General features: G+C 53.4%; 2 protein-coding genes and 1 long non-coding RNA gene across 10 annotated transcripts; 2 read left to right on the top strand and 1 right to left on the bottom strand.

The window, feature by feature from the left end:
* Positions 1-3,760: 3,760 nt before the first annotated feature.
* MFAP2 (microfibril associated protein 2) lies at positions 3,761-22,689 on the top strand. 5 transcript variants are annotated; one of them, XM_073570251.1, is made up of 9 exons: positions 3,761-3,917; positions 16,143-16,200; positions 16,307-16,357; positions 20,719-20,745; positions 20,916-21,062; positions 21,174-21,212; positions 21,494-21,581; positions 21,822-21,895; positions 22,121-22,689. In XM_073570251.1, the coding sequence occupies exons 1-9, from the start codon at positions 3,819-3,821 to the stop codon at positions 22,222-22,224; spliced, it is 687 nt and encodes a 228-aa protein (XP_073426352.1). In that variant the 5' UTR covers positions 3,761-3,818; the 3' UTR covers positions 22,225-22,689. The 5 variants fall into 5 exon arrangements, with proteins under 5 accessions (XP_073426352.1, XP_073426351.1, XP_073426350.1 ...); XM_073570250.1 differs by lacking the exon at positions 3,761-3,917 and adding an exon at positions 13,706-14,657 and having other exon boundaries at positions 20,919-21,062; XM_073570249.1 differs by lacking the exon at positions 3,761-3,917 and adding an exon at positions 13,731-14,657.
* Positions 22,690-23,165: 476 nt separating this feature from the next.
* CROCC (ciliary rootlet coiled-coil, rootletin) lies at positions 23,166-55,837 on the bottom strand. 4 transcript variants are annotated; one of them, XR_012231216.1, is made up of 39 exons: positions 55,692-55,837; positions 55,409-55,550; positions 54,561-54,709; positions 45,479-45,670; positions 45,321-45,404; positions 44,664-44,761; positions 44,302-44,467; positions 44,094-44,200; positions 43,802-44,023; positions 43,638-43,722; positions 43,176-43,280; positions 42,666-42,914; positions 42,225-42,424; positions 41,908-42,090; positions 41,611-41,755; positions 41,094-41,240; positions 40,575-40,805; positions 38,328-38,521; positions 36,980-37,107; positions 36,709-36,878; positions 36,431-36,610; positions 36,221-36,355; positions 33,152-33,295; positions 32,703-32,941; positions 32,169-32,328; positions 31,837-32,004; positions 31,380-31,764; positions 31,085-31,287; positions 30,698-30,818; positions 30,426-30,589; positions 30,050-30,265; positions 29,457-29,681; positions 29,230-29,379; positions 28,949-29,149; positions 28,312-28,443; positions 28,154-28,195; positions 24,175-24,354; positions 23,928-24,087; positions 23,166-23,890 (listed from the first exon to the last, which is right to left on the bottom strand). XR_012231216.1 is itself a non-coding variant. In XM_073570245.1 (38 exons), exons 1-38 carry the CDS (start codon positions 55,728-55,730, stop codon positions 24,004-24,006), a joined length of 6,165 nt encoding a protein of 2,054 aa, XP_073426346.1. In that variant the 5' UTR covers positions 55,731-55,837; the 3' UTR covers positions 23,166-24,003. The 4 variants fall into 4 exon arrangements, 3 of the variants coding, with proteins under 3 accessions (XP_073426346.1, XP_073426349.1, XP_073426348.1); XM_073570245.1 differs by having other exon boundaries at positions 23,166-24,087; XM_073570248.1 differs by having other exon boundaries at positions 23,166-24,087; positions 55,649-55,803.
* On the top strand, positions 23,753-24,736 carry LOC141085129 (uncharacterized). The gene is made up of 2 exons (XR_012231217.1): positions 23,753-23,890; positions 23,928-24,736. It is a non-coding gene; the product is annotated as an uncharacterized lncRNA (long non-coding RNA).
* Positions 55,838-60,948: the final 5,111 nt, after the last annotated feature.

Here is a 60,948-nt window from a genome sequence, read left to right as displayed (position 1 = left end):
GGTCAGTGGTGTAATAATCTGCAGGATATATCACTATGTATCTGTCAGGAGGAGGAGGAGCGATGCTCTGCAGAGAGGTCAGTGGTGTAATAATCTGCAGGATATATCACTGTATCTGTCAGGAGGTGGAGGAGCGATGCTCTGTAGAGAGGTCAGTGTTGTAATAATCTACAGGATATATCACTATGTATCTGTCAGGATGTGGAGGAGCGATGCTCTGCAGAGAGATCAGTGCTGTAATAATCTGCAGGATATATCACTATGTACCTGTCAGGAGATGGATGAGCGATGCTCTGCAGAGAGGTCAGTGGTGTAATAATCTGCAGGATATATCACTGTATCTGTCAGGAGGTGGAGGAGCGATGCTCTACAGAGAGGACAGTGGTGTAATAATCTGCAGGATATATCACTATGTATCTGTCAGGAGGTGGAGGCGCTATGCTCTGCAGAGAGGTCAGTGGTGTAATAATCTGCAGGATATATCACTGTATCTGTCAGGAGGTGGAGGAGTGATGCTCTGTAGAGAGGGCAGTGGTGTAATAATTTGCATAATATATCACTGTATCTGTCAGGAGTTGGAGGAGCGATGCTCTGCAGAGAGATCAGTGCTGTAATAATCTGCAGGATATAACACTTTGTATCTGTCAGGAGGTGGAGGAGCGATGCTCTGCAGAGAGGTCAGTGGTGTAATAATCTGCAGGATATATCACTGTGTATCTGTCAGGAGAAGGAGGAGTGATGTTCTGCAGAGAGGTCAGTGGTGTAATAATCTGCAGGATAAATCACTATTTATCTGTCAGGAGGTGAAGGAGCGATGCTCTGCAGAGAGGTCAGTGGTGTAATAATCTGCAGGATATATCACTATATCTGTCAAGAGGTGGAGGAGTGATGCTCTGCAGAGAGGTCAGTGGTGTAATAATCTGCAGGATATAACACTGTGTATCTGTCAGGAGGTGGAGGAGCGATGCTCTGCAGAGAGGTCAGTGGTGTAATACTCTGCAGGATATATCACTGTGTATGTCAGGAGGTGGAGGGGCGATGCTCTGCAGGGGTCAGTGGTGTAATAATCTGCAGGATATATCACTGTGTATCTGTCAGGAGGTGGAGGAGCGATGCTCTGCAGAGAGGTCAGAGGTGTAATAATCTGCAGGATATATCACTGTGTATCTGTCAGGAGGTGGAGGAGCGATGCTCTGCATAGAGGTCAGTGGTGTAATAATCTGCAGGATATAACACTGTGTATCTGTCAGGAGGTGGAGGAGCGATGCTCTGCAGAGAGGTCAGTGGTGTAATACTCTGCAGGATATATCACTGTGTATGTCAGGAGGTGGAGGGGCGATGCTCTGCAGAGAGGTCAGTGGTGTAATAATCTGCAGGATATATCACTGTGTATCTGTCAGGAGGTAGAGGAGCGATGCTCTGCAGAGAGGTCAGTGGTGTAATAATCTGCAGGATATATCACTATGTATCTGTCAGGAGGTGGAGGAGCGATGCTCTGCAGAGAGGTCAGTGGTGTAAAAATCTGCAGGATATATCATTATGTATCTGTCAGGAGGTGGAGGAGCGATGCTCTGCAGAGAGGTCAGTGGTGTAATAATCTGCAGGATATATCACTGTGTATGTCAGGAGGTGGAGGGGCGATGCTCTGCAGGGGTCAGTGGTGTAATAATCTGCAGGATATATCACTGTGTATCTGTCAGGAGGTGGAGGAGCGATGCTCTGCAGAGAGGTCAGAGGTGTAATAATCTGCAGGATATATCACTGTGTATCTGTCAGGAGGTGGAGGAGCGATGCTCTGCATAGAGGTCAGTGGTGTAATAATCTGCAGGATATAACACTGTGTATCTGTCAGGAGGTGGAGGAGCGATGCTCTGCAGAGAGGTCAGTGGTGTAATACTCTGCAGGATATATCACTGTGTATGTCAGGAGGTGGAGGGGCGATGCTCTGCAGAGAGGTCAGTGGTGTAATAATCTGCAGGATATATCACTGTGTATCTGTCAGGAGGTAGAGGAGCGATGCTCTGCAGAGAGGTCAGTGGTGTAATAATCTGCAGGATATATCACTATGTATCTGTCAGGAGGTGGAGGAGCGATGCTCTGCAGAGAGGTCAGTGGTGTAAAAATCTGCAGGATATATCATTATGTATCTGTCAGGAGGTGGAGGAGCGATGCTCTGCAGAGAGGTCAGTGGTGTAATAATCTGCAGGATATATCACTGTGTATTTGTCAGGAGGTGGAGGAGCGATGCTCTGCAGAGAGGTCAGTGGTGTAATAATCTGCAGGATATATCACTGTGTATCTGTCAGGAGGTAGAGGAGCGATGCTCTGCAGAGAGGTCAGTGGTGTAATAATCTGGATATATCACTGTGTCTGTCAGGAGGTGGAGGAGCGATGCTCTGCAGAGAGGTCAGTGGTGTAATAATCTGCAGGATATATCACTATCTGTCAGGAGGTGGAGGAGCGATGCTCTGCAGAGAGGTCAGTGGTGTAATAATCTGCAGGATATATCACGGTATCTGTCAGGAGGTAGAGGAGCGATGCTCTGCAGAGAGGTCAGTGGTGTAATAAGCTGCAGGATATATCACTATGTATCTGTCAGGAGGAGGTGGAGCGATGCTCTGCAGAGAGGTCAGTGGTGTAATAATCTGCAGGATATATCGCTGTGTATATGTCAGGAGGTGGAGGAGCGATGCTCTGCAGAGAGGTCAGTGGTGTAATAATCTGCAGGATATATCACAGTATCTGTCAGGAGGAGGTGGAGCGATGCTCTGCAGAGAGGTCAGTGGTGTAATAATCTGCAGGATATATCACTATGTATCTGTCAGGAGGAGGTGGAGCGATGCTCTGCAGAGAGGTCAGTGGTGTAATAATCTGCAGGATATATCGCTGTGTATCTGTCAGGGTGTGGAGGAGCGATGCTCTGCAGAGAGGTCAGCGGTGCAATAATCTACAGGATATATCGCTGTGTATCTGTCAGGAGATGGAGGAGCGATGCTCTGCAGAGAGGTCAGTGGTGTAATAATCTGCAGGATATATCGCTGTGTATCTGTCAGGAGGAGGTGGAGCGATGCTCTGCATATAGGTCAGTGGTGTAATAATCTGCAGGATATATCACTGTGTATCTGTCAGGAGGTGGAGGAGCGATGCTCTGCAGAGAGGTCAGTGGTGTAATAATCTGCAGGATATATCACGGTATCTGTCAGGAGGTGGAGGAGCGATGCTCTGCAGAGAGGTCAGTGGTGTAATAAGCTGCAAGATATATCACTATGTATCTGTCAGGAGGAGGTGGAGCGATGCTCTGCAGAGAGGTCAGTGGTGTAATAATCTGCAGGATATATCACTATGTATCTGTCAGGAGGTGGAGGAGCGATGCTCTGCAGAGAGGTCAGTGGTGTAATAATCTGCAGGATATATCGCTGTGTATCTGTCAGGAGATGGAGGAGCGATTCTCTGCAGAGAGGTCAGTGGTGTAATAATCTGCAGTATATATATCGCTGTGTATCTGTCAGGAGGTGGAGGAGCGATGCTCTGCAGAGAGGTCAGTGGTGTAATAATCTGCAGGATATATCACTATGTATCTGTCAGGAGGTGGAGGAGCGATGCTCTGCAGAGAGGTCAGTGGTGTAATAATCTGCAGGATATATCACTATGTATCTGTCAGGAGGTAGAGGAGTGATGCTCTGCAGAGAGGGCAGAACAAAATTTGATTGGACAGTTGAGGGATTGACACTGTATCTGCAGCACACAGGGGGTCAGGAGTTGATGCTTTCCTTGTAGTTATCCTGTTTCTCTAGGACCCAGCGGAGCTGCTCAGTTGGATGAAGGATTTGTCCCCTTGTGAGAGCCTCAGAAAGAGAGTAGACAGCGAGACACTGCGAGACCGAAAAGACAGCTGGAGCCTACAGCACTACCCTCTGGTAAGACCGACAGGACCCCCAGACTATTATGCCCCCAAGACAGACCCTAAGAATCTGCTGCCCAAAGGACAAGGCCCCCATAATCTCCTGTCCCAAGCACAGGACCCCCAGACTTTGCTTTCCCCCAGGCTAGGACCCACAAACTCTGCTGCCCCCAGCACAGGACCCCCAGTCTCTGCTACTCCTAGGAGAGGACCACCCAGACTCTGCTGCTCCTATACATTGCTGCCCCCCAGAATAGGACCCCCAGACTCTGCTGCCCCCAGAATAGGACCCCCAGACTCTGCTGCCCCCAGAATAGGACCCACAAACTCTGCTGCCCCCAGAATAGGACCCCCAGACTCTGCTGCCCCCAGAATAGGACCCCCAGACTCTGCTGCCCCCAGAATAGGACCCCCAGACTGCTGCCCCAGGACAGGATCCCCAGACTCGATTGCCCACTAGGACAGGACTCTGGACGTTGCTGCCCCCCGCACTGTTGCAGTTGGGGGGTCTCTGTGCCTGGGGCTCATTCATTTTTATTGTGTGATTTCATTGAATGTGTCAGATTTGTGCTACATTGTAACGATCACTGTTGGCCGCGCCCCCTCATCTACATAATCATTATTATTCACAGACAGGACATTGATGTCTCCATATAAGGGACGTCCGCCGTCATTAACCCCTTAGTGTCACTCCCTGGTGCATTGTAGGTCGTGCGGAATTAGCAGTTTTGGGGGGCAATGGTTCCCTCATAAATTCTGCTTTATTCTGATGGCAGACCCATTGATAAAGGGTTAATGGCACTTTCTGAAGTCGGTGGGTTCAGTTTATGGGATATATAGTGGGGTCTATAGAGTTCGGAGTTTTCTGGGGTCTCTGCTCTGGTGCCCCCTCCCCGCCGCCTCCTGTAATTAGAGTTTGTCTTCCTGGGCGGCTGCCAAATCCTGAATTTTGTCTGTTTTTTGCCTTTTATCCCCCTTGTTCACAGCTGGAAATGTATAAAAGGGAATTAGGGAGGTGGGGGCTGGGAGTGGCCCCTGGGGGCTGGTGGGGTGGGCTGTCCTGGGTTTTGGATGGGGGGTTAGAGGGGGTTTTGCTGATGAATCCCAGATGTTTCCATCTTGTGTGAACCGCAAAACGAAGGGAACAAAGGCTTCCTCTACTTCTGAGGGGCGGGGGTGCGAACGTAGTGGGGGGCAAGGTCTGAGGGTGTGAGAGTAGTGGGGGTGCGACAGTTGTGGGGGTGTAAGGTCTGGGGGTGCGAAAATAGTGGGGGTGCAACAGTTGTGGGGGTGCAAGGTCTGGGGGTGCGAGAGTTGAGGAGGTGCAGGGTCTTGAGCCACATAGAAATGGCGGAAGGACTGCAAGTGGTGAGGGGCATGGGGGGGCAGGATACCAGGGCTGAGAATACAGAGGGCTGATGGTGTGGGGGGAACAAGGGTTGTAGCTATGGGGGTCTTGGCAGCAGGGGATGTGGACCTTGAAGAAGCAGTGGTTGTGTGGTGGGGGGCAGGGGTTGAAGGGTGCTGGGGGGGTACAGAGCTGGAGGTGATCACTTTCCCAGCAGCACGCCAGCTTGCACCAGGCAGTCACCAAGTCTCATCACATGGAGCCTCCTCAGCAGCTGACAGGACACCATATGTCCACCTCTGACACCTCTGTCCATGGGGTGTGATCTCCGCCTGCCGACACCTGTGCCATGCTCGGGGTCCATGTTTAGGTTCCATCCCATTGTCCAGTGACAGGAGGAGTTATATTTTGTGGCGCTGCCAGATCTCCATGGATCTATTGCGACTCACCATTAAGACACCTAATGTGTGGGGTCCCTAATGTGTGGGGTCTTAGGGGCCACAATAGGAAGCCGATCATTAGAGACAAGAAGTCACATGGCGCTTCTTACTGACGCCTGACAGATGGCTGATGGGATGAATCTGTGTGGCACCAGAGCAGGGGGCTTTCTTCTCGGGTCCTGGTCGGCTCTTGGATGCTGGCATCTTTTTCTCCATTATGGTGATGTAATCCAGCACCGGCGTCGTCTCTTGTTTGTAGGGTCTACATGATGAGCACTGCCAGCAGGCAGCAAAATAAACCTGAGACCCCCAAGTCTGGCAGCAAAAAGTGGAAAATATGACCTACCTGTGAGCGACATCGTGCCAGAGTGACTCCTGGGAGGCCATGTAAACTTTCATAACAAGAGTGGAGAAATCGAGGCCCAAAATATAATCCAATATATGACCGTGACCTTCAGATCTGACCTGATTGTGGTGATTAATAAGGTCGCTAGTTGCTCAGTACATGAAGCCCTAAATGATTAATTGCCCCCCATGCCTCAGCTGTGGGGGGTCTGGGTGCCTCGACTGAGGCCCTGTGGTGGGTCTATGGCTCTGGGTGCCTCGGCTGAGACCCTGTGGTGGGTCTGTGGCCCTGGGTGCCTCAGCTGAGACCCTGTGGTGGGTCTGTGGCCCTGGGTGCCTCGTCTGAGACCCTGTGGTGAGTCTGTGGCTCTGGGTGCCTCGGCTGAGACCCTGTGGTGAGTCTGTGGCCCTTGGTGCCTCGGCTGAGACCCTGTGGTGAGTCTGTGGCCCTGGGTGCCTCGGCTGAGACCCTGTGGTGAGTCTGTGGCCCTGGGTGCATCAGCTGAGACCCTGTGGTGGGTCTGTGGCTCTGGGTGCCTCGGCTGAGACCCTGTGGTGAGTCTGTGGCCCTGGGTGCCTCGGCTGAGACCCTGTGGTGGGTCTGTGGCCCTGGGTGCCTCGGCTGAGACCCTGTGGTGGGTCTGTGGCTCTGGGTGCCTCGGCTGAGACCCTGTGGTGGGTCTGTGGCCCTGGGTGCCTCGACTGAGACCCTGTGGTGAGTCTGTGGCCCAGGGTGCCTCGGCTGAGACCCTGTGGTGGGTCTGTGGCCCTGGGTGCCTCGGCTGAGACCCTGTGGTGGGTCTGTGGCCCTGGGTGCCTCGTCTGAGACCCTGTGGTGAGTCTGTGGCCCTGGGTGCCTCGGCTGAGACCCTGTGGTGGGTCTGTGGCCCTGGGTGCCTCGGCTGAGACCCTGTGGTGGGTCTGTGGCCCTGGGTGCCTCGGCTGAGACCCTGTGGTGGGTCTGTGGCGGGTCTGTGGCCCTGGGTGCCTCGTCTGAGACCCTGTGGTGGGTCTGTGGCCCTGGGTGCCTCGGCTGAGACCCTGTGGTGGGTCTGTGGCTCTGGGTGCCTCGTCTGAGACCCTGTGGTGAGTCTGTGGCCCTGGGTGCCTCGACTGAGACCCTGTGGTGAGTCTGTGGCCCTGGGTGCCTCGGCTGAGACCCTGTGGTGGGTCTGTGGCTCTGGGTGCCTCGTCTGAGACCCTGTGGTGGGTCTGTGGCCCTGGGTGCCTCGTCTGAGACCCTGTGGTGAGTCTGTGGCCCTGGGTGCCTCGGCTGAGACCCTGTGGTGGGTCTGTGGCTCTGGGTGCCTCGGCTGAGACCCTGTGGTGGGTCTGTGGCCCTGGGTGCCTCGGCTGAGACCCTGTGGTGAGTCTGTGGCCCTGGGTGCCTCGGCTGAGACCCTGTGGTGGGTCTGTGGCCCTGGGTGCCTCGGCTGAGACCCTGTGGTGAGTCTGTGGCCCTGGGTGCCTCGGCTGAGACCCTGTGGTGAGTCTGTGGCCCTGGGTGCCTCGGCTGAGACCCTGTGGTGGGTCTGTGGCTCTGGGTGCCTCGGCTGAGACCCTGTGGTGGGTCTGTGGCTCTGGGTGCCTCGGCTGAGACCCTGTGGTGGGTCTGTGGCCCTGGGTGCCTCGGCTGAGACCCTGTGGTGGGTCTGTGGCTCTGGGTGCCTCGGCTGAGACCCTGTCGTTGGTCTGTGGCCCTGGGTGCCTCGGCTGAGACCCTGTGGTGGGTATGTGGCTCTGGGTGCCTCGGCTGAGACCCTGTGGTGGGTCTGTGGCTCTGGGTGCCTCGGCTGAGACCCTGTCGTTGGTCTGTGGCTCTGGGTGTCTCGGCTGAGGCTCTTTGATGGGTCTGCGGCCTTGGGTGCCTCGGCTGAGGCTCTATGGTGGGTCCGTGGCTCTTTGGTGGGTGTGCAGCTCTGAGAGGTTCGTCTGTGGCTCTCGGTGCCTCGTCTGTAGGTCTGGATGTCACTAGCTCGGGGTCTTGTCTGGGCTCGCTGTACTGTGGGGGCCGCAGGATTTGGCTTTCCTCCAGCCTCCTCTGAACTTCCTGGATAACAACATAAACTGCTCACATTCCCATCAGGATCGTGCTATGTCTGTGCCGGCCAGAGGCAGAACGTTAGCGCTGCGGGCGTAAGGTATCTCCCTCTATTGTTGCAGGTGGAGTATAACCCCCAGCATGCAGGTGATCTCTACTGAGCTGTGAGATGTACATGGGTTTACAGCCCAGACACTGGATGTACAGCACTGTGTAAAAGTCTTAGGCAGGTGTGGGAAAAAATGCTGCAGAGTAAGAAACCATCTACAATACACCACGTTCCAAATTATTCTGCAGATTTTATGTTGGTGCCATAAAGATGTCATTTTTTTTTGTTTCGCCAATAAACTCATGGACGGTTTGTGTCTTGGTGTCTTTGAAACACTGACATCAATCTCAGACCCTTGTGATAATTAGTTGCCAGACGACCAATGAAAGGAAAAATTCTTAAGACGGATGTTCCATATTATTAAGCAACCACAGGTTTAAAGCAATATGTGAAAGAAAAAGGATCTCTGCTGCTAAAAAACATCATATAGGGCAATGCCTCAGACAAGGTGAGAAAACATTAGATAATTCACAGAAACCTAATCATGATCATCGTACTGTGAAGAGATCTGTGGCTTATACAGAGGACAGACAGGCTCATGCAGATAAAGGCCTAATGAGGAAGGTTTCTGCCAGAAAAATGAATTGAATTAAGAGAACAGCTGCTAAATTCCCATTTTCAAGCAGCAGACAGGTATGTGAAGTTGTTTGAAGTCCATGAACCTCAAGGTTTACGATCCTCCAGAGGCTGCAGTTGTGCATAAACTTACTATTCGGCCACCTCTAAACAACATGCATGAATACTCAACCAGCTATGTTTACTGATGAGACCGTGCAACCCTGAATGGAGGGTCCAGATGGGTGGAGTAGTGGACGGTTGGTGGATGGCCACTGTGTCTCAACAAGGCAGTGATGTCAGCAAGGAGGTGGCGGAGTTATGTTTGGGCCATAATATTGGGGGGAGCTGGGAACCCCTTTAGGGTGTTAAAATGACCTCAGCAAAGTTTCTGCATAGAATTTCTGACTGATCACTTTCTCCCTTGGTACAAAAAGAACCGCGTCGTCCACAGCAAAATCATCTGCTGAAAACGTCCCATCTCATGTGGCAGAGAAACCTCTGAGTGATTGGCTGCTATGGGCATAAAGGAGAGAACTCATGGTGGACTCGGCCTGAGGAGGTTTCTGATGGAGAAAATGTTTGGACTCTTGTTCTGCAGAAGAGTCTGGAAGAGTGAAAAATCCTGATCTGATTGGCAGATTTGTCTCATAAAAGTGATTTATCTGATGCGCGACGATTGGGCTTTATATGACTCATCTGCATCCAGGAAAATCAGAAGAAATAACAGCATTCGTGGAATAGTATGGAAGTGAATGAATAAAAGAGAAATGTAAATCATCAGTATCTGGTGACTGCCCATCGCCTCCGTCATCAGTGTCTGGTGATCCCACTGTGGCCCCCATGATCAGTATCTGGTGATCCCCCTGTGGCCCCCATCATCAGTATCTGGTGATTCCCCTGTGGCCCCCATCATCAGAATCTGGTGATCCCCCTGTGGCCCCCATCATCAGAATCTGGTGATCCCCCTGTGGCCTCCATCATCAGTATCTGGTGATCCCCCTGTGGCCTCCATCATCAGTATCTGGTGATCCCTCGTGGCCTCCATGATCAGTGTCTGGTGACTGCCAGTTGCCTCTGTCATCAGTATCTAGTGTCCGCCCGTCACCTCTATAAGTATCTGGTAACCACCCTTCGCCTCCATCATTAATATCTGATGACCTCCTTGTGGCCTTCATCATCAGTAACTGGTGATGCCCCCCCCGTGGCCTCCATCATCAGTATCTGGTGACCGCCCGTCGCCTCCGTCATTGGTATCTGGTGACCGCCCGTCGCCTCCGTCATCAGCATCTGGTGACCCCCCTGTGGCCTCCTTCATCAGTATCTAATGAGCGCAATCAACTCCTTGATCAGTATCTGGTGACCACCCATCGCCTCCGTCATCAGTATCTGGTGACCCCCATGTGGCCTCCATCATCAGTATCTTGTGACCGCCAGTCGCCTCCATCATCAGTATCTGTGACCCCCTGTGGCCTCCTCCATCAGTATCTGTTGACCCCCCCCCCCTGTGGCCTCCTCCATCAGTATCTGGTGACCCCCTGTGGCCTCCATCATCAGTATCTTGTGACCGCCAGTCGCCTCCATCATCAGTATCTGTGACCCCCTGTGGCCTCCATCAGGTTCTGGTGACCCCCCCTGTGGCCTCCTCCATCAGTATCTGGTGACCCCCTGTGGCCTCCATCATCAGTATCTAATGACCGCCAGTCACCTCGTTGATCAGTATCTGGTGACCACCCATCGCCTTCGTCATCAGTATCTAGTGACCACCCGTTGCCTCCATCACTTCTTCTCACTTGTACACTGGCTGTACCAAACATCTTGTAGACGTGCCCCAGATCTTCTGTGTATGAGGCTTGTGCGGATCCTTCCGTCTCTTTATTTGATCCCCGACAGATGTGATGATGTGAGATTAAGGCTCCGGGGCCGGATCATCACCCCCAGGACGCCTCGCTCTCACTGACATCATTGGCTGGATGTTGGGGGTCATTGGCTGCAAGATAAATTTGGGGACGATCAGACGCCTCCTGATGGTGTTACGTGATGGATCAGTATCTGTCGGGATTTCTCAGCATTTAGGACACTATTAATCCTGACCAAATTGCCCTCTCAATTTAATGAATTACCCCCAGACTTGTCGGACCCCCATCCTGCGTCACTGCTTTGCAGACCCTCATTGTGTCGCTCTCCGACCATCGGGGAACAATCCGCTTGTGTTACCGTCTGTCCAGAGACTGCTGACATTATCTGCCCCCACCCTCATGTGGACGGTCGGGGGCTTCTGACCAGATGGCTCCATACAGTGGTTAGCCCCTCAGTCACTGCTGGACATCTGCTGACTGCTCAGGGAAGTAACATGATGTCTGGTCTGCTGCACAAAGTCTCCCGTCCTCAGTGCTGCACATCTCTGACTAATCCTGGCAGATCCTGAGCCATCATGTCATCCCATCAGCAAGCGTCTGATCAGCTCCATGATCGTTAGTGATTGCAGTGATCAGGTCACGCCGTGTCTCCTCGCTCACACTAAATCCTGATGGTGATTAGTTTGTGCCCATCCAGTCTGTCACATTGAGGGGCTGCTAGATGCAGATGTGTATAATGATCAACCCCCTCTGCCCTTGGGCCCGATGCCCAGGATCTCGCTGGTAATGATTTCCTGAAACTTTGATTAGACAGCAAGAAAGAATCTGAGGGAGAATGCAAAGTAATGAGCGGCGGAGGGGGTCACACATGGGGAGAGGGGAGACATGAGGTAATGAGTGGCAGAGGGGCGGACGGGGTCACACATGGAGAGAGGGGAGACATGGGGTAATGAGGGGCGGAGGACGGGGTCACACATGGGGAGAGAAGAGACATGATGTAATGAGCGGTAGAGGGGCAGACGGGGTCACACATGGGGAGAGGGGAGACATAGGGTAATGAGGGGCGGACGGGGCCACACATGGGGAGAGGGGAGACATGGGGTAATGAGGGGCGGACGGGGTCACACATGGGGAGAGGGGAGACATGGGGTAATGAGGGGCGGACGGGGTCACACATGGAGAGAGGGGAGACATGGGGTAATGAGGGGCGGACGGGGTCACACATGGGGAGAGAAGAGATGATGTAATGAGCGGTAGAGGGGCGGACGGGGCCACACATGGGGAGAGGGGAGGCATGGGGTAATGTGGGGTGGATCGGGTCATACATGGGGAGAGGGGAGACATGGGATAATGAGGGGCAGACGGGGTCACATGGGGAGAGGGGAGACATTGGGTAATGTGGAGTGGATGGGGTCACACATGGGAGAGGGGAGACATGGGGTAATGAGCGGCGTAGTGGGGGACGGGGTCACTTGTGGGGGTACAGGAAACATGAGGTAATGAGCAGGGTAGGGGCAGATGGGGTCTCACGTGGGGGTTGGGAAAACATGGGGTAATAAGCAGGGTAGGGGCGGACAGGGTCACGTGGGGTAGGGGAAACATGGAATAATGAGGGGTGTATGAGGTCACATGGGGAGGAGAAACATGGAGTAATGAGCAGATTAGGAGTGGATGGGCTCACATGTGGGGGGAGGGGTGACATGGGGTAATTAGTGGGGTAGAGGTGGTGTTAGGAATCTGTGTCCTGCCATACCTATGCAGAGATCCAGATCCTCACATTTGTCTCCAGAGGCTAAGTCCTTTCAGCCAGCTTCTGAGCATGCTCCTGGAAGGAGCTCCCATTGGAGTTCAGGAGTCAGGTGCTCAGGTCCTGCTCCTGATTCCATTGGCTTAGCTCAGGGCTCTGGAGATTTCCGGCAGGTCCAGTACGCTATAAAAAGTGCGCATGGCCACTATGCCATGCGCTAGTATTTTCTGATACTTGCTGCTGTATGTTTGTTGATGGATGCTTGGTCTGGTGGATGACTTATTATGAAACCCCTTCCCTCGGTTATTACGAGTGTGTGAGTGATTGGGTCAGCCAGTAGCAGCGCTAGCGCCAGCGCGCTCAAGCTTCAGCCATCTCAGCAGCAAAGCGTCCTGCATTGCGCTTGTGTTATTGCGGTTGCAGACTTCTGTGGCGCTCGCAGTTGTGACGCTGTGCACACGCTCATTCACGGTAAGTCCGTTTGGTTGTAGTGCCACTCTAACTACTCCTGTGCTCGGCTACCGTACGTGTGCCTCTGTGTTCCTGTGCGTTTAACAGGCTCAGCGTTACCTTTTCTTTATTATTTTTCTGTGCAGCTCTGTGTCCCATAACAGAGACTGCCTCTATTGCACTTGGGTGATTTAGAACCCTGTGCACACTACCGCTGTAGTGCACTGCCTCTCTAGCAGCGGTTATATCACCTGCCGCACGGTGGGCCCCGGGCGGCGAACACGTTTATTTATATTTTTTTAAGCGTGTTCCGCCGCCGTAACATAATACTAGCGCCAGGGTCTGGCAAGAGATGGCAGATCAGCAGCAGCTGTTACAGCTTGTGCGTCAGCTCGAAGCGCGTCTTGCTACCCTTGAGAGGTCTCTCGCAGCTGCGCAGGCTACAGATGCTGCCGTCCAGGCACTTACGGACGCGGTAGGGCGTATGTCCGCCCTTGCGCCGACAGTTACCCGCCTCCCGTTGCCCGATAAATATGCTGGGGATGGCGCCTCCTGTAGGGGTTTTATCAGCCAGTGCTCGATACACCTAGAGCTGCTGGCTGTGCAATTCCCTACGGAGCGGGCTAAGGTGGCTTTTGTTATCTCCCTACTGTCGGGCAAGGCGCTGGAATGGGCTACGCTTCTGTGGGAGCGTGGTGACCCCAAGATTCGGTCCGCGGCTAACTTGCTGACTGCCATCAGGCAAGTTTTTCTCGGTCCTCGGGTCGCATGATACGTCCCTGCAGCTACTCGCCCTTACTCAGGGGTCACTCTCGGTTAGCCAGTATGCCGTCCGTTTTCGGACACTGGCGTCCGAGTTGGAATGGTCCGATAAGTCCCTAATCCCCGTTTTTTGGCGAGGTCTAGCGGAGCATGTGAAGGATGCTCTCTCTACTAGAGAGATTCCCACTAGCTTGGAAGAGCTAATCTCAGTCTCCTCACGTATCGATCTCCGTTTTTCGGAGCACGGTATGGAGCGAGCTCACTCCAAGCGCAAATCTGCTCCCAAATTTTTTGTACCTCTTGAGCTAGACGAGCCGGAGGTTCTACCTCCTGAGCCCATGGAGGTGTCTCGCACTAACTTTAATACAGACTCTGACCAGGAATCCTTCTGCGCTTGTCACCATGTCTGTGCGGTTTCTCCGGAAGCCAGCTCCCCGCAAAGGTCGGAGTCTGAACCGGCTATCGAGACCTTTGTCCCTCCTCATCTCAGGGCTCAGGTGCTTGCCTGGGCACATGCGCCTAACACGCACCACCATCGGGGCTATATGCAGGTCTCAAAACTGTTGGCTGATGCGTATTGGTGGCCCCATAGAGCTCGGGACATAAAAAAATGTATTCAGGCTTGCACCCTTTGTGCTCAGCCTAACCGTCCCAGGCAGACTGTGGCGACATCTGCCGACACGCGGCGGCGTGCCTCGGTCATTCCCGCTCCTTCCATCTCCCAGGTGTCCCTCTTGAAACCCGGTGACCTCGATTCCACTGATGCCTTCCAGGTGTCGCGGGTTACTGTAACACCTACCTGGACACCTAGCTCGCCCTCGGACGAGTTTCAGCCCTGTGCCACCGTAGGGCACGGGTCAGTTGCCCGGAAGGCTCAGGGAGGAGGGGGCCTTAGGAGGGGGGGTAATGTTAGGAATCTGTGTCCTGCCATACCTATGCAGAGATCCAGATCCTCACATTTGTCTCCAGAGGCTAAGTCCTTTCAGCCAGCTTCTGAGCATGCTCCTGGAAGGAGCTCCCATTGGAGTTCAGGAGTCAGGTGCTCAGGTCCTGCTCCTGATTCCATTGGCTTAGCTCAGGGCTCTGGAGATTTCCGGCAGGTCCCGTACGCTATAAAAAGTGCGCATGGCCGCTATGCCATGCGCTAGTATTTTCTGATACTTGCTGCTGTATGTTTGTTGATGGATGCTTGGTCTGGTGGATGACATTATGAAACCCCTTCCCTCGGTTATTACGAGTGTGTGAGTGATTGGGTCAGCCAGTAGCAGCGCTAGCGCCAGCGCGCTCAAGCTTCAGCCATCTCAGCAGCAAAGCGTCCTGCATCGCGCTTGTGTTATTGCGGTTGCAGACTTCTGTGGCGCTCGCAGTTGCGACGCCGTGCACACGCTCATTCACGGTAAGTCCGTTTGGTTGTAGTGCCACTCTAACTACTCCTGTGCTCGGCTACCGTACGTGTGCCGCTGTGTTCCTGTGCGTTTAACAGGCTCAGCGTTACCTTTTCTTTATTATTTTTCTGTGCAGCTCTGTGTCCCATAACAGAGACTGCCTCTATTGCACTTGGGTGATTTAGAACCCTGTGCACACTACCGCTGTAGTGCACTGCCTCTCTAGCAGCGGTTATATCACCTGCCGCACGGTGGACCCCGGGTGGCGAACACGTTTATTTATATTTTTTTTAAGCGTGTTCCGCCGCCGTAACAGGTGGATGGGGTCACAAGGGGGAGGGGAGACATGGAGGAATGAGCAGAGTAGGGTCACGTGTGGTAAGTGGGGGGGATATGGAGGAGGGGTACATAGGGTCATGTGGGGGGAGGGGAAACATGGGGTAACGAGCGGGGTATGTATGGACGGGGTCACATGGGGGGAGGGGAAACATGGAGTAATTAGTGGGGGAGGGGTGGATGGGGTCACGTGGGGGAGGGGAGACGTGGAGGAATGAGCAGAGTAGGGTCATGTGTGGTAAGTGGGGGGATATAGAGGAGGGGTACACACGGTCATGTATGAATGGGCGGGAAGAAACACAGATTAATGAGTGGAGGAGGGGCACAGGGGGTCATTTACGGGGAGGGGTGCACGGGTTTATCTCCCCGCTGGTGGGTCTACACATGGGCATAGATCACTTGTACATTTACCCTGCGGTTCCTATAGCTCTTCCTAGGTGAATGTGATGGATTCGGGGGGCGATGGTTGGGACTTCAACCATCAGAATGTGAATGGTTGCTGGTGATACAATGTAACAAGTGTCTCCTAGCAACCAGTCTATCTCCTCCATTCTGTGTTGCAGGACCCAAGTCTCGATCGTGTGATCACGTTAGAGTCCTGGCCGCCATGTCTTGGTCTCACAGGTTCCATCTTGGTGTACAAGACCCCTGGACCGTCCTTAGTACCCTCTCATGTCTGTCAGCGCACCCCCCAAGATCATCCCATCTGCTGGAAGTTGTAGTTGTATGATGTAATGGGGGATCCCAGCGTGGCTGTTAGTGAGGTCGGGGCACACTTTGTTGCTCGGGTGCTCACATTGTGCTGCGCTGCTGTGTGAGTGCTGCTCTGAGGGCGTCATTAATTCTGACTGTTTTATGTTCCAGATCAGACTGGTTCCTGCCGCCATGCGCATTGCTTGTCTCCTCATCCTGTGCATTCAGGGTAAGAGACGACCGTTGCCGATCACATCCAATATGGCTGCCCCACAGTCCGCTCGTGTACAGGGCGTACGCTCTATAATCATCCCATGTTCATTGTGTTTTTTCAGGAATTTGGGCTCAACAATTTGAAGCAAATGGCCAATACGACGGCCCCACAGGTAAGGAGGAGACGCCGGCACCCTGTGTACAATGCGCCCTCCCCGTAGGACACCCCTAAATAACTCCAGAGACCCCCATTTATATATATGTGTGTGTGTATATATATATATATATATATATATATATATATATATATATATATATATATATATAGACCATGTTACGTTTAAAGGGCTGGCGCAGTCCCGTGTCAGTAATTCTGGTTTGTTCTGCCACCTTCTAATAAACGTTTTCTCTTAATTTCTCATCATCGCTAAGATCTCTGCTTGTTGTCAGTAAATGAGAGGGATTTTTGTTTGCACATAGAGGCTGATAACATGTTACACCTGAGGGTTTGATACATTGTAACAAACCCTCAGCTGCAGGAGCATCAGTCTGCACCTAATACATTGTAACAAACCTGCAGCTTTGGCTGAGGTTGAATTTTAAGAAGCAGGTTCGAGCCTTTGACTGTCAGGAAGTAGAGAAATTGAGCAGAGGGATGAATTAAAAAAGAAAGTCTGTTGGAAAGTGACAGAACTTTATTACACAACTATCTGAAGAGCCCGGCGTTGCCTGGGCATAGTAACTATGGTTAGTTATAACAAATTATAATGATTATATCTACAGTGCTGTGCAAATTAATTGGGACAAAGCATTTTTTTCAAGTAAAATTGTAAGTTGGTTACCAGTCAGTGATCCATACCAGTTTAAACTGCTTTGAACAGGTGTGAGTGTACAACCTTGAGTAACAAAAGGTGATTGGACTGGTTTTAGTCAGAAAATGACAGCTAGTTGCCCCCTCAGCTTCAGTTGAGAGCTTGTTTCTGTGAGGAGTGGTTTAGTGTACTTTTTCTCTGTGTGGTTTGTGCCTGTAAAGATGGATGTTACTCCACGGAAGAGGTCTAGAATTATTACTCTTAATGGACATACAAGTCTGACTGTAAGAGAAATCGCTTCCACCGTTGGTATTGGAAAATCTACCGTTTCAAGAATAATTCACAGACACAATGAAACTGGATCGTTTTCTCCAAAACGAAAAGTGAAATGTGGAAGAAAAAGGAAAACGACACCAAGAACTGATAAAACACTTATCAGAAATAGTAAAATTAATGCAAGAAAAACAAGTAAAGACCTCCAAAGAGACTTGTTCGCTGCAGATATTGATATTAGCGATTCGACTGTACGGTGCAGGCGTCTGGAAGTTGGTTGGAGGGCAACAAAGCCAGTAAAGAAACAGCTTTTGACATCTCCAATGAAGGCAAAACGACTCGCATGGGCAAAAAAATATAAGTCTTGGACAACTAGCCAGTGGAAAAAGTTAATTTTCAGTGATGAAACCCATCTTTTTGTTCAAGGGTACAGAGCAAGTGTTGTTAGAAGCAAAAATGAACCATTGCGAGCTGATCACATTCAACAAACTGTAAAACACCCTCAAAAACATGTTTTGGGGCTTTTTTACAGCTGAAGGTACAGGGAGCTTATTTTCTGTTGATGGTATAATGAATTCATCCAAATACATAGTTGTTTTAAAACATTTTATTGTGCCATTCATGCGTAAATTTGAAGGGACATTCCAACAAGATTTGGCTCCATGCCACAATTCCAAGTGTGTGAAGAAATTCCTGGAAGAAAATAAAGTAAAAGTGCTGGCCTGGCATGGCAATTCACCAGACTTAAATCCTATAGAAAATTTGTGGAGCATTGTGATGAGACGTCTTGGCAAAATGGACTGTACAAACAAAGAACGCATGATAAACAGTGCCATACAAGTGTGGTTCCATGATGAAAAATTGAAGAATTTATGCAAACACTTGGTAGAATCAATGCCAAAACGCATTGAAAATCTCATATCTGCTAAAGGAGGACATATTTCTTACTAAAATTAGTATGTAACAGTGCATTATAACATTTTATTAAATATTCAAAAATGTGTTTTCTGCTTTATCCCAATTAATTTGCACAAAACTGTATATGTGTGTGTGTGTGTGTATGTGTGTGTGTGTGTGTGTGTATATATATATATATATATATATATATATATATATATAATCTGAGTGTAGCCACATTCACTATAATATCCCACATTATCCCGTCAGCCAGAGCTACCGGACTACTACCTCTAATATCCCACATCATCCCATCAGCCAGAGCCACCGGACTACTACCACTAATATTTCACATCATCCCGTCAGCCAGAGCCACCGGACTACTACCCCTGAGTGGAACGGTCCTAACTACCTTACCGGGGATCCCTTTAAGAGAGGCCTAGTGTCAGAACTAGAGCGCTGAGTGGATTTGCCCTGACTTCCATACCAATGATCCCTTTAATAGAAGCCTGGGGTGAGAATCAGAGCTCTGAGGGATTTACCCTAACTTCCATACCGGAGATCCCTTTAAGAGAGGCCTGGGGTCAGTACCAAAGCGCAGAGTGGATTTGTCCTCACTTCCATACCGGAGATCCCTTTAAGAGGGGTCTGGGGTCAGAGCGCTGAGTGCAACTGCCCTAACTTCCATACCAATGATCCCTTAAGAGAGACTGGGGTCAGAATCAGAGCGCTGAGTGCAACTGCCCTAACTTCCATACCAATGATCCCTTTAAGAGAGACTGGGGTCAGAACCAGAGCGCTGAGGGATTTGCCCTAATTTCCATACAGGAGATCCCTTTAAGAGAGCCTGGGGTCAGTACCAGAGCATTTGAAGGCAATTACCCTGACTTCCATACCGGGGATCCTGGGGTCAGAACCAGAGCACTTACTGGAATTGCCCTAAATTCCATACCAATGATCCCTTTAAGAGACCCTGGGGACAGAACCACAGCTCTGAGTGGAACGGTCATAACTTCCATACTGGGGATCCCTTTAAGAGAGGCCTGGGGTCAAAACCAAAGTGCTGAATGGATTTGCCCTGACTTCCATACCAATGATCCCTTTAATAGAAGCCTGGGGTCAGAATCAGAGCGCTGAGGGATTTGCCCTAACTTCCATACCGGAGATCCCATAAGAGGGAAGATGTACCTATGGGATGGAGGATGTGTGATGGGTATATGGGCAGGGAGGGGGGGATTCATTTCTGCCATGTACTCTTTGCTCCGTTCTGGGGGGCAGACAATGGCTGGGAGCTTATGTTCCCGGGGATGCTAGATTTCTCCCACAATGTCAGTGTCTGCTGAGGTGTTGTCGAGAGGGAAAACTGTTGCTCATAGCAACCAATCACAGCTCAGCTTCTTTTAAACAGCTCTGGTGAAATAAAAGATGCTTTGTGATTGGTTGGTGATACACATGTAGGTAGGGGTGCTGACTGGGGGGTGGTCCTTCTTCCGCCGCAAACAGACTTAAGACAGACACCAATGTGCGTTCAACAGGTCCTCTTTATTGGCCGTCCTCTCGACAACCCGCAGCACCACACAGCAGCTGCTCGACTCTGCACACAGGCCCGGGTACATTCACTTCCTTCCTTTTCCTAATTGACGTCCCTTGCGGCTTTTACTGTGGCTGCCCTAGGCCTACCACCACAGCGCTTCACCCGTCCGAGTCCGTCCGTCAGGTACCGCCGGGCCTCCTCTGTTCTGTGGCTTCTCCTGTCAGGGCGACCCCCCTGACAGTCTCTGTTATCAGTCCCTTCTGGAGCTTCTTCTCGGTCTCTCTCTCTCCATTCAGTCTTCTCCTCTCCTGAGCTCCTCTCCCTGGACTGACTGTTTCTGGAACTCTCTACCCCTTCTTATATTCCCTCTCTCTGGGAATTCCCCTCTAGAGCTCCTGTAACCCTGCCCCCCATGACTCTGTGGTTATGTAGCCTTAAGCTAATGTAAAGCCCTTTTCTCACTGCTCTCTGCTGCCATCTTGTGGCCAAACTACAGTATTACACCTCCTTCTGTTTCTGCTGTCTTTAGTCTCCCTCTAGTGGCCAAACCCAGTACTTCACCATCCTTCGCCTATTTCTAGCTGTCTCCCACCTTCATATCCAGCAGTCCACATCAAGCACACTGTACATTACCCTCCTGCCGCAGACAGGTCCATAGGTCAGTCCAGTTCCCCTACACTCATACATTCAATTTTATATATATATATATAGATGGACGGCTCAACCGTTAAAGGGGCGGTCTGAGATCGGGACGAGGTCTGCTTTACTTCCTCTGCTACCTACAAATCCTGTGAATTGGGCTGAGCTGTAGTACCAGCCATGGCCACGAGTGGTGCCTTCCTCCCATTTTTGATACCGAGAGGTGGCAGGACGAATCCTGTGACATCAGGAGCCAGCGACACCGGCAGTGTATAGCGAGTCCTCAGCACCCGCCTCTTATGTACTGCGGCCCGGTCCCGGATATTCGGCTCCTGGCCATTATTTTCCTGCTTCTCACGTCTTCTCTTTTCTTTTTCAGAGGTTCCTTATTACTACGACTATGACGGTAAGTGCCCAGGGTGGGCTCCAACATCACGGGGTCATGGGCCCCGAGGGTCCCCTAATTACCACCCCATCGGCAGCATTTGTATGATGTATAATGAGCGGGTATGAGATCCAGTGCCCTCCAGTCCGGTCATCAGATCTCCCTTACCCATATTATCCCTGATTTCGCAGTAGATCAGTCTGTGGCGCAGCAGCAGCCGAACCCGCACGTCCAGACTGGATTCCACATCCTGACCCAGCCCGATCTGCACCACTTTGAGTTTGTTCCTCAGCAACAGCAGCAAAACCAACAGGAGATCATCCCGGCACCAACGTTTGGTAAGAAGATGGAACCGTGGAACGAACATTACGTGTGACCCTGGAGGTCGGCGGAACGTTCCACGTGACCCTGGAGGTCTGCTTCACTCACTTGATTGTCTCTCATTTCAGATAGTTATCAGACTGAACCGACAGAACCCGGACCCCTGGGTAAGAGAGCTGTGGTTCAATCCGGCCATAGACTGTACATTAATAGGGTATATCTGGGGGTCTGGCTGGCCGTGTACCCCAGGTGTTGGGTGCCAGGGTATAAAAAAGGCAATAGACTGAGAGAAGGAGCGAGCCACAACCAACGGCCAGATCCCAACATCCTATGAGTTGTTGCATGCACAGCCCCTCCGCCATGTGCAGATCTGGAGGATGACGGATTCATGTATAATGACGATGGGTGAACGATGATGATGATGAATAACACTGGTGTACTCTCACAGATTGTCGTGAAGAGCAGTATCCCTGCACCCGCCTGTACTCTGTGCACAAACCCTGCAAGCAATGTCTAAACGGGATCTGCCTGTACAGGTGAGCGGCTGTGATCCGGGGGGGCGGGATATGGATAAGTACAACTGGTTGTGCTGGGGTCTGTATGTGGACGGTGGCTGAGCCCCTCGGGGGCGGATGTATGGCTAAGGTGGCTCAGCACCTTGGTGATGGGTGGGTGGATGAGGTGGCCGAGCTTCTCTACGGCCGGTGTGTAGACTGGCTTGTGGGTACGTTTTGGACGGTGGCTCCTCACCATTCACCTCTTTTTTTTCTTTCCAGCCTACGGCGCATGTATGTGATCAACAAAGAGATCTGCGTCCGTACGGTGTGCGCCCACGAGGAGCTCCTGAGAGGTGAGCGTGGCCCCGGGATGTCGCTGCCCCCTTATTCTTTATACACAATGTACCACCAGATACCCTCATATGAACAACAGTGACATGCGCCCCATTAAAGAGGGACTCCCAACAAGGATTTCGGGGGCCTACATCTGGGGTCTCTATTACAGTGTAACAGTATCTGATTCTGTTTTTTGTGCTGTCAACTATGTTGGAGACATCACCTCCCTCTTCTCCCCACAGCTGATCTGTGCCGGGACAAGTTCCCCCGCTGCGGGGTGGTGGCGTCCAGCGGGCTGTGTCACTCGGTGGGAGCTCAGTGCACCAAGAGCTGCGGAGGCTGTTAGAAGAGGATGTGCTCCCAAGAGGAGAAGCAGCCGCCGGCAGAGGCGCCCTGAGCCCTCAGTGTGATTACTGGAAAGGCGGCCAGCGCCATTATATCCCCCATATGTTACTGTATTGTACTGTAAGTGCCACGGTTGGGGGCGGTGGGCTCGCAGCCTTCTGCCCACCGGCCCTCGCCATATCATAGCCGCCCAGCACACTGCACTGCGCCCCCATACTCCTATGGACTCTGCTTGGGACTGGCTTCTCTGGCAGTGGGGGGTCCGGCCAGTCACTGGTGGTCACTATGTACTGTATGATCTCCCGCTGCTCAGTCCTCGTGGGCTCCACCTCGTCCGGTCGCTGTTCCCCACCCCCCGTCCTCCGTGTTGTAGCCTCCGAGTCGCGATCCGCTCCACATTATGGGCCGATCACTTTTTCTAATGTGTTTTGTATAAAAGAAAATAAAAGTGCAAATTTTTACCTGACGCTGCAGAGAACAAATCTGAATCTGGGGGGCGCATGGAAACACGGGGGAAGGCATAGTGGCGCATGGAAACACGGTGAGGGGGGGCACGGCAGCGCATGTTAATACGGGGGGGGTAGCACAGCACTATAGGGAAGGCATGATGGCACAGGGAAATACGGCAGTGCCCTTCAGCGCATAGAAAAGTGGGGGGGGGCAACAAGGAAACACAGGAGGGCCTGGCGGCATATGGAAATGTGGGGGGGCACAGGGAAACGCGGGAGAGTGGTGGCGCATGGAAACGTGGGGGGGGCACGGCAGCACAGGGAAACGCGGGGGCAGCGTGCAAGTAATGGAGGTCTCTGCTCATAACTGAAGACGTCAGTGATGTTATCACCAGGGGGCATGGCTGACAACCTCTCACACAGTACACAGGCTGGTTGTCAGTTACAGGACAGGGCTGACAACCTCTCACACTTCATACAGGAATCAGCAGAATTGAAGATTTTGTGACTCATTTTATTATTTTCCTATAATCACAGTAATACTCAGTGTAGATCCCCGCAGCATCTCGTCTCCTGATCACCAGCTCCTTGTGCCACAGTTCGCAGCAATCTGATTGGCTGCAGTCACTGACAACTTTGCATTTTTTTGAGGTTTGATTCCCTGAAGACAGAAAATGCTAAAGAACTGCACCTCGAAATCCTGTCCGGCACTGGCGGGGCGTCTCGTGGGATCAGTCTGATGTTTCCTCACTGGACGTCGTCACCCAATGACCAGTAACACCACGAGATCATCCAGAACCCACAGCTGGCGGGAGCCGTCAGCCTGCAGCGGGGGAGGCGCGTCTTGAGAATCGAGTTGTTTCTGCCTTATTTTGATTTTAATAAAATAGACATTTTTTCCTGCAGTAAAAAATTATAAAATCATAGAGAGCTGCTCCTCCACGTTGTGTCCGGAAACGGTCCGGATTCTTTGTCCTTCATGATTGGCTATAGATTTGCTGCCCCCCTCCAGTGTGATTCACAGTTTTGTGCCACCAACCCAAAAAATACATTCAGTGTGAGTGAGGACCCCACCGCGGTGACTGCAGATAAGGAGAACTCCCATCATCCGGGGCCTTGGCCTCAGTGCTGAGCGCAGAGTAAGAAGAGGAAATGTGAAGATGTTGTGGTCCTGAAAGGCGGCTCCGCGTCCCATCCCAGAGGGTGGTGGCGTGGGAGGCTCTGGGTACCGTCCCAGAGGGTGGTGGCGTGGGAGGCTCCGCGTCATGTCCAGGAGGGTGGTGGAGGGAGAGGTTTTGTGTCCCAACCCAGAGGGTGGCAGGGGCTCCGTGTCACTTCCCAGAGAGCAGCGGCGGCGCATAGTGAGACTGGCACCGGCGTAGTTCCTGCTGCAGCTGCTCCTTCAGGGTGGTGATCTGGTGATGACAGAGACAGCAGATGATACAGATGCAGGTCCTGATGGCACCTGCAGGGAGATGTAGGCCACCTAGTTGTGAGTCTACCTGTTCCTCCAGGCCACGGATCCGCTGGCGGTGTGCTCTCTCCCTGGCATCCAGCGTGCGCTCTGCCTGGGTCTGCGCGCTCCGCAGTCTCTCAATCTCCACCTGCAGCTCCTGCCGATGCCGCGCAGCCGCCTCCATCAGGCTCTGAGAATGCGTCTGCTCCATGTCTGCGATCTGCGCCTGTGTGAGAAGCGGGGGATGGGATCACACAATGCTCAGGTGCAGCTCACAGCAGGAGCCAAATCTATGGGCAGCAAGCAGCGGAACAGAGAGCTCTGAACTACAGGAAGCACGAGACTGAGATCGGCGAAAGGGATGCGGAGCTCCATGTAGCGCTGAGGAACCATCGCACTTCAGTCACCTCCAGAGCTGCACTCACTATTCTGCTCTTACATTGAGTCTCATCCTCTAGTCACTTCTCCTTTTCTCTTAGGTCTGACCTGTCTCGGCTGCTGTTCTCTTTGTCAGCTGGACTCAATGGAATAACTCCGCTTGCAATACCTTGTGAAATCTCCATGTTCACCTGGCAGTAGAAATGTCTTTTTTTTTTTTTTTTTAACCATGAACACTTTACAACAATTTAGCATTCAATCATTGTATGTTCTCCAAGAACTGATTTATCAGTTGGGGGTGGGTTGTGGTATTGCAGTGTTTTCCTGTAGGTTATAGAGGGAAGAGTAATAATTTGAGAAGGTATTGGCGATTTCCTTAATGTTATATATTATGTTTTTTAGTCGTCCTGTATGTGGGATAACCTTAGTTTGGTCATTTTGGCTTTGATTTTGATGGCTAGTATTTTGCCCGCTTTGCTTCCCTGCCAGTAATATTTGGCTTTACTGTTCCGTAGCTTGTGCTCATATTTGTGTTAGAGCAGTTGGTATAATTCATACCGTAGCTTCTGTAGTTTTTGGAGAATTAGGTTTGTGCACCTCTTCTAGTGCGGTTATGTTTTGGTTAATTTCCTCTAATTGGCGTAGTCTCGTTTTTTTTTTATTTTGGGACGCTATTTGGAGCAGTTTACCCCAGATGTCGCCTTGTGAGCGCACCATACTGTAGATACGGACACATCAGGTGTGTTATTAATTGTGAAATATATTGATAATGCTTCCTGTAATTAGGGCCTAATGTTATAGGATGTGATTAAATATTTACCCTCCATGATTTGGCAGGAGACGGGGCGTGCTCCGACCAGGTGATGTTCCCTATCATGGCCGTTTGGATACCCTGTAATAACCATTTATCTGTGACCATTAGATCAATCCTGGAGTAACCTCTATGTGAGTGCGAGTAGAAGGTGTAATCCTGCTCGGAGGCTGCAGGACCAGCCATCCTTAGTGACTACCGCTGACATCACTGAGGACATATATAAATCGAAATGATATGCAATGGCTTACTGTATAGTTAATTACACAGCAGTAGTTATACCAACGGACCCGATACAATTTTAATTGATACAGTGGTATATATCTGCTGGAAACGGTGAATGTCAATGATTTTACAGAAACCGACAAATGAAATATTATATATAAATGTTTTGAAGATTATTTTGTTTTAAAACGATGTGTACAGTTTTTTTTTTTACAATGCGATTTTAACTTGAGATTTAACATACAGCAGTTCTCTCTATGTAAAAGCTCATGTTAAAGTCGCATCGCATAGGGATTGCATACACACGTCATATGGATGTTCCGTGGAAAAATCGCATTACACTCGCATAGCACTCGTCCGTTTTTTCGGTCCGGAAATTGGACCTTTTTTTCCTCGCAAATGTGTATGTGCCCTTAGAAACAGAATCTGCTTGGAGTTTGGGGTGTAAATGGAGAAAATTGTGTAGGTTTTGTTATTTATGGTGCAGACTAGGATGACATACCTGCCCTCGTCATCCACTACGCTGGTGATTAGCTGGAAGTCGACTGTGTTCTTTATCGCAATTACTACTCCCCTCTTTTATGAATTGCATGGGAAGTTCCCATTCTGCAGTCTGGGGGTGTCCGTGCTATTTAGGTGGGTTTCCTGAACACATAGTACGTCGGCTTTTAGGGATTGCGCCTCTTTCCATAGAAGGGATCTTTTGAATGGACTATTCAGTCCTTTTACATTAGTGCTGGAAATGTGAAGAACCATATACAAATTACAGATAAAATCTGTCACTACTAGACAATTAAGGAAAAATGGATGAATAACAAAAACCACATTTGTAAAAAACTGTAAGAGTTTCAAAAATAGTTCGGTTCTAAGTGAACCTCCTGGATATGCTCCGCTCTCCAGTATATAGTGGGTGGTATTGAGGGAAACGAAAATTCTCCTCTCATGCCTCCGCAGACCATGGTGTAAAGAGTTTTTTTTCTTCTGCTTTCTTGCTCATATCCACTCTTTCCTCAATGTGGGCGGCGTCCTCTTCTATAATGGGGAGCTGGTATCCTCGTCCACATTTGCCAGAAACCACTTCTGTAGCAGAGTCATGGCGCCTCGGGGGGGAGGAGTCAGGACCTGTGTGGTTCCATTCTTGGTGATGATCAGCTTCACCGGGTAGCCCCACTTGTGCGCGATCCTGTTGTCCCGCAGGATCTTGGTAGCTGTGGAAAATTCCCACCTTCTGTTCAGGGTGATGGTGGAGAGGTCTGTGAACACCAGGATGCTTTTGAATCTCTCCGGGAGCTCCGGTCCACTTGCTGCTGCTATACTGATGGCTTCTTTCAAGTGGTAAAAGTGAAGTCGGGCAATTACATCCCTGGGCGTAGAGGCGGGGGCACTTCTGGGTTTGGGGATTCTGTGTGCAGTCTATTATGAGGTCTCGCTGTTCCGCCTCAGGGAATAGTGCGGTAAAAAAATCTGTTAGGAACTCCTTAAATACGTCTTCAGCAATGCTTTTAGGTATCCCCCTGAAGCGCAGATTGTTGCGCCTGGAGTGGTCCGCCAGCTTCAGTTTTAGGCAGGATTCACACTTGAGAGAAACTCGGACGAGTCTCACGTCTCAATACCCGGCACTGGCACCAGCACTCAGGACGAGAGTGTGCGGCTGTATGTATTTCTATGCAGCTGAGTGCCCTGGTCCAAGTGCCGGGTATTGAGACACGAGACTTGTGCGAGTTTCTTGTGTGACCCCGGCCTTAGAGCGGTGATTTCCTCATCTGCCTCATTGTGAGCATCCAGTAATTGGTTGTGGGCTGTGAACTCCTCCAGCTTCTCCTCAATAGGGGACAGAACAGCCCATATGTGCCAATGTCTTTCTGTAGTGCAGTGAAGGCTGAGGTGATGTCGCTATGTATAGCCCGCTTTCATCGATCTCCTAGCAGGGATTTCAGTGTGGCCTCTGTGATGGGAGTGGAGCTGTGCCTGTGTCAGGTGCCACCACTTGCAGTTTGGCGCCTGATTTTCCAGGCTCCTGGGTGAAGATCTGCACGATTCCCCCTATGCCTGCTCCATCACGCTGAGGCTCCTCTCCGGTGAGGTCTAACTCGGTGTCAGTTTAGACACTCCCAGAGCGCTTCACACCGCATGGCGAGTGCTGGGGCGACCTTGGATTTTCCCTGGCGCCAAAGACCGCGATCTTGCCCGGCGCTGCTCTCTTGATCCTAGTGATGCGCCCCATCACCGACTGGAGTGTGCCTGAGGCTACGGTAAGCGTTCTGAGAGGGTTTCCCTGCCGTCTTATGCTGCTGTGAGCCGCTGTTATTCCGTGGAAGCACGGAGATAGCGGTGCCTGCTACCACTCAGCTCCTCATCCGGACACCCCCCTCCCTTGGCAGTAGAAATGTCATTGCAGCTCTAGCTGTGACTGGAGTCTGATCTACAATGGAGGATTTACACTTTTTGGAGGCACCAGCAGGAGTGGATCCCAGACTCTGCAGATCTCTGTTCCCGGTGGAAGCTGCGCCCCACATTACATGGTGGGGGAGTTGGGGGAAGCGCAGAAAACATTCTGTGACAGTCGGGAAAGAAGAGGGTGAAGATGGCGGAGACGGCGGCGCTCACTCACCAGACTGATGGTGATCCTGCGTCTAACCCTGTGCAGCTGCGCCTTTGTGGTATAACGGGCGGGGGAGGGGAGAAAGAACGACATGAAGCAACCACTAGGAAGACGGAGCCCGTCCCGCGTCGCACTGCGGCCCGGCCACATGCACACACTGCGCCTACCTCCAGCGCCTGCACCTGGCTCTGCGCCTCCGCCAGCTCCTGCTCCACCGTAGTCAGTGACCGATCCAGGCGACCACGCTCAGCAGACAGGCGCAACGTGTCCTCCGCCGTCTTCAGCTTCTCTCGCTCTACCTGGAGGAAAAGACCACCGGCGGCATCACACTACAGCACATCCTCCGCGCAGAGCGGCTACTCCAGACCCCCGAACAGAAATCTACACAGGGGGCTACAACTGCAGATCAAGCTTCCATCGCAGAGAAGTCAGGGCATGCGCAAATGACGACACAGCGGATTCTGCCGAAGAAAGCGCCAAAAAGACTGAACACCCCCACCCCCCGAGGCCATAATGACAGGACCTCGCTCCGCACTAAGTCAGTGGAGGGGACGACAGGACCGTGCTCCGCGCTAAGTCAGCAAGGAGGGAGGGACGACAACGGAGATACGTCGCACTTTTGATAAATTATTCTTCGGCCCTGCAGTGCTGATGTCGGGGGTGCTGGGCGCCCTGAAGTGTTGATGTCTGGGGGAGGGGAGAGGGGTTCCGGCGACCCTGCAATGCTGGTGTCGGGGGGGGGGGGGGGGAGGGTGCCGAGGGCCCTACAGTGCTGATGCTGGTGGAGGGAATCACTCCTCTCACCTTGTCCAGAGTCTTCTTCAGGGCATTCTTGTCCTTCTCCAGCCGCAGAGATGAACGCTCCATCTCCCGCTTCTCACCCTCCAGCTGAGCCACCGCACGCTGCAGCCCGCACAGCTGCTCCTGCAGGACATTGCGCTCTTCCTGCAGCTTCTGGAGGTTACTCAGAGAGACACCATCACATTCCTGACGCTGCCGAAGAAGCTGTGAGAAATAGAAGAGGAAATGATGGGGGAACGCATAGGGAAGCAGGACCCCTGCAAGCAGCGTGAGCGGTGACCGACCTCCTGCAGGTGTCGCACTTGTCCTTCCAGCTCCTCACGGCGCAGTTCTCCATCGGCCATTTCGTCTTTTAGTTCCTGCATCTGCTCAATTAACCCTGCATTCTGCTTCTTCCCATCTGCCACGGCGAGCCGCGCTGCCTCCAGACGTTCCTGGGAAATCATTGGAGACCTCAGCACATTACTTCCATCACAGAAGCAATGCTCTGCAGCTGGCACACAGCACTAACCTGCAGGATGCGGCGCTGATGGTCGCTGGTGGTCACCATCTTCTGCAGATGCCCCATCTTCTCCTGAAAGGAGCTGCTGCTGGAGTTACTCTCCGACAGTGCGGCCGACAAACTCTGCACCTTCTCCTTCAATGAGTTCTCACTGTCCTGGACCCTCCCCAGTGTCGTGTTCAGGCGGTCCACACACATTTGCAGAGCGCCCACCTTCACCTCACTGTCTGACACCTGGAGAGAAAATAGGGTTGTCAGCAGTGAGCACGAAACCATCCATCCTGCGCAAGATTTACATGCTATACCTCAGAGCTGCACTCACTCTTCTGAGAGTGCAGTCACTGTATCATTTCCTTTACACTTCACAAATACTTGTTACTTCGCGTTTATGTCACAGAAATTCCCAGTAAATACACACAAGTCTATGGGTGTAATGTGATAAATGTGGAAAATACTTTTTCTAAGCACTGTATGTAGTCCAAGGAAATCCTCTTGGGGGGGTGTTCTGTGTTGCAGTTTCCCGTGTTACCTGCAGTCCTATGTAAATGTGGTGAACACACAGGATATGACAAGCTCGGCTCTTCTACATCTGCGTACATCACCTGTTTCTGCAGCCCTTCTATCCGCCGCTGCATTTCTTGCATCTCAGCCTCCCGATCGGCCAGGACCAGTCGGAACCTCTGCAGTTCTCCTTCCAGTCCTCTCCGAGACAGCTCCAGCTTTGTGTTGCGATTCTCCGCAGCGTCCAGCACTTCCTTCAAACGCCTTTTGTCGCCATCAATTTTTTCTTCGTTTGCTTTCATTTTATTTATTTTTTCCTGATGCAAAAATTAGAGGATGAACACACTGGAGAGTACAAGGACCCAGCGTCAGGCATGGTACGAGTATCCCAAAAGAATCGGTCCCCCACCACATGGGGCCAGCGCCCACAGTCGGTCCTCCAATACTGGGCACTATGTATATGTATTGTCCTGTTACCTGTGCCGCCCGCTGCTCGTTCTCAGCCGCCTGCAGGCTCCGTTCCAGGCTGGCCACTTTCTCCAGTGCCATCTTGCGCTCCCTTTCATAGCGTCGCAGCGATTCCTCCTGCAGGAGGAGGGTGGTCTGCACATTGCCGAGCTTCCCGTCTGTGGTGCGCTTCCCTAAAAGAATATTGAGAAATTTATCAGACAGGAGGTCACAGCGGAGCCTCTAATCATATCCCCCGCATGGCACCACCACCCCCAGCCCAGCGCCCCAAGGCTCCTCACCCTCCTCCACCTCTGACAGCACTTTCTGCAGCTGCTGCACCCGGGTGGTTGCTCCATCCTTCTCGGCCTCCATCTCCACCATCTGACGAGCTGTGGCACCTGCCTGAGTGCGCAGATCGTCCTGACAAAGAGACAAAGGATTGTACTATTTGCACAAAGTCCCGGGTGCGGGCAGCGCCAGTCCTGGGTGTGGGCTACAGGTGCCATCTGTAGCTCCTGGTGTGCTGCCAGTCACATGACCAGGGGCCCTCTGTACTGTCACTCAACGCAAGACCGGAGCTATAGATCCAGAGTGATCATACTTAACCCCTTCAGTACGGGTCAGCCGGGGACTGGTTCTCATAGAACATATAAAGAGTTAATACAAGCAGAGACGCCACGTCTTACCCGCTCTCGCTGAGTGTCCCGCAGTTCTTGCAGGAAGTCCCGCAGGGCGCCACGAATCACCTCCGAGTCAATGTCAGCCGTCAGTGGCTCTCCGCGTGTGGGAGATGTTGCCCTCTCGGGGGTCTTGCTGCGTTCCAGGCTTCCTGTGCGGGGGATGGGGCTGCCGCGTCCGTCAGTGGTGGTCGTGTAGGTGTTGTCATAACCTGGGTGAAGAGGAGACTGTGATGTGGGGGGGGGGGGGGGGGGGGGGGTGTCTTTCCAGGATGGATGCTCGGGGCCACCATTATAGATTTACCCTTCAGCGGTGAGAACGTCGTCTTGGGTGAGCCACTGCGGCCCTTCACGGCTGGGCTCGGCGTACGTCCGGCGCGGCCAATTCCCAGTGACCTCCGCAGCGTGGAGTGGATGCTGCCGAGCTTAAACTCCAGCTCCCTCTTCAGCCCCTCGAGCCGGGACAGTTCGGCCTCCAGCCCGTGCACGCGGCCCTCGCTGGCGCTAAGCCTCAGGCCCAGCTGGACGGCCTCCTCCTGAGACGCCAGCAGCTTGATCTCCAGGTTGCGGCTGTTGTCCAGCAGCTTCTTCTCGTTGCCCCGTGCTTCCTCCAGGTTGCCCTGAAGCTCCTTCTCCCGCAGGCTGAAGTCACCCTCCACGTCCAACAGCTTCCTTTGGAGGACGCTGAGCTGTGGGGCAAGGAGGGCACATTACTCATGGAGCAGGACTCCCAGAATCTCACATCATGGACACAGGCTCACCTCCTTCCTGACGGCTTCACGGCCGCTTTCAGTCTCCATGAGCTTCTGTTTCAGAGTGAAACCGTCTCTTCGCGCCTCTTCTTCGCGCTGTTCACACAGAGTGAGACGTGCCTGCACCTCGGCCAGATCCCGGGAACGCTGAGCACCCTCATCATCCAGGACCTTCAGCTGGAAGATAGGGGGTCACAGATGTGGGAGACGGCATGGGCCACAGAGGCAGGTAAACATTGCTGGAAGCTGTAGCTCCACACACTTTAGGGTGCTATGGACTAATGCATCTCTAAGATCACATCAGGACTTCTGGGGTTTCTGCTCCCAATCTTCTCTCTCACCTGTCTGCGCAGATCCTGCAGTTCCCTCCGCGTCTCCAGCCGAGAGCGCTCCACCTCTCGCAGGCTGCTGCGCAGATCCGCAGAGTCCTTCTCTGAAGCTGCGCGAGACTCTTCCAGCACCGAAAGTCTCTGCTCCTTCTCCTCATTAGAGCGCTTCAAGCTGCAGAAAGACCATACAGATGAGGACCCCTGAACCATAGCGCTGCCCCTTATCCTACTGCTCCAGCGCGGCTCCCCAGTGCCACGAGCTCTGAAATGGTGTGTGATGAGACGCGGGGCATGAGGGGAGTTGCGATGGCGCGAGGAGAGTCGTGACGGCGGGGGACGAGGCGAGGAAAGTCGCGATGGCAGGATCGAGTCACGACTGCAGACGCTGGGCACGATGAGAGTTCTGACGGTAGATGTGGGGCACGACACGAGTAATAACGGCAGAGTTACTTCAGTTTATTGCCTGCGTATAGCGCCCTCAGATGGGAGGACTTCCCCCTCGGTGATGTGACATGTCAGGATTCCCGCAGCCACAGCCCACTGTACCTGATGCGCTCACTCTCAGCCCGCCGCACCGCTCCCCGCAGCTCCTCGTTTGATCTCTGCACGGCTTCCTTCTCTTTGAACTCATCGCTGAGCGATCGGCGAAGCTCCAGGACTTCCTTCTTGTGGAGCTCAGCCGCTTCATGACTTTCCCGCACACGACGATGAGATTCGATCAGCTCCCGACGCACAGCGTCTCTGGCATCCTCGACCACACACAGCTGAGTCTTTAGCTCGTCTACCTGCGAATGACCAGAGGGGGGCGCCATGTACTCAGTACAACATGGAGTCTACTCCTTCATTATCACCTCGTCCTCCTCTGCTTACTGTCTGCTTACTGTCGGCTGAACACTTTCCAAGGGAGATTAGTGCTATTCATAGTTCAGGTTCATAGGATCGCCTGCACTGATACACTGTAACGACAGCCCAGCAGACAATTCGAGCTCGCTCACCTCCCGCAGCGCCGACTCTCGCTGTCTCCCCAGCTCACGGATTTGCTCATGGAGACCCTTCAGCTCTCGCTCATGAGACGTCAGAGTTTCTTCGTACTGCACCCGGAGAGTCTTCAGCTCAGAGTTCAGGGTGATGATGCCATTCTTTGGGGGCAGAGGACGGGCAATGAGACACAGGGTGGGCAGAGGACGGGCAATGAGACACGGGGGGGGGCAGAGGACGGGCAATGAGACACAGGGGGGGCAATGAGACACAGGGGGGGGCAGAGGACGGGCAATGAGACACAGGGGGGGGCAGAGGACGGGCAATGAGACACAGGGGGGGGCAGAGGACGGGCAATGAGACACAGGGGGGGGCAGAGGACGGGCAATGAGACACAGGGGGGGGCAGAGGACGGGCAATGAGACACAGGGGGGGGCAGAGGACGGGCAATGAGACACAGGGGGGGGCAGAGGACGGGCAATGAGACACAGGGGGGGGCAGAGGACGGGCAATGAGACACAGGGGGGGGCAGAGGACGGGCAATGAGACACAGGGGGGGGCAGAGGACGGGCAATGAGACACAGGGGGGGGCAGAGGACGGGCAATGAGACACAGGGGGGGCAGAGGACGGGCAATGAGACACAGGGGGGGGCAGAGGACGGGCAATGAGACACGGGGGGGGGCAGAGGACGGGCAATGAGACACGGGGGGGGCAGAGGACGGGCAATGAGACACGGGGGGGGGCAGAGGACGGGCAATGAGACACGGGGGGGGGCAGAGGACGGGCAATGAGACACGTGGGGGGCAGAGGACGGGCAATGAGACACGGGGAGGCAGAGGACGGGCAATGAGACACGGGGGGGCAGAGGACGGGCAATGAGACACGGGGGGGCAGAGGACGGGCAATGAGACACGGGGGGGCAGAGGACGGGCAATGAGACACAGGGGGCAGAGGACGGGCAATGAGACACGGGGGGGCAGAGGACGGGCAATGAGACACGGGGGGGCAGAGGACGGGCAATGAGACAAGGGGGGGCAGAGGACGGGCAATGAGACACGGGGGGGCAATGAGACACAGGGGGGGCAATGAGACACAGGGGGGGCAATGAGACACAGGGGGGGCAATGAGACACAGGGGGGGCAATGAGACACAGGGGGGGCAATGAGACACAGGGGGGGCAATGAGACACAGGGGGGGCAATGAGACACAGGGGGGGCAATGAGACACAGGGGGGGGCAGAGGACGGGCAATGAGACACAGGGGGGGCAATGAGACACGGGGGGGCAGAGGACGGGCAATGAGATACGGGGGGGCAGAGGACGGGCAATGAGACACGGGGGGGCAGAGGACGGGCAATGAGACACGGGGGGGCAGAGGACGGGCAATGAGACACGGGGGGGCAGAGGACGGGCAATGAGACACGGGGGGGCAGAGGACGGGCAATGAGACACAGGGGGGCAGAGGACGGGCAATGAGACACGGGGGGGCAGAGGACGGGCAATGAGACACGGGGGGGCAGAGGACGGGCAATGAGACAAGGGGGGGCAGAGGACGGGCAATGAGACACAGGGGGGGCAATGAGACACAGGGGGGGCAATGAGACACAGGGGGGGCAATGAGACACAGGGGGGGCAATGAGACACAGGGGGGGCAATGAGACACAGGGGGGGCAATGAGACACAGGGGGGGCAATGAGACACAGGGGGGGGCAGAGGACGGGCAATGAGACACAGGGGGGGCAATGAGACACGGGGGGGCAGAGGACGGGCAATGAGATACGGGGGGGCAGAGGACGGGCAATGAGACACGGGGGGGGCAGAGGACGGGCAATGAGACACGGGGGGGCAGAGGACGGGCAATGAGACACGGGGGGGCAGAGGACGGGCAATGAGACACAGGGGGGGGGCAATGAGACACAGGGGGGGGCAATGAGACACAGGGGGGGGGGCAATGAGACACAGGGGGGGGGCAATGAGACACAGGGGGGGGGCAATGAGACACAGGGGGGGGGCAATGAGACACAGGGGGGGCAATGAGACACAGGGGGGGGCAATGAGACACAGGGGGGGCAATGAGACACAGGGGGGGCAATGAGACACAGGGGGGCAGAGGGGGGGCAATGAGACACGAGGGGGGGCAATGAGACAGGGGGGGCAGAGGACGGGCAATGAGACACAGGGGGGGCAGAGGACGGGCAATGAGACACGAGGGGGGGCAATGAGACACAGGGGGGGCAGAGGACAGGCAATGAGACACGGGGGGGGCAGAGGACGGGCAATGAGACACGGGGGGGCAGAGGACGGGCAATGAGACACGGGGGGGGCAGAGGACGGGCAATGAGACACGGGGAGGCAGAGGACGGGCAATGAGACACGGGGGGGCAATGAGACACGGGGGGGCAGAGGACGGGCAATGAGACACGGGGGGGCAGAGGACGGGCAATGAGACACGGGGGGGGCAATGAGACACGGGGGGGGGCAATGAGACACGGGGGGGGGCAATGAGACACGGGGGGGGCAATGAGACACAGGGGGGGGCAATGAGACACAGGGGGGGGCAATGAGACACAGGGGGGGGCAATGAGACACAGGGGGGGGCAATGAGACACAGGGGGGGGCAATGAGACACAGGGGGGGGCAATGAGACACAGGGGGGGGCAATGAGACACAGGGGGGGGCAATGAGACACAGGGGGGGGCAATGAGACACAGGGGGGGGCAATGAGACACAGGGGGGGGCAATGAGACACAGGGGGGGGCAATGAGACACAGGGGGGCAGAGGACGGGCAATGAGACACGAGGGGGGGCAGAGGACGGGCAATGAGACACGGGGGGGGGGCAGAAGACGGGCAATGAGACACGGGGGGGCAGAAGACGGGCAATGAGACACGAGGAGGGGGGGGGCAATGAGACACGAGGAGGGGGGGGCAGAGGACGGGCAATGAGACACGAGGGGGGGGCAATGAGACACGAGGGGGGCAGAGGACGGGCAATGAGACACGGGAGCAACGCTGACCCCAATAGCTCATCAGATGCCTGGGAAGGGGGTGACAGAGGACGGGGCGATGATGTGTCGCCTCACTCACCCGCTCCTGCTCTTGCCTCGCCTGACTCTCCCGCTTGTGTCGCTCCATCTCCAGGGTCAGGGCGGCCATGGTGCTGTGAGCGCTGGCGAGTTTCTCACTTAGATTAACTTTTTCGGACTCCTTCAGTGATAAAGCCTGAGATGTAGGAGGAGATGATGAGGGGCTGTGATATCGGCCCAGTGCCATGCTGCCGGACGCCCTCATCCTCACCTGCTGCTTCTCGCTCTCCGCCTGTAACAAGCTATCGTCGCGCTCCTGCTGCAGCGTCGCAATCTCCTCACTCAGCTCCTCGCGCTCCATCTCGTACCGCGCCAGCAGCTCCTCGCGCTCCTGTGTCAGCCGGCGGAGTAACTCTTCCTTCTCGGACTGCAGCTCTAGACGGACGGCATCCTGCAACACACAGAACCGAGCGTTCATCACCTACAGAAGCCCCGAGCACTGCAGCCTGCTGGAACCTGTAGTTCCACAAGTCAGGGCTGGAGACCCACCTTCTCCTGCAGCAGCCGCTCCACGTCGTCTTCGTGCGCCTTCTCTTTGCTCTTCAGGGTGATCTTCGCTTCCTCCTCCATGCAGATCAGTTTCTGGCTCACGGCCTCCTTGTCCCGCTCCAGCTTAGCGATCTCGGCCTCCATCACCCTCTGAGCGGAGCTGGCCTCCACTACAGGAGCGGAAACAAGGCGATGAAGAGCATCCAGCAGAGGGGCCGGTCACTACAGCCCCTCAAGAAGCAGGGTGAACTGTATACACAGCCGCCCTCACCCTGTAATGCCTCCTTCGCCAGCCGCAGACCCTGCGTCTCTCCCTCCAGCTGCTCTCTGCGGTGGGTAATGTGAGCGAGATGCTGCTGGACGTCGTACAGGGCCGTCTCCAGCGCCTCCTTCTCAGACCTGTGGGGGCCGACAGCGATCGGAATCAGTCACCAGTCGGCCTCTCAAGCGCTCGCCCGTCAGTCAGTCCGTCCCGCGGGGGCTCCAGTGCTCGCCCGTCAGTCAGTCCGTCCCGCGGGGGGCTCCATTGCTCGCCCGTCAGTCAGTCCGTCCCGCGGGGGGCTCCAGTGCTCGCCCGTCAGTCAGTCCGTCCCGCGGGGGGCTCCGGTGCTCGCCCGTCAGTCAGTCCGTCCCGCGGGGGGCTCCGGTGCTCGCCCGTCAGTCAGTCCGTCCCGCGGGGGGCTCCAGTGCTCGCCCGTCAGACAGTCCGTCCCGCGGGGGGCTCCAGTGCTCGCCCGTCAGACAGTCCGTCCCGCGGGGGGCTCCAGTGCTCGCCCGTCAGACAGTCCGTCCCGCGGGGGGCTCCAGTGCTCGCCCGTCAGACAGTCCGTCCCGCGGGGGGCTCCAGTGCTCGCCCGTCAGTCCGTCCCACGGGGGCTCCAGTGCTCGCCCGTCAGTCAGTCCGTCCCGCGGGGGGGCTCCAGTGCTCGCCCGTCAGACAGTCCGTCCCGCGGGGGGCTCCAGTGCTCGCCCGTCAGACAGTCCGTCCCGCGGGGGGCTCCAGTGCTCGCCCGTCAGTCCGTCCCACGGGGGCTCCAGTGCTCGCCCGTCAGTCCGTCCCACGGGGGCTCCAGTGCTCGCCCGTCAGTCCGTCCCGCGGGGGCTCCAGTGCTCGCCCGTCAGTCCGTCCCGCGGGGGCTCCAGTGCTCGCCCGTCAGTCCGTCCCGCGGGGGCTCCAGTGCTCGCCCGTCAGTCCGTCCCGCGGGGGCTCCAGTGCTCGCCAGTCAGTCCCGCGGAGGCTCCAGTGCTCGCCAGTCAGTCCCGCGGAGGCTCCAGTGCTCGCCAGTCAGTCCTGGAGGCTCCAGTGCTCGCCAGTCAGTCCCGCGGAGACTCCAGTGCTCGCCAGTCAGTCCCGCGGAGGCTCCAGTGCTCACCAGTCAGTCCTGGAGGCTCCAGTGCTCGCCAGTCAGCCAGTCTCCCGGGGGATTTAGCGCACACCCGTCAGCCAGTCCCCCGGGGGCTCCAGAGCTCGTCCATCAGTCCCAAAGATTTCTACTGGCCAACAGACATCAAAACTAGCAATGGGCCCATGAGAGCAGTGTGGTCCGAGCCCAGCATCACTGTGATATAATTACACCAGGAATGGACCGGGACCAGGTCTGAGGGCGAGGCCCATATACCTGAGGGCGGCCACCTCCTCCGCCTGCGCCCGGTTCTCCCTCTCGGAGGCGGTCAGCTGGACCACAAGGCTGCCTTTCTCTTTCGTCAGCGCCTCTTTCTCTCTGGAGGCGTGGAGGAGGCTCTCGCTCTGCTGCTCCACCTCCCTGCGGCTCTGCACCAGGTCCTCGCTCAGAATGTTCCTCTGACGGCTCAACTAATGGGGAAGAGAAGCAGCAGAACGGTCACACACAGAGCGTTCCAAGACCACCCAAAATGCTCTGCACCTACAGTCATGGCCAAAAGTATTGACACCCCTGCAATTCTGTCAGATAATATTCAGTTTCTTCCTGAAAATGATTGCAAACACAAATTCTTTGGTATTATTATCTTCATTTAATTTGTCTTAAATGAAAAAACACAAAAGAGAATGAAGCAAAAAGCAAAACATTGATCATTTCACACAAAACTCCAAAAATGGGCCGGACAAAAGTATTGGCACCCTCAGCCTAATACTTGGTTGCACAACCTTTAGCCAAAATAACTGCGACCAACCGCTTCCGGTAACCATCAATGAGTTTCTTACAATGCTCTGCTGGAATTTTAGACCATTCTTCTTTGGCAAACTGCTCCAGGTCCCTGATATTAGAAGGGTGCCTTCTCCAAACTGCCATTTTTAGATCTCTCCACAGGTGTTCTATGGGATTCAGGTCTGGACTCATTGCTGGCCACCTTAGAAGTCTCCAGTGCTTTCTCTCAAACCATTTTCTAGTGCTTTTTGAAGTGTGTTTTGGGTCATTGTCCTGCTGGAAGACCCATGACCTCTGAGGGAGACCCAGCTTTCTCACACTGGGCCCTACATTATGCTGCAAAATTTGTTGGTAGTCTTCAGACTTCATAATGCCATGCACACGGTCAAGCGGTCCAGTGCCAGAGGCAGCAAAGCAACCCCAAAACATCAGGGAACCTCCGCCATGTTTGACTGTAGGGACCGTGTTCTTTTCTTTGAATGCCTCTTTTTTTCTCCTGTAAACTCTATGTTGATGCCATGGCCCAAAAAGCTCTACTTTTGTCTCATCTGACCAGAGAACATTCTTCCAAAACGTTTTAGGCTTTTTCAGGTAAGTTTTGACAAACTCCAGCCTGGCTTTTTTATGTCTCGGGGTAAGAAGTGGGGTCTTCCTGGGTCTCCTACCATACAGTCCCTTTTCATTCAGACGCCGACGGATTGTACGGGTTGACACCGTTGTACCCTTGGACTGCAGGGCAGCTTGAACTTGTTTGGATGTTAGTGGAGATTCTTTATCCAACATCCGCACAATCTTGCGTTGAAATCTCTTGTCAATTTTTCTTTTCCGGCCACATCTAGGGAGGTTAGCCACAGTGCCATGGGCTTTACACTTCTTGATGACACTGTGCACGGTAGACACAGGAACATTCAGGTCTTTGGAGATGGACTTGTAGCCTTGAAATTGCTTATGCTTCCTCACAATTTGGTTTCTCAAGTTCTCAGACAGTTCTTTGGTCTTCTTTCTTTTCTCCATGCTCAATGTGGTACACACAAGGACACAGGACAGAGGTTGAGTCAACTTTAATCCATGTCAACTGGCTGCAAGTGTGATTTAGTTATTGCCAACACCTGTTAGGTGCCACAGTTAAGTTACAGGTGCTGTTAATTACATAAATTAGAGAAGCATCACATGATTTTTCAAACAGTGCCAATACTTTTGTCCACCCTCTTTGTTATGTTTGGTGTGGAATTATATCCAATTTGGCTTTAGGACAATTCTTTTTGTGTTTTTTCATTTAAGACAAATTAAATGAAGATAATAATACCAAAGAATTTGTGTTTGCAATCATTTTCAGGAAGAAACTGAGTATTATCTGACAGAATTGCAGGGGTGTCAATACTTTTGGCCATGACTGTACCTGTCCTAACCCGGGGACCGCCCCGACCCACAATGCTCTGCACCCACCTGTCCTATCCAGTGGACCACACCGACCCACAATGCTCTGCACCCACCAGTTCTATCCAGGGGACCACACCGACCCACAATGCTCTGCACCCACCAGTTCTAGCCCAAGACTGCCCCGACACAAAATGCTCTACACCCATCTGTCCTATGCCGAGACTGCCCAGACCCACAATGCTCTGCATCCAACTATCCTATGCCGATAACACCACGACCCACAATGCTCTGCATCCACCTGTCCTAACACGGGAACCGCCCCCAACCCACAATTCCGTGCTCCATGGTACCCAACAGTACCTGCCCCAGCTGCTCTTGCATGTTGGCCCGGTCTTTGCGCAGCGCCTGCAGCTCCTGCAAAAGTTTCTCCCGGTTCTGCTCCATGGCCTGCAGGGAGTTATCCAGCCCATAGCGCTCGGTGTCCAGCTCCAGCTTTTCCTGCTCCAATCGGACCAGCTCGTCCCGGATGGAGGCCTTCTCCTGCTCCACTTCATGCTTCTGCCCCTGCAGGGAGGATCGCTGCTGCTCCAGCTACAAGATGAATACAGTCATCATCGTCAGTGACTCCGAGGCCTTTACCTTCCCGTGTATCAGACTCCTCACACTTACTACAAGGGGCTGAGGTGTGGAGGTCCCGCAACCTCACCGTGTGCCGGAGTCATCACATTTGCTACGAGGGGTTCCCACGGCCTGTGTGCCAGGCTCCTCACACATGCTACGAGGGGCTGTGGTGTGGGGGTCCCGCAGCTTCATTGTGTGCCAGACTCCTCACACCAACTACTAGGGGCTGAGGTGTGGGGGTCCCACAGTCTCACTTACCTGAGCGATGACCCTGTTGAGCTCGGTCTTGTCCTGGGCCAGGCTCTCGTTCAGGGCGCTCATCTTAGACAATGCGTCCCGCACACAAGCCTCCTCTGTCCTTTGCCTGTTCAGCGCCAGCTCCAGCTCGGCCCGGTGTATCTCAGCCTACAAGGATACGGGGGGACAATGTTCAGCAATGGTAGCTGCTCCATGTCAATGGATTATTGAGGACCGGTGGGCGAGGTGGGGGGGTCCTCTATATACAGCTGTAGGCAGAGTTTGACAGGTGGAGGTTACCGCGCTCCTCGCTGTCGCACTAGACTGTGAGGAATACTCGGGTCCAATCTTCGCAGAACTAAAGCGTCTGCCGCTTCATAACAGACACAGGTTCAATTCTCCATTATTTTCAGGATCTTTGTTTGCAGTCAGGGAATGGAGCATACTGGGGAGACCATGACCGTCCTGATCACTACTGCAGTGCTTGAGACAGTGTGTCAGGAAGGATGAGTGCAGATGAGGCTTTGCTGGACTTTACCTTGGAGAGCGCCTGGGCGATGTCCGTCTTCTCGGCTTCCAGCACCTCCTTCTCCAGGCTGGACTGATGCAGAACCTCTTTCACCACAACCAGCTCCTTCCTGAGGGCCGAGAGCTTCACCTCCAGCTGCTCCTGGCTCTTGTGCCTGGGGATAAGAATAAGTGGGTGCTCAGCAATCACCTGACAATCTGCTGACAGCTGCCCACTGGGACCACTTTCTACCGACCCCTCCAAATGTGCCTGTGACTCTTCTGGGGTCTTTTTTGTGTGGTCCCCAGTGCACCCTCATGCGCTCACCCTCTGTCCACCTCTCGCTGGGCTCGGTCACGGTCCTGGCAGGTGTCATCCTTCTCCTCCTGTAAGAGGTCTCTCTGCCGCTTTAGGTCGCTGTTGGCTAGCTGCAGCTTCTCAGCCTCCTGACGCTGCGTCTCCCGCTGGTCCTGCAGATCGTGGATGCTGCGCTCCAGGGCGGTGCGGTCTCTGCAAAGACAAAGCTCCATGAGACATCAATAGATCGTGTCCATCACGTCTGGGCCTTGTATGGGGCGCACAGAGAACATGGTGTAGTGTCTGCATGGCCCGCCAGCATCTGCATGGCCCGCCAGCGTCTGCACCTGTTCAGCCGCTCTATGTTGCTGCGGAGTCTGGAGAGTGTCAGCTCTGCGTCGTCTTTACTCATAGTGGACGAGTCCAGGTCTTTTTTCAGTTGCGTTATTTTCTGCTCCAGGACCCTGCGGTCGTTCTCGCTGTCACTCAGCTGTTTCCGCAGCATGCCCACTGTCTCCTGTCCAGCCTCCAGTCGCCCCTGCAGCTCCTGCCAACAATCAGTTCAATCAGAGCAAAACTAACTAATGATCCAAAGAAAGAAGTGAGGGCAAGAATGGCGCAAGACAAGACTGCAAGTCAATCATGTGCAAGCAGCGGTGCGCCGGGAAATGCAGTGCAGAGCACAGTGGCGCCTCCAAGAGGTTTCATTGCCAGCTGCCACAGAGGGATGGAATTCATCCTGACCGCATGCAGAGGATCAGGGCATGGACCACCAGGACACAATGTACCTGGATCTGGAGCTGTCGCCTCTGGAGAGCGGAGTGCACGGCAGAAAGCGCAGAGTCGCGGAAGGCCGGAGACAGGCTGCGTCTCGGGGAGCTGCTGCGGTTTGGAGAGGGGCGGCGGATGGGAGAGGATGTGCGCAGGCTGCTGGAGAGACCCCTCAGGCTGAGACCTGGACCCTCACTGTCCAGAAGCTCAAAGGTCTTTTCACTTGTGGAGAGCTGAAGGCCACTGTCTGCATCACTGAGGACGGCCTGGAGGAGACAGCACAAGGAAGGACCCATTACCTACAATCACATGGCCGGACAGTAAGTGTGTACGGGGTAAGTAAACAGCCACAGATCCAGACAGGGGAAAGAAACACACAGAGGAAAGTGTAGGACAACCGGAACGGCACTGACCAAATCCATCACCGATTAATGTCCCGAGGAAACAATTCTAAGGGGGCATCACAAGATCTCTTAGGGCATATGGTGGGCGTCAGCCGTACACAGACCTCCCTGCACGGCTCGTACCTGCGTCAGCTCCCGCAGCGTCTCCTGCAGCGTCTCACTCTCACACCTCAGTGCTTCCACCTCTTCTCCTACCAGTGTCACTCGCTCGTCCACCCGACTCTTCTCCTGCAAGAGCCAGATGAACACAGTCACATCCCCTGGTCCTGGAACCAGTGTATGCCCTCAGATCTCCACAGACATCAGTGCAGCACCTTTCCGCTGCCACCGTGCTGGATGGAGCATTACTAGTACTGCCATTACATCTACAATGCAGCATGTGCCACAGAGAACCAGTTGGGGCAGAAAAAATGGGAAGCCAGCTGATTGTGCAAGCAGCTCTGGCTGTGACTAGAGCACGATATCTGATGTAATACAGATTACACACAAGGGTTAATCAACTTTTATGAAAAGCTTCATAGTGAAGCTCGTGTTTAACCCCTTCCTATAAATGCCACTCATCTCCTGGATGCCCGACCCCCATACCTGCTCTTGCAGCTGTCGGATCGTCAGCTCCTTGTCCCTGCTGTCGCCCTGCAGCCGCTCAATCATCTTCTTCATCTCTGCCACCCTACGGTATAAATGGAGATCAACGTCACGCAAAGCGCCAGGCTCATGCCACCATGGCTGGCACTGGGGCGGCTTCGCACCTTGCGCTGAGCTCTGCTTTCTCGGCATCGCAAGCGGCTTGCAGCTGGATCATATCTCGCACTTTGTCCTTTAGGTGCTCGTCCAGTTGGGCCATTTGTAACGCTTGTCTCTCCACCACACCGCTGTTCTCGGCCAGGCGCAGGGAGCTGCTCACGTTCAGGCAGGAGGCATGCAGCGAGCGACAGGACTGTGACAGCTCCTTCTGCATCACCGACAGGTCCCTGCACATATAGAGTGGTGAGACCCGGGACACGAGAACTGCACGTCAGAGAACCCCAGCTGGTCACCCACCTCTCCGTCATTGTCTTCATCTCGCTGAAATGTCTCCTGAAGCCGACAACCTGTCTCCACAGCGACAACAGACGACTGTGCTCATTGCTGAAGTAGGCATTAAAGGACTGCAGGGGGCGACAGCGTCAATCTAGTATGTCAGCAATGCAATGGCCGCCATTATGGCGGACGGCCAGGGTGGTTTGTTTCCCGGGTGCGTTACCCTTACCTCCTCCTCGCGCCTCCACTCGCTCTCCTTCTGCTCCAGCTCATCGCGGGCTTTGGTCCAGTCGGATGTCAGTTTGCGCAGGTCCTCACTCAGCGCCTGGTTGGCGGAGTTGGCCTGGTCCAGCTGCTCACGCAGCATCACGTTCACCTGGGTCAGGCTGGCGCTTCTGTGGGCGCAGGAAAGAGTGAGCGTGACAGCAGAAAACCAGGAGAAAAGGGACACGAATCATAAACATGGGTGAACTAGTGCTCTCTGTTATCAGCCAATATGTCCTCTGATGCTTTATATGTTTGGGATTACAATAATGAATGTGGAGTATAAAGAGTTAATCAGAATGTCTGGTGAATGGCCGCAGCCCGTACCTCTGCTGCTCCTCCTCCAGGCGGATCAGAACGTTCTCCAGCTCATTGCTGCTCTCCTCCTCCTGCCGCAGCCGTGAGTCCGTCAGCTCCAGGCGGCCCTGGGTGGAAAACGCCAAAATCACGTTATACATCACGGATTCTATGGAGCTTGAGAGTGCGGCACCAGCACGGGTTTTGTCGTGTCGCTTTGTCCGCCAGGTGCTGGTTTTATCATGTCGCTTCAGGTGCGGGTTTTATTGCGTCGATTCGTCTACCCGGTGTGGGATAGATCGCGTCGCTTCGTCTGCCTGGTGCGGATTTTATCGTGTCGCTTCAGGTGCGGGTTTTATCGCGCCACTTCATCGGCCCGGTGCAGGTTTTATTGCGTTGTTTCGTCTGCCCGATGTAGCTTTTATCGCATTGCTTCGCCTGCCTGGTGCAGGTTGCGATTTGCTGCCATTCCCATGCTATAATTAATCACTGCAACATTGCAGTTTAACACGTCCAGATCTCTCTGCAGTCAATGAATGAGAACGTTTGCCGCCTGGTTATTAGATGGCTACGATGCATTATGTCTGCAGTCGCTGGCAGCAAGCAGAGATGGGTACTACGCTGCAGCCTTCCTGTTGCATAATGCTCGGGATCGGGTCTCGCTCTGTCGTGTCCGGTCAGACTCACGCTCAGACGTTCCTGCTCCAGCTCTGTGGAACGTTCTAGAAGCTGTTGTTCCACCTCTCCGCACCGTTTCTTGTACTGCAGGACCTGCCAGAGTGATGAAAGGGATCAGAAGAGACATCTTGGGAACATGTCACACGAGTGCCATTACTCCCTCTCACCTTAGCCTGGAGCTTCTGTACGAGCTGCGCCTGCCGCTGCTGCCCCTCCTGATAGGCCTGTAGCTTACGCTTATATGCTGCCTGCTCCTCCTCCAGCCGCCGCCGCAGCTCCACATTCTGCTGCGCCAGGCTCCGCGTCTCCAGGGAATCCCTCTCGAGTTCGCCGGTCTCCAGACGCAGGTTCTGCTCCAGCTGCCAGACCGAGAGGAGACGTCATCATATAACAGACCGGAGATTATAAGTGGAGTATGACAGCCGCAGTGGAGAACAGTGCCACCATTGACCGACCCGGTATAACAGGATGGTTCTCCTGGAGTCTGCACCGATGCCCAGGAACCTGGAACACGACAGACCCCCGGACACAAACAAGGCAATTCTCATTATAGGGTGGTGTAAGAACAGTGCTAGATCCATGATATTACAACTCCGCTTGCTGTCAGTGAACAGAAACACTAGCTTACAGTGTGAAATCCTGTCCGAGTCCTGCTCACACATCTGAACGCTTGTCACAGTGTATCAGTGCAGCACGGTTATCCAGGATCCTGGGAAAAATGCCATAAAGTGCCCGGTGGGGTGGATGAGCGGCCGTGTATTATAGCTTTATAATGGGAGAACTGTGATGTCATCACCCAGTGTAGGGGGCAGCGGTCACCATGGAGATGAGCAGACATCCACAGTGGGGGATCTGGTGGGAACAGATGATGGGAGAATGAGGGCTATGAATGCGGCAGTGACAAAGCGATGACGGGCAAGTCTGAGCCTGCCGGCCGCCCATCACTGCCCGCGGCCTGCCCGGACAAGACACTGAACAGAGAAAGAGCGGTGAGACAGCCCCCGAACCAGAGAAGGCAGAGACCCCATACATCATAATGTACAGGAGACGCCCAGGTCGTACTAGATGTATACAGTGCCTTGAAAAAGTCTTCATACCCCATAAACTTCCACATTTTTCCTGTTACACCCACAGACATATGTATTTATTGGGATTTTCTGTGATACAAACACTAAGTAACAAGTATTTATGATGTGTAAAGGAAATACAGTGGTGTACTAATTACTGTAAAATAGAAATCTGAAAATTGTGAGATCCATTTGTATTCAGCCCCCTGTAGTCTAAATGACCAATCACTTCCAGAACTCACAAGTAAATTGAGTCCACTGGTGTATGATTTCTCCTCAGTATAACTACAGCTGTTCTGCGAAGGCCACAGAAGTTTGTGTGAGAACATTAGGGATCAAACAGCATCATGAAAAACAGGGAGCCCACCAGACAGGTCAGGGATAGCGTTGTGGAGAAGAGGAAAGCAGGGTTAGGTTATAAAAAAAAAAAAAAAAAATAGCCCAACCTCTGAACATCTCATGGAGCACTATTCAATCCATCGTCCAAAAATGGAAGGAGTATGGCACACCCGCAAACATCTCAAGACATGGCCGTCCACCTAACCTGACATCCCAAGCAAGGAGAGTACTGATTAGAGAAGCAGCCAAGAGGCCATTGGAGGAGATGCAGATCCACAGCTCAGTCGCAAATACTTGTTACCGTATTTTTCGGACTATAAGACACACCACAATTTTCAGAAGGAAAATAGGGAAAAAAATAATAATGTGTCAAATGGGGGTCCGTCTTACAGTCCGAATTCAGCTTATCTGGGAAGGGATCCGGCACAGGTGGAGAAGTAGTCACAGGGGTCATTCAGTGGTCCAGGCTCGTGCGTTGGCGGCAGCTCTGTGCTGGGGCAGCTGCGCTGGGGCGGGTGGGCTGTGCTGGGGCAGCTGTGCTGGGGCAGGGGCAGCTGTGCTGGGGCAGGTGGGCTCTGTGGTGGTGGCAGCGGGCGGCGCTCTGCTCCGGTGCAGGGGCGGCGGCTCCGCCGGCGTTTCTTCGCAGCCCGGAGGCCCCCCGCACACCCCTTGCTGGGCGCCGCCATGTTGCGGTGGCCTCCGGGAGCATGGACGCCGGCAAGATGGCCGCCGGTCCGGGGACGGCGCATGCGCAGCTTCAGATCTCGTGCCGAGATCTCGGGGGACGAGATCTCGTTGCCGAGATTTGAATCTTGTCCCCCGAGATCTCGGCACGAGATCTGAAGCTGCGCATGCGCCGTCCCCGGACCGGCGGCCATCTTGCCGGCGTCCATGCTCCCGGAGGCCACCGCAACATGGCGGCGCCCAGCAAGGGGTGTGCGGGGGGCCTCCGGGCTGCGAAGAAACGCCGGCGGAGCCGCCGCCCCTGCACCGGAGCACAGCCCGCTGCCACCACCGCACCGCAGAGCCTCGCCCGCTGCCACCAACGCACCAGGTACCGTGCATTGCGACCATAAGACGCACCCCCCACTTTCCCCAAAAGTTTTGGGGGAAAAAAGTGCGTCTTATGGTCCGAAAAATACGGTACTTAGTGTTTGTATCACAGAAAATCCCCAAAAAATATATTTAACAATAAACTTATTTTAAATATTCATATTTAACAACCATTTGACCTCCATCATTACAAAAATTCTCAATTATTTGACAGCTAAATATAATATAAATTTTAACATCGCTAGATATTATGGGAAAAAGAGGGAAAGAGAAGTGGTGATGACATCAGATTATTATACCGTATATTACCATTAACAGCTCTATTACATCTCTATGACCGCAGTCTTTAGTCTGAACGACCTCCAGCTGTCCCAGCTCCTGAGATATGATGTTGAATTATTGGTGGATGAAGCAATTGTCTTCTCTGATAAACGATTGTCATTCACCAAAGCTACGATCTCAGTTAATGACGGACATTTGGGGTTTTTCCAATATCCTGCGATTTTAATTCTAGTAGCTATGGGGATGTGCGCAATCACTGTCCGAAACTCGTGCGGAATTAAATCCAGGTCAATGGCCAGAAGCGCCTGCTCTCTCCCAATTTTCATTGGGATGCCACTAATCTGAGACACTGGATGGGAGACTGCGTCCCAGAGCCGCTTTACTTTATGGCCGTCCCACCAGACATGTAACATATCGGCGTTGGAGACTCCGCACCTCCAGCACACATCTGGGGAGCTGCGGTAGATCTTAGACAATCTGTACTGTGTGAAGTACCACCTGTACAGCAGCTTTCTGGGGTCCTCCAGGTGATAGGGTAACTCTAAGTGCACCAATCATTGAGAAGGACGTCCGCCACTGACCCGGGATGATCCCGCATTGCAGATCTGTCTCCCATTTGTGGAGATATGAGTCCAGAGAGGGGAACGTCTCCTCCAGCATATGGTTGTAGCTTATGGACTGTGCTCTTATTGTATATAGTTTGGAGGGTTGTGAGAACGTTATACCTTTGTAATGATCTATATGTGGAAGGAGATATTTCTCCCTGATTGTAGAGAAGGACAACAATATTCCTTCCTCATACATACCCCCAATCAGTAGGACTCCCGGGGATTTCCAGTTACGAATCTGGAGATGCGGAATACATCGCTCCAAAGTCTCTATGGGGACTTTAGAGAGCGCCAATAGTATGCAGTTTATTGATCAGAATGCTCCACACTCCCAGCGCCACTTCAACCTTTGGTGGCAGACAATTTCCTATCATAGCTGGTATTAGGCCCAGTAATGATATATGAAAAAAAAAAAAAAAAAAAAGATGCAACATTTGGGGATTTTATGAGATGTTTCTCGATTTCTATCCAGTGTCTGTCATCCTTATCATTCCACATCAGTCTTAGTTGTTGGAGTATGGCTGCTCTATAACATCTCACCACTGGGGGCAGCCCAGACCTCCCTCCACATATAGTATAATAATCATCTTTATATAGCGCTAACATATTCCGCAGCGCTTTACAGTTTGCACACAATCTAAATTCCCTATCAGTATGTCTTTGGAATGTGGGAGGGAACCGGAGAACCCAGAGGAAACCCACACAAACACGGGGAGAACATACAAACTCCTTGCAGATGTTGCCCTTGGTGGGATTCGAACCCACGAAGGCTGTGGTGCTAACCACTGAGCCACCATGCTGCCCATGTCGGCCTTGACTCGCTGCTGTTTTCCTGCCATATGTATTTTAATATGATTGTAACTCTGAGTATTTTCATGGGGGCTGTGATAGGGAGGTTGCGGAATACGTACAATATCTGGGGGGATTGTGATCATTTTTACAGACGCTATTCTTCCTAACCAGTACATGTCGTGTTGTCTCATGAGCAGCATGTCGCCTTTGATCTTTTGTCTCAGAGCTTCATAATTTAGTGAGAGCGTTCTATCTACTGAGGACGCCAAGCGGATTCCAAGATATGTTATATTTTCAGTAACTCACCTAAAGGGGTACTTAGCTTTAAGGTATACAGGGTACAGAACGGAGTCAGAATTTGGCATTTAGGGATATTCAGTTTATAATTTGACACTCAGGTAAATGAGTCTGTCACTTCCATTACTCTGTTGAGCGACTCTTCGGGATTAATAAGGGATAAAATAATGTCGTCCGCAAACAGACTGATTTTATTCTCTGCATTGCCAATTTTAATACCGGTTATTCCAGGGTGTGATCAGATCTTTTTCAGCTAAGGGTTCGATTACTAGCACGAATATTAGGGGAGAGAGTGGGCACCCGTGCCTCGCTCCATTAGTGATATCAAATGTATCTGACATTCCCAAAATGAGAACTGAGGCCGACAGGTTAGAATATAGAGGGGTGATCGCCAGGGCTATATTACCGTCAAACCCAAATCTGGACAGCGCGTGAAACCTCCCCCCCTGCACCCGATTGAACACCTTTTCGTCATCCAAAGAGAGGAGCATAGAAGGGGTCCGCCCACCCCCAGCTATATGGATGATATCAATCATCCTCCTCGTACCATCCAGGGTCTGTCTAGACTTAACGAATCCCACTTGGTCTTTATGCACTAAGGCCGGGATTATTTCTGAGATGTTCCTAGCTAGGATTTTAAGATCCGTGTTCAATAATTACATCGGCCTAAAATTGCCAGTTCGATCAGGGGTTTTCCCTGGTTTGGGGAGGGGTATAATTGTTGCCCGAATCATCTCTTGGAATTTTCCCGGTTTGCATAAAATTTTTGCCATCATGTGAGAGATTAGTATGTCTTGAAATGTTATGAAGTATTCGCTCGTTTGTCAGTTAGGGCCGGGTGACTTTTTGTCTTTTGTTCCTCTAATTGCTGTATTTCTGCTTGGGATATTGGTTGGTTTAGTATATGTAATGCTTCTTCTGGTATTTTATGGAGTTGTATGTTCTCCAAGAACTGATTTATCAGTTGGGGGTGGGTTGTGGTATTGCAGTATTTTCCTGTAGGTTATAGAGGGAAGAGTAATAATTTGAGAAGGTATTGGCAATTTCCTTAATGTTATATATTATGTTTTTTGGTCGTCCTGTATGTGGGATAACCTTAGTTTGGTCATTTTGGCTTTGATTTTGTTGGCTAGTATTTTGCCCGCTTTGCTTCCCTGCCAGTAATATTTGGCTTTACTGTTCCGTAGACTCTGCTCGTATTTGTGTTGGAGCAGTTGGTATAATTCATACCGTAGCTTCTGTAGCTTTTGGAGAATTAGGTTTGTGCACCTCTTCTAGTGCGGTTATATTTTAATTAGTTTCCTCTATTTGGTGTAGTCTCGCTTTTTTATTTTGGGCGCTATTTGGAGCAGTTTACCCCGGATGTCGGCCTTGTGAGCGCACCATACTGTAGATACGGACACATCAGGTGTGTTATTAATTGTGAAATATATTGATAATGCTTCCTGTAATTGGGGCCTAATGTTATAGGATGTGATTAAATAATTATTTACCCTCCATGGGGAATATGTCGGGTAGTTATATCCCTCAATGATTTGGCAGGAGACGGGCCGTGCTCTGACCAGGTGATGTTCCCTATCATGGCCGTTTGGATGTCCTGTAATAACCATTTATCTGTGACCATTAGATCAATTCTGGAGTAACCTCTATGTGAGTGTGAGTAGAAGGTGTAATCCCGTTCAGAGGCTGCAGAACCCGCCAGACATCATAGAGTTCTTCCGCTAGGAGGGTCTGAGAGAGTCAGCGGGTATTTTCTTTCTTTTGAGGGAGTACCGATTTGTCAATGTTGGGACAAGGGGTGATATTAAAGTCCCCGCAGACTAAAAGGGCGCCTTTTTTTAACCTTTGCTACTACCGCCAGGGTGTGTTTAAGAAATAGAATCTGCTTGGAATTAGGGGCGTAAATGGAGAAAATTGTGTAGGTTTTGTTATTTATGGTGCAGACTAGGATAACGTACCTGCCCTCGTCATCCACTACGCTGGTGATTAGCTGGAAGGCGACGGTGTTCTTTATCGCAATTACTACTCCTCTCTTTTATGAATTGCATGGGAAGTTCCCATTCTGCAGTCTGGGGGTGTCCGTGCTATTTAGGTGGGTTTCCTGAACACATAGTACGTCGGCTTTTAGGGATTGCGCCTCTTTCCATAGAAGGGATCTTTTGAATGTACTATTCAGTCCTTTTACATTAGTGCTGGAAATGTGAAGAACCATATACAAAGTACAGATAAAATCTGTCACTACTAGACAATTAAGGAAAAAAGGGGAAATAACAAAAATCAAATCTTAAATTTGTGAAAAACTAAGAGTTTCAAAATAGAGTTCGGTTCTAAGTGAACCTCCTGGATATGCTCCGCTCTCCAGTATATAGTGGGTGGTATAGAGGGAAACGAAAATTCTCCTCTCATGCCTCCGCAGACCATGGTGGAAAAGAAAGTTTTTTCTTCTGCTTTCTTGCTCATATCCACTCTTTCCTCAATGTGGGCGGCGTCCTCTTCTATAATGGGGAGCTGGTATCCTTGTCCACATTTGCCAGAAACCACTTCTGTAGCAGAGTCATGGCGCCTCGGGGGGGGAGGAGTCAGGACCTGTGTGGTTCCATTCTTGGTGATGATCAGCTTCACCGGGTAGCCCCACTTGTGTGCGATCCTGTTGTCCCGCAGGATCTTGGTGGCTGTGAATTCCTGCCTTCTGTTCAGGGTGACGGTGGAGAGGTCTGTGAACACCAGGATGCTTTTGAATCTCTCCGGGAGCTCCGGTCCGCTTGCTGCTGCTGCTATACTGATGGCTTCTTTCAAGTGGTAAAAGTGAAGTCGGGCAATTACATCCCTGGGCGTAGAGGCGGGGGCACTTCTGGGTTTGGGGATTCTGTGGGCTCTATTATGAGGTCTCGCTGTTCCGCCTCGGGGAATAGTGCGGTAAAAAATCAGTTCGGAGCTCCTTCAATGCGTCCGCAGCAACGCTCTCTGGTATCCCCCTGAAGCGCAGATTGTTGCGCCTGGAGCGGTTCTCCAGGTCCGCCAGCTGCAGTTTTGGAGCGATGATCTCCTCATCTGCCTCATTGTGAGCGTCTAGTAATTGGTTGTGGGCTGTGTTGAACTCCTCCAGCTTCTCCTCAATATGGGCTGTTCTGTCCCCTACGTGCACAATGTCTTTCTGTAGTGCAGTGAAGGCTGAGGTGATGTCGCTATGTATAGCCTCCTAGCAGGGACTTTAGTGTGGCCTCTGTGATGGGAGTGGCACTGTGCCATGTGTCAGGTGCATATACTTGCGGTTTGCTGCCTGATGATTTCTTCGGGCACCTGGGTGAAGATCTGCCCAACTCCTCCTGTGCCTGCTCCATCACACTGAGGTCTGACCCGGTATCAGAAGATCCAACCCCCCAGAGCGCTCCACACCACCAGCATGGTGAGTTCCATGGCAGCCATCTTGGATTTTCCCAGGCGCTGGTACAAAGACCAGTATCCTGCCCGGCGCTGCTCCCCTGCTCCTGATGGCGCGCCCCATCGATGCCCGGACCCTGCCTGAGGACGTGGTGAGCGATAGTGCGGGTTTCTCCAGTCGTTATGTGCTGCTTTGAGCCGCTGAAGGTCTGCAGGAGCACGGAGATAGCGCTGCCTGCATCCGCTCAGCTCCTCATCCGGACACGCCCTCCCATAAAATATATTTAGACTTTAGGGGTATAACATGGAAAAAATGTGGAAGCGTTCACAGAATATGAATACTTTTTCAAGGCACTGTATATACAGGAGATGCCCAGGTTATACCAGCTGTACATATATCATAATATACAGGAGATGCCCAGGTTATACCAGCTGTACATACATCATTTTATACAGAGATGCCCAGCTTATACCAGCTGTGCATATATAATTATATACAGAAGATGCCCAGGTTATACCAGCTGTACATATATCATTATATATAGGACATGCCCAGGTTATACCAGCTGTACATTGTGTGTATATATATATATATATATATATATATATATATATATATATATATACACACACACACACACACACACACACACACACACACACACACACGATGACCAGGTTGTACCAGCTGTACATACATCATTTTATACAGAGATGCCCAGCTTATACCAGCTGTACATATATAATTATATACAGAAGATGCTCAGATTATAACAGCTGTACATATATCATTATATATAGGACATGCCCAGGTTATACCAGCTGTACATATATAATTATATACAGAAGATGCCCAGGTTATACCAGCTGTACATATATTATTATATACAGGACATGCCCAGGTTATACCAGCTGTACATATATAATTATATACAGAAGATGCCCAGGTTATACCAGCTGTACATATATCATTATATGCAGGAGATGCCCAGGTTATACCAGCTGTACATATATCATTATACACCGGAGATGCCCAGGTTATACCGACTGTACATACATAATTATATACAGAAGATGCCCAGGTTATACCAGCTGTACATATATCATTATATGCAGGAGATGCCCAGGTTATACCTGCTGTACATATACCGATGTTGCCAGTAAGCAGTAGCAGTTAGAGGGGTCCCCCAGCACGGAGCTCTTGGGATACGATACTGATGTGACCCCGTCAGCGCTTCCAGGTCTAAAGCTCTGGGTGTAATAAGAACGTTTCCATTCACTGACAGGTAGCGGAGGGGAGGAAATAACACCCAGATGGCAGACGGGGCTGTGGGGTGCAGGGGATTCGGGGTTCTCAGGCAACGTCCTGGTGTGTGGGGTAAGGTCCACAGCGGTGGTCTGAGGGTGGGCAGGGGGCCGCGGCCTCTTACCCGCTCGCTGATGGCGTTGTATTTAATGGCAAGCTCGTCCCGCTCCGCCCGACTCTGCGCCAGCATGTCCTCCACCCGCGACAGCTCTTGTTGCAGGATGCGGTTTTCCTCTTGTAGAGACAGAAGTGTCGACATGTCTTCAGCGAGGCCTGGACGGGGTGAGAGCACAGCGATGAGGGACCCGGCAACACAGGGCACTGCCCCCCCCACAGCGGTGGCTCGGGAAGCGCAAACGTCAGGACCCCCCAAGACCCTCCAGTGTGACTCAGGTCACTCAGAAGAGCTGCCCTTTAGGATAAAGCACCTATAACACCTGGTAGCCCCGGACCCAACATCCGCATCTGTGCATGCTGGGAGTTGTAGTGCTACAGCAGCTGCAGAGGCTCTGATCTACCAGCAAATGAACCAAACCCAGATATAGAGGGAGCAACGGTCCGTCATCACCCCCAAAACTACAGGGGCTTGGGCAGGGTGCAAAAAGGGCGGTACAGGAGGGCACGGCGCCACGAGAGACGGGGAGGGGCACGGCGACGCGAGAGAGAGAGGGAGGCCACAGCGCCACGACACGAGAGACAAGGGGGGGGCACCGCGACACGAGACACGGGGGGGGGGGGGCACCGCGACACGAGACACGGGGGGGGGGGGGACCGCGACACGAGACACGGGGGGGGGGAGGCACCGCGACACGAGACACGGGGGGGGGGGGCACCGCGACACGAGACACGGGGGGGGGGGGGGGGCACCGCGACACGGGGGGGGTCACAGAGCTAAGAGCAGGGGTAAAGGGGGGGGGGGTAGTACAGAGGTGTGGGGTCTCCAGGCAGGGTACACGGGTTGGGGGTTCTCACCAGAGTCCGGCGGGGGGCTCAGGTTCCGGGTGACGATCTCTCGGATTCGTGCCGGCAGACGGGCAGGTCGGGGGTCTGCAGAGTCTCCGCTGTCTGTGAGGGTCTTGTGTTCCCGGGATCCGAGCACTTGGGCGGAGAGCGCCTGCAGCGGGAGAGAAGATGGGGAGGGAGTGATCGGCTGCGGCGGGACTGAGTGACAGCGACGGTCACATCCCTTCACTCCAGCCGCCCGTTACCGACCCGGACACCCCGATCCCTGCTGCGGCCTACACCCGGGCCCGACCTGTATCACCGCCTCCAGCGTCTGCTCCGCGGCGCTCATCGGGACCACAACTCCATGCTTTGAAGACAGAGCTGCTGGCGGCCCCGGGACTCGGCGGATTAGCAGCCAATCTGCTCAGGCCCATCCTCCTCCGGGGCGGGCGGCGCCTCCCGTGCCCTAGAGCCCGCCAGCCCCGACTCACAATGAATGGAGACATCACAGCGGCGGTCGGGAGCTAGGACCCAGCGCCGAAGCCTGCGCCACGGAGGACACAGCGACCAACAAGCGCCTGTAGCCATGGAAATGTCTAACATCCCTGGTCACGTGGGTAATGATCCCCGCTATTCACACGGAGCGGCGGTTCTTCCCTGCGGTTTGTGAGAAGGCGGCCTTACTCACGTGGAGGGAGATTCACTGTTTGTTCCTCGTTTTTCTATTGCAAGTTTTCTGCAAAAAATCACCACAAAATCCACCTCCTGTAAGGACGAGTTCACACACTGCAGCCGCACGAGCGCAGCGTAACCTGCAACCAATATGCACAAGAGTCTGCGGTGGCGGCTGATGGTGGTCCGCTACCCCGTTAACCATTCTGCGGTCTCCAAGATCCGTTCTGACCGTGTTTCCGCCCTTGCAGCAGCGCTCGACGGACGATCGGATGTTCCGAATTATCGGATGTCGGAGTACCGGGACCCTGCGCCCGTCCGCCGTCAGGATTGCACAGGATCGAACTGGAGCACCTTAGGCCCATCATTCTTGAGGCCCACTATGTAGCTACTCAGAAATAAGTGCAAGACCACCAATTGTGCGGTAAAACACGCTAATTTCAGGGTATAATATAAGGTAGTACACCTCTTAATTATGTAGCAGGGGTTGGGGTAGCCCCCTCATAGATTATAAAGTAGCCCCGTCATAAAATATAATGCAGCCCCCTACAAAATATAATGCAGCCCCCCATAGAATATAATGTAGCCCTCTCATAGGGCATGATGCCGCCCCCCCCCATATAATATACTGTGGCCCCTTCATACGGCATAATCCAGCTCCCGCAGAATATAATGTAGTGCCCTCATAAAGTATAACACAGCCCCTTTATATAATATGATGCAGCCTCCCTCCTTCATTGTTCTCCCTCCCCCACCACCTCCATCATTGCCTCCTCCCCCACCACCTCCATCATTGCCTCCTCCCCCACCACCTCCATCATTGCCTCCTCCCCCACCACCCCATCATCCTTTCCACCACCAACATTGCCTTCTCCCCCACCAGTGCTCCTTCCATCACCCAGATCATTGCTCTCTCCAATACACACACACACACAGGGAAGCGTGAATATTCATTTCTCTTTAGCAGCGGGGACAGGCTCCTGTCTCCAGCTGCTGCTCCTCTGACATCGGGCGGGCCCCCTGACTCACGGGCCCCATTGCAGCTAGGTGTGCCGATATTAGCGACACGCCACTGGAGCAGCGGGGGCCCTAGGCAGCTGTCGGCCCTGTATGCCAGCAGGTGTAAGTGCCTGGGCCCACCAGAGAATCCTCCGGTTCCCCGGTGGGCCAGTCCAACCCTGGGATTACACATCCGCCATGTTTTGGACACAAAAGTGAATGAAGCCCAGGCAGCCGCTAACCCTGCGCTGGACTGTGAGCCTGCAGCCAAACCCTTCTATAGCCGCGATAGCTTCTTATCACAGGGACACTGTCAACAGGCAAGTACATGGGGCAGTGGTGGTGCGGCTGCTCCCCCGATATAAATGACCCCTTCCACGTCTGATCCGTAGAAATCAAGTGCATGAGCTGTATGCAAAGCAGGCTTGGAGGTGCACGGAGGGCGGGCACTGCTGAGTTGTGTAAGGTTTCCCTTCACCCCCGCACTCTCCAGCCTGCAGCAATTGTCAGATCTAAGGAGATGTCATCCTCCCGCCACGCTTCTATATTTGTCCTGGCCCAGAATGAAAAGCTTCCTAAATCCAGCACAGTCACCCTCCACCTAGGGGGAGCCGCCACAGACGGATGGGGCACAACGAGGCGGTGAACCAGACGTTTCAGCCGCGATGGGGTCTATGTTGCAGACCGGGAGGTCAAGTGAATGTCACCCCCCCAGTGTATGGCCTGGAGGCGGCGGAGGCCATGAGGGCATCTGCGCCACCCGAGGTCTGCAGTGCCCACTGGGTGAGAGGTAGAGAAGCCCCCGAAGCTGAAGATCGGCCCCGGCCTCCAGTCGCCTCAGGAGCCCAGGCAGTATCCCAGGAAAGAAGTGACAGCCAACGGGAGGGGGGCTGCAGAGCAGATACATCGGAGGCAGCCATGGGGCAGGACAGCAGAGATGCCCCGTGCTGGCGATAGCTCAGTGCTGTGTGCAGCTTGGCGCTGGACGTGGCCCCTGACCTCGGGGCCCTCCTGCGGCTGCACCTTCGGTTTGTCCACCTCTGACGGATACATTAAGAGCAGCCCCAGCAATGGAGGCTCCCACAATTGCTCCATCACTTGCTCAAACTCCTGGCTCAGTAGCCAATTGCAGGGATTTACTTTGGAAGCGTCTGTGTGAGCGGCGGACTCGCCTGTGTGCGGGGGTCCCGCTAGGAGCGGCAGACTCACCAGTGTGCAGGGGTCCCGCAAGGAGCGGCGGACTTGCCTGTAAGGGGGTCCCGCTAGGAGCGGTGGACTCGCCTGTGTGCGGGGGTCCCGCTAGGAGCGGCGGACTCGCCTGTGGGCGGGGGCCCCCCTGGGAGCGGCGGACTCGCCTGTGTGCAGGGGGCCCCCCTGGGAGCGGCAGATTCACCTGTGTGCGGGGGGGGGCCCCTCTGGGAGCGGCATACTCCCTGTGTGTGGGGACCCCCCTGGGAGCGGCATACTCACCTGTGTGCGGGGCTGCCGGCCGTCCTGACTGCTGCTCGGTGCCTTCTGTCGTCTCTGGTCACTTTCCATGGATGCAGGTGGCCGCCGCCCCGCACACAATCAATCAATTTAAAGGGCTTTTGTTCTGCGCCCTGGTTACCAGGTAGGGAAGCCGGGGAAAGGCTGCGGTGGTAATCCTAAGCTTATTAGCGTGTGTGTGGCTGGTAAACACAAACTGTGAGGTTGTCAGGGGAGAATGGCCTGAATTCAGGTGACTGTCCTGCAGAAAACCCATCACATCATCTCCATCACAGGGTAGCCCGAAAGGCGACTGCTCAACTCAGGGAGCACTAGGCACAGCCTGCACCAACCCACAGGGTCCGGCTCACAATGGGGGCACAGCCTGCACCAACCCATAGGGTCCGGCTCACAATGGGAACACAGCCTGCACCAACCCACAGGGTCCGGCTCACAATGGGAACACAGCCTGCACCAACCCACAGGGTCCGGCTCACAATGGGGGCACAGCCTGCATCAACCCATAGGGTCCGGCTCACAATGGGAACACAGCCTGCACCAACCCACAGGGTCCAGCTCACAATGGGGGCACAGCCTGCACCAACCCATAGGGTCCGGCTCACAATGGGAACACAGCCTGCACCAACCCACAGGGTCTGGCTCACAATGGGGGCACAGCCTGCACCAACCCACAGGGTCCGGCTCACAATGGGGGCACAGCCTGCATCAACCCACAGGGTCCAGCTCACAATGGGGGCACAGCCTGCACCAACCCATAGGGTCCGGCTCACAATGGGAACACAGCCTGCACCAACCCACAGGGTCTGGCTCACAATGGGGGCACAGCCTGCACCAACCCACAGGGTCCGGCTCACAATGGGGGCACAGCCTGCACCAACCCACAGGGTCCGGCTCACAATGGGAACACAGCCTGCACCAACCCACAGGGTCCGGCTCACAATGGGGCACAGACTGCACCAACCCAGAGGGACAACTCACAATGGGGGCACAGCCTGCACCAACTCACAGGGTCCGGCTCACAATGGGGGCACAGCCTGCACCAACTCACAGGGTCCGGCTCACAATGGGAACACAGCCTGCACCAACCCACAGGGTCCGGCTCACAATGGGGGCACAGACTGCACCAACTCACAGGGTCCGGCCCACAATGCAGGACACAGCGTGCACCAACTCACAGGGTCCGGCCCACAATGGGAACACAGCCTGCACCAACCCACAGGGTCCGGCTCACAATGGGAGCACAGCCTGCACCTACCCAAAGGGCCTGGGTTATAGCAGCTGTACATACAGTGGGGAAAAAAAGTATTTAGTCAGTCAGCAATAGTGCAAGTTCCACCACTTAAAAAGATGAGAGGCGTCTGTAATTTACATCATAGGTAGACCTCAACTATGGGAGACAAACTGAGAAAAAAAAATCCAGAAAATCACATTGTCTGTTTTTGTTTCATTTTATTTGCATATTATGGTGGAAAATAAGTATTTGGTCAGAAACAAGCAATCAAGATTTCTGGCTCTCACAGACCTGTAACTTCTTCTTTAAGAGTCTCCTCTTTCCTCCACTCATTACCTGTAGTAATGGCACCTGTTTAAACTTGTTATCAGTATAAAAAGACACCTGTGCACACCCTCAAACAGTCTGACTCCAAACTCCACTATGGTGAAGACCAAAGAGCTGTCAAAGGACACCAGAAACAAAATTGTAGCCCTGCACCAGGCTGAGAAGACTGAATCTGCAATAGCCAACCAGCTTGGAGTGAAGAAATCAACTGTGGGAGCAATAATTAGAAAACGGAAGACATACAAGACCACTGATAATCTCCCTCGATCTGGTGCTCCACGCAAAATCCCACCCCTTGGGGTCAGAATGATCACAAGAACGGTGAGCAAAAATCCCAGAACCACGCGGGGGGACCTAGTGAATGAACTGCAGAGAGCTGGGACCAATGTAACAAGGCCTACCATAAGTAACACACTACGCCACCATGGACTCAGATCCTGCAGTGCCAGACGTGTCCCACTGCTTAAGCCTGTACATGTCCGGGCCCGTCTGAAGTTTGCTAGAGAGCATTTGGATGATCCAGAGGAGTTTTGGGAGAATGTCCTATGGTCTGATGAAACCAAACTGGAACGGTTTGGTAGAAACACAACTTGTCGTGTTTGGAGGAAAAAGAATACTGAGTTGCATCCATCAAACACCATACCTACTGTAAAGCATGGTGGTGGAAATATCATGCTTTGGGGCTGTTTCTCTGCAAAGGGGGCAGGACGACTTATCCGGGTACATGAAAGAATGAATGGGGCCATGTATCGTGAGATTTTGAGTGCAAACCTCCTTCCATCAGCAAGGGCATTGAAGATGAAATGTGGCTGGGTCTTTCAACATGACAATGATCCAAAGCACACCGCCA

This window comes from Dendrobates tinctorius, unplaced genomic scaffold (genome assembly GCF_039654945.1).
Source record: "Dendrobates tinctorius isolate UK_male_01 unplaced genomic scaffold, ASM3965494v1 ptg000028l, whole genome shotgun sequence".
NCBI lineage: Eukaryota > Metazoa > Chordata > Amphibia > Anura > Dendrobatidae > Dendrobates > Dendrobates tinctorius.
The sequence above is the reverse complement of the archived record's forward strand: the minus strand, read 5'-3'. Positions and strand labels throughout refer to the sequence as shown.

What these genes read in the sequence shown, in the direction of transcription:
- MFAP2 (XM_073570249.1), top strand. Translation starts at nt 13,806, where the DNA reads ATGGAGCGAGCTCACTCCAAGCGCAAATCTGCTCCCAAATTTTTTGTA. An exon ending in CCAATACGACGGCCCCACAG is followed by an intron (nt 16,358 to 20,718) that starts GTAAGGAGGAGA and finishes TTTCTTTTTCAG; the next exon opens with AGGTTCCTTATTACTACGAC. An exon ending in TTATTACTACGACTATGACG is followed by an intron (nt 20,746 to 20,915) that starts GTAAGTGCCCAG and finishes CTGATTTCGCAG; the next exon opens with TAGATCAGTCTGTGGCGCAG.
- CROCC (XM_073570245.1), bottom strand. Translation starts at nt 55,730, where the DNA reads ATGAGCGCCGCGGAGCAGACGCTGGAGGCGGTGATACAG. An exon ending in CGCTGGAGGCGGTGATACAG is followed by an intron (nt 55,551 to 55,691) that starts GTCGGGCCCGGG and finishes CTCCCGCTGCAG; the next exon opens with GCGCTCTCCGCCCAAGTGCT. An exon ending in GGCGAAGGAGGCATTACAGG is followed by an intron (nt 36,879 to 36,979) that starts GTGAGGGCGGCT and finishes CCGCTCCTGTAG; the next exon opens with TGGAGGCCAGCTCCGCTCAG.